Here is a 72089-nt window from a genome sequence, read left to right as displayed (position 1 = left end):
TGCCATGAATATATTATAATATAAAAATAATTGCATGGCATCACCCTTCGTGCTTTTACTCTCGTCCTCAACTGATAATATAAATGAAATAGCATGGCATCACCCTTCGTGCTTTACACTCTCAATGGCACGGCATCACCCTTCGTACTTTACACTCTCAAATGGCACGGCATCACCCTTCAGGATTTACACTCTTCCTTACCAAGCACATGTATATCATTAACAAGCAAGGTAGGAAGCATAAATAACATCAAGGAGAGTGTTTAAACCACAACACAATACAACAATTCATATCACAATTTGCCACTGACCAAAACCAAATTCCAAATATGTAGCAGAATCAATAAATTCTTCAACAAATAGCCCAAGGCTCCACACAACGTATATAAAACCTCAAAACAATCAACAGAGGTAAAAAAATACTCAGTATAGGGAAAAACCTTTATCAATCCAAATTCTTGATAATTATATTAACTCCTCAATTTAAACTTATTTAATAAATATTTACAGATAAGGATTCCAATATGAATTTAATTCCAAGAAAAATATCAAATCAACAAACACACGTAATTCACTTAAAATCCAAATGACAATAACACCAAGTTATTATATAAAATACAAACTTGATAAATAAAGAATGAGGCATGGTAATTCAAGGAATTACTAATGCCAACAATTATCTAATTTAATACATAAGAATGCCTAAAACTTTAAACCAATAAAATTTGCACATATAAGCCTTAGTACGTACTCGTCACCTCGCGTACACGGCTTTCAAATCACACAATTTCCACATAAGACTCAATGCCAAAGGGGTAATTCTCCCACTCGAGGTTAGGCAAGATACTTACCTTATTGAAGTTATGCTGATATTCCAAAATCGCCTTCTTGCTTGAATTGACCTCCGGACAGCTCAAATCTATCCAAATTAATTGTACAACTTCATTAAAATTCATCAAAAATAATTCTGGATAATAAAACACCAACTTAAAATTTTATTCTAAAAAGTCAGCGCGGGGCCCACCCCTCGGAACCTGACAAAATTTTTACGAAATTCGAACACCTATTCCAATACGAGTTCAACCATACCAAAATTATCAAATTTCGATGACGGATCGCCCTTCAAATCTTAAATTAAAATCTAGAGGATTTCTACCATTTTCAACCTAATTCACTAATTTAGTGATAAAAACAACACTAGATTCATGTAATTTAACCAAAATCAAGTTAAGAATTCTAACCCCAATGTTTTCCTTGAAAAACTCTCGAAAAATCGCTTCACCCGAGCTTTCTTGGTCCAAAAATGGAAGAATGAGATGAATTTGGACTTTATTCTGCTGCCCAGGGATTTGTTCTTCGTGTTCGCGACCCTTCCCTCGCGTTCGCGATGAACAAATTCTCCAACAACCATTTTCAAACTCTTCTGAGACAGCCTCTAGTATAATGGTCATAACTCTTCGTACAAAACTCCAAATGGCAAATGGTTTAACTTTCTGGAAACTAGACTTAAAGAGCTATAACTTTCATTTGTTTTTATTTCCTCATTCCTTATATATTGCGAGATATAAGCTTCCAAAATCAGTCCTATGCAACAGAGATTTCCAAACTCTTCCCAGACAGCCTATAGTGTATCCACCATACGTTTTGGTATACAACTCCAAATGACAAATGGTTTACTTTTCTGAAAACTAGACACATAGGGCTACAACTTTAATTTTTGGATCATCTCCAAATTCCTTATAGATTACGAGATATGAGCCTCTAAAGTCAGACTATTGCAACAGAGATTTCCTTCTTCGCGAACGCGAGAACCTCCTCGTGAACGCGAAGAACAACACCAGAACCAGCAACCAGCAGCATCAAAACACCCAAACTTGGTCCGGAATCACCCCGAATCAAACCCGAGGCCCCCGGGACCCCGTCCAATCATACCAACCAGTCCCAATACATAATACGAACCTGCTCGAGGCCTCAAATCACATCAAACAACATCAAATCCACAAATCATACCCCAATTCAAGCCTAATGAACTTTGAAATTTCAAATTCTATATCTTGTGCCGAAACACATTAAATCAATCTGGAATGACTTCAAATTTTGCACACAAGTCATAATTGACATAACGAAGCTGTTCCAATTTCCAGAATCGGATTCCGGCCCCGATATCAAAAAGTCAACCCCCGGTCAAACTTTCCAAAAATTCATCTTTCGCCATTTCAAGCTAAATTCCTCTACAGACCCCCAAATAATTTAATAAATAAATAAATAAATAAAAGCTAAACTGTGGGACTATCAAAATATTTTTGGATTTAGTATTTTTTTTGTTTTGGATTTTCTAAGGAAAGAATTGTAAAAAGTGAATTAAGGAAAAGGAAAATATTTTTGAATTTTTTTTTTTTTTTTGAAAATTGGGGCCGGAACCGATGAGGTTTGCCTACATATCTCACATCCGGTGAGAATTAGACCTACGTAGTTCTGTTAAAATCGACTATGTTCTTCTTTTTTTTAATGAAAATTAATCTTTAAAAACCATATGCACTAGACCATATCATTTTTTCTTTGTTCGTTCAACTGATATATGCTAAAGTCGGTCGACATTCAAGCCTCCCAAATAATGCAACAAGTAGCACATAACATGACATAATGGTCTCAACAAGGCCTGTCCTAAAATAGAACTCGACCTCTGTGTCGAGCGCTGCTAAGTCAAATGCACATGATGCAAATAAAGCGTAGCCTACTAGGGATATTCATTTCTTGTGGCTTGTTCTTCTAAGTTTGTAAATCCTAAAGGAGATGGTATCTAGACCTGGCTTACCCGGACGGACAACCCGAGCCGAGGAGCGTCAAGCGTCACCAGTAGTAGAACAACACTGGCTAGCTAACGGCTCTCCCGCCTAAGCATGTGTGACTAAATCCTTCACCAGAAGCTGGTAGGCTAAGTGGCTTTATCTCAAGACAGAAATTTTGTGATGTTTGTTGGCAAACACAACATAACTAACTATACGAAGACCCAGAGGGGTGCGAGAGAGTATACAATTTATATGTACAGTTCAACAATATCAAAACACTAAAAAGTGGACAAGTAACACATTAGGCCCAAGTAAATCACAATATATGCAAAAATTAATAAAGCCAAATAAAGTCAATGTACAAGCTCGAATTCTTGAGAGTTCCTCAGCAGAGTCGCCAGAGCTGTCACACCCCTTTTTTTACCCCTCTCCCCAAAAAGATATATGTGTTGTGAAGTGTGGGTTAAAGAGTTTTTCCAATTAAAGTGACAAGCTTGAGTAGGTATTATTTTATTTACAGAGTCGCCACTTGGAATTGATTTTTCGGTGTCCTAAGTCACCTTTTATTTGAATCCCTAGTCAAAGGAAGGTTTGACTCTTTTATTATTGGTCTACGAAAATAAAGTCCGGATAAGGAATTTTGTTGACCGGGGAGAAGGTGTAAGGCATTCCCCGAGTCTTGTGGTTCTAGCACGGTCACTTTTATTGACTTATACTTGGCTTGAATTAATTTTGGACAAACTGTGTTTTATATGATTTTCAAGTTTTTCCTATGTCCGCTTTTATTGCGTGATTGTTAGAATTACTAAAGAATGATTTGGAGAATATTACGTTGTCGTAACCACGCTACACAAGTGAATGCGTGATCGAATAAAAAAAAATTATTAACTTATCATAATTGCGCCTCGCAAGCGAATCCAAAATCATGACAATCAATTATTTGTAGTACTTTTGAGAAATTCCTACATTTGAGAAAAAATAATTTTTGAAAATTATTAAAAGTCAACTATCGCGTTACGCAAGCAAATCAATGATTTTAGCAAAGAATTAACTAAAACTAATGGTTATGGTATGAGGTTATTGAACTAATTTATTGAATGTTAAACTTCACGCTATGCAAGCGATTCTGTGAAGTTAAAAACGCGCCTACTAATTGCCTAGCGTTTAAATTAATTAATTTATTAAAACTATTTATTTAATAAAGAAGCCTAGTGTTTAAAAGACTCAGTCCAAACTTGTTTACTACTTTAAACTTGACAAATTCAAATTTTCCAGTAGCCTCGATATTAAAAAAAATGGCCAGCAAATTTAAACCCAAAGGTGGTAGTGGCCTAAAATATTCTTAAAATTAATGTAAACCCAACTAGGACATGTAGCTAAAAATAATGCATTAATGAACATGGATTTCTAGATATATAACTGAGAAAAAACATATGCATCAAGCTCAACCAAATAGAAGTTCAAAATAGCAATGACACATTTAAGAATTTTTTTCACTGGTTCTCTCCTCTCTCCCGCACACTCATCATATACTATTCCCCAACTTCATTTCAACTTAACCAAGAAGAGAAGTATTACTATCAGTTATTTTTAGCACTGAGAGAAAAATTAAAATGACAAACACCACAAATACATAAAACCAAGGCAAAAGGAAACTAAACTCTACATAATAATTCTAAAAGATGTTTCTTTTCCTTAACTAGATACACTTAACATAATATTATTTGAGCTACACATGTAGAGAAAAATGGAAGATCAACCAAATATTACATATGTACATGCTGAAATATGACTATATGAATAACATGCTAAACATTCATTTATTTCAGTAAAGCACATTAAGCGTATCCATAGAGCTGAAAAAGAGCCATATCCTCATCATTGAATATAAAAATCTGCATTGCAAAGTTTAAAAAAATACCTGGATTGCAGAAAATAAATACAGCAGTGAAGAAATAGAGCTTAGCAGAAAAAAAAAAAAAGCAGCAAACACAGCAAAAAATAGCAGCAGTTTCATGTTTAAACAACCCGAAAACCTTAGAAGAAACCTAGAACCAACTCTAAAGAAGACTTATACTTTTCTAAAAGTTTGCACTCTAAAATTTACTCACAAAGCTCATCATTTCAGCTTACTAAAGGGTGCTTTTGTTGCTGATTTTTTACTCTCAAAGCTGTATTTTTAGGGTGTAAGAACTGTCCAACCAATGTGTGATCCAGTGTGCTCAAGTGAGGAAATAGCAGCCCCCTTAAATAGGCAAATAAAGTCACTTTTTGGGGCAGATTTTGGTTCCCCAAAAATCTGTCCAAAAGACTGACTTTGTGTGCTAAACACTGTTCAAAATCTGTCCAAAAGGTGAAAGGACAGCCTGAAAATCTGCTGTGTCAGAAGTAAGGAGAAAACAAATATCATTTCAGCCACCCTACTAGTAAAAGTAGGCTACTATTACCCAATTTTGTGATAAAATAACCTAAACTTCAGATTTTAACCATCAACAACAAACTATTTGCTCAACACAAATCAAACTTGAACAACTATGAACTGACAAAGCATAAACGAGACTAAAAACGTAATTGAACTAAGTATTCAAACCAACTTGATTAGAATGAATTCGATTTCTGCAAACTAATTACTAAACAAACAACTAAATTCACAAAATAAATGCTCAAACCAGAACGAGCATCGTTAACAATCAGACAATGACTAACAACAACTAAATAATCGACAAACTAAGTGAACGATTTAGCTAATACACTAAAGATCATGTTTAAATCAATAACAATCTAACAAACCATTAAACTAAATAGAGATAACTAATTAAATAAACCTAACTTGAAACTCTAATTAACAAGAAACAACTAAAATAGAAAAATAAAAAATCAGAAACTAATCTACTAATATAAAAAATCAAAAATTAATTAAAGAGATGACGATTATACCTAACGAGTATGCTTGAAACTGGGCGAGCTACGAGAAAACTCCAGGGATGCCAAGAGGCGGTTGTCCGACTCCAAAACGCATGTTTCTTTTGGGTAGATGCTAAGAACGAAATGCGTTTCAGTATCTCGCCAAAAGAAGCAAGTGTCTTTGAGTCGAACAATAGCTAAAATAGGGGCTTGGGGCATTTTGGTGGTGGTGAGGCAGTGTGAGCGGCGGCGGGCAGTGGGCAGCAGGCAGGCGACGACGGGGATTTTAGGGGTGAAATGGGTAGGAAAAGATAGGTCTCGTGGAGCTCTATCCATTCATGTATGTGTTGTAGGGTGGTGTTGGCCGGAGCTTCAAGAATTTGAGCCAAAAAGTGGCGGCTAAAGTTTCCTAGATCTAAAATTCAAGAAGTTTGATGGGGTTTTGAAGGAATTGTTTTGGAGATATGAGAATAGGAGGTTGTGGAGATTACGTGGTGTTAATTTGGAGGTTTTTGGAGGTGGTCCTCCGTCGGTGGGGGATTTCTGGCGGCGGCGGAGATAAGAGAGAGAGAGAAGAGAGAGAAGAGAGAAAGAGTTATGGGGAGAAATGAGGGAATTTTTCAGATTTTTGAGGCTTTAAATACCTCTTGAGAGATCAAATATGGATCATTAGATCACGGGGTGATCAATGGGTGAGATTTGATATTGGGTCACTTAATAAAACCATGTAGTTTTGAGGCAAAAATACGTCGTTTCAGACCCTTTCAAGGGCAGCCCCTTATCTTGCACTTTTGGCCACTTTCTCTTTCAAATTTGGCCCAATTTCTTTCTTAATCCTACTTATTAAACTAAATTTATACAAATAAATAAATTAATTAAGTAACTTATTCAAATGATCAATTAACTAGATTAATTTACCAATTGAATAGTTAGTTAATTACTAAAATGCAAAAATAAAGAAAGAATTATTTTTTGGTATTTTCATGATAGAAAATATGCAATCAAAGACACAAAAATTGGGAAAAATAATTAAAGTAACAAAACACTAATGACTTTAGGAGGTGTTAAAACAGTACAAAAATTAGGTATTCACAGCCACCCTTATCACACCGCATGACTTCTAGTAGTTCCCCTACTAGCCACGCGTAACAGGCCACCCTTATCTCACCGCATGCGTTTCAACACCCAGACCTTATACCATCGCATGCGTATCAATATCACAATATATCACAATTTGCACCTCAAGTGTCCAAATATTTCAACTTGCCAAAATAAATCAACAACAACAATAGTTTCCACAGTAAGGAGCTCACGGCTCAATCACAAGTATACAAATCTCACAAAATATTCGGGAATGAATAACTCATCAAAAATAATATTTCATAATTTTTAGTACGTTGCCTCAATACTAAATTTAAAAATGTCAACTACTTTATATCAATAATAATTCAATTAAGAAATTTTAACTTTCAAATATTGAGCACAGAATAAAAGAAATAAAGTTTCAACTAAACAGGTAAAACAATTAAGAGAAAAAATGTCGGGCAAATTTAAAATATAAAAATAGATCAATGATGATGAATATAACCGGATAAAATAATTTAATTAATGTATAACAGAGATCTACACAATTTAAAACCACAATTTTTCACATTCAGCTCGTGCACGCACTCGTGACCTTGCGTACACGACTTTTCACACATCACAATTATCATATCAATACCAATACTAAGGAGAATTTTCCCCACACAAGGTTAGACAAGTCACTTACCTCGAACTTCGCTCAATCTATCGATAAGATGCCTTTCCCTCGATTTTCCGACTCCGAATGGCCCAAATCTTTCACTGTAGCAAATTTCTTTGAGAATTGAATAATGGATCACCCTAAAGCAAACAATGGTACAACAAATTATCTGTTCCAAATGAACGTGCAATAGTAAGCTCCGATCGAAAATTGTCTCAAACTTGAACCGTGACCGGAGTTCGAATAGGAGACTTGTCGGCGACGACCTCGAGCATAGAGCGTCATAGAATTAAAGGAATATTTTGGAGTTGTTTTCTTAGAGAAAATGACAACGATTTGAGCTGTTGTTTTTGAACATTTTGGGACTATTTTGTAGGTGTTTTGGGGAGCTATTTTCAGTGTTTCTGGGGTTGGTTTGGGGCTGGATTTTGCAGCTAGTTTGGAGCTGTTTGGTGCTGTTTTCAGCTGATTTTGCAGGTGATTTTCGCTGGAAAAATGAGCTATTTTTAGGTCATTTTTTTGGGATTGTGTTTGGGATATTTCGGGATGGAATTTGCATATTTTAGATCTGGTTTTGCTGGATTTTAGTGATGGAAAACAAGGCTGTTTTGGGGTTGTTTTCAGGTTGGAGTTTGGTGCGTTTTTGGCTAGAACACCCATTAATGGAGATTCAAGGGTTGTTTTTGGGTGTTCTTTGAGGGACTTTTGGTCTGATTTTTCATGGAGGAAGAAGTCTGCCTTTTGTTGAAGAAAGAGAAATAGACCAGTCTTTTTTTTTTTCCCGTTTTTCTCACTCTTCTCTCTTATGTGCAAAGAATGTCCAAATTTGATCCGTTAACTATCCGAAACTCACCCGAGGCCCCTGGGACCTCAATCAAATATACCAATAAATTCCAAAACATGATACGAACTTAGTCGAAGCCTCAAATCATATCAAACAACGCTAAAAACACGAATCATACCCCAGTTCAAGCTTAATAAAACTAAGAAATTCCAACTTTTACATTCGATGATGAAACCAATCAAATCAAGTCCGATTGACCTCAAATTTTGCACACAAGTCATAAATGACATAACGGACCTATAAAAATTTTAAGAACTAAATTCCGACTCCGATATCAAAAAATCAACTCTCCGGTCAAACTTCCAAATTTAAGTTCCTATTTTAGCCATTTCAAGCCTAATTTAACTACGGACATCCAAATAAAATTCCGGACACGATCCTAAGTCAATAACCGGTCAACCTTTTCAACTTAAGTTTTCAACCTTGAGACTAAGTGTCTCAATTCATTATGAAATCTCTCCGGACTCGAACTGACTGCCCCAGTGTCACGACCCAAAATCCAACTAGTCGTGATGGCACCTAACCCAACCCACTAGGTAAGCCAGTTAACCATTAACCAATTCCAATAACAATCAATAAAGCAATTAAGTAAAGAAATTATCTGAATCTGATACATTTCCCAAGAACTGGTAGTACAAATCATAAGCTTCTAAGAATAGAGTTTACAAAGAGGAAATGAAATATATACATAGTCTGTTTGAAAAGTACATAAACAGAGTTTTATTGATCTAAGGCTACCACGAACAAGAGGCAGCTACAACCGGGACGTATGTACATCTTCAATCCAGCTCCCAACGAACACAGCAACAACAACAGCCAATATATGCACGCAAGGTACAGAAGTGTAGTATGAGTACAACCGACCCCATGTACTCAATAAGTAACAAACCTAACCTTAGTTTGAAAGTAGTGATGAGCTTGTACCAAGGCCGGGTCCTAACTTCAATAACCAATAATAGTTCATAACAACATAAAACAAGTAATATCAAAAGTAACTCAACAATCAAATGCTCAACAAAAACATGATTTCTGAAAATAGTTTTGCCTTTCAAGTACATCAATGAAAACCCAAATCGTTTACTAGAGTTGCCAAAAATATGAATAAGTTTGAAAATAATAATTTTTCCAAAATCCTTTCAATAATAAATAAGATGTTTCATTTTCTTTCGAGATAACAGTGTAAAACAAATGCATCACTATGCCCATCTGCCAACATATGTGAGAAATCATGAATGATGTGATACCGTACCATATGAGGAAAATACATCTATATGCATGTATGTCATGTGTGCATGTCAATGCAATGTATCTCAGAGATGAACTCATGTACTCACACTCTTAGAGTACTCAATCTCACTTTCTCACACATCAAACTCATCATGCTCAATCACTCGGTACTGTATATGGCCAATCCGGACCAGGGAAGATCCATCTCGGAATATACACATCAACTAATCATTAATCACTCAATACCGAGTTGGGCCAATCCAGCTCGTGGAGAATATCCATCTCCAGGTATATAATGCTTCGGACAAGATCCATGTCCAGGGAAGATCCATCCCTCAATAATATCAACTGCGCTCACTGGGGGTGTGCAGACTCCGGAGGGGCTTCTACAAATAAGCCAGATCTAGGCATAAATCAATATAACATGCTGCGGCGTGCAGCCCAGTCATCAATCTCTCCAGTCTCTCTCCCATGGGCTCACAATGCATGATACTAGCCCAGAAACAATGATATGATGCATCAATAAATAACAATAGAGACTGAGATATGGTATGAATGCGTGGATATGACTGAGTATAAAATGTCAATGAAATCAGTGAGATGACAGTAAGAAACGACCACTATAGGTCCAAAAAATATCGGCCTAATGCCTAAACATGATATCTAGCATGATTGACAACTTAACTGTTTTATCATATGGTGAAAACACGGATATCAACAAAGTAGGACCACTGCACAGTGCCATGGAAACAACAAAGTCCCAATTCACGTGGTGCACGCCCACACGCCCGTCACCTAGCATGTGCGTTACCTCAATACCAATCACATAACACGTATTTCGGGGTTTCATACCCTCAGCACTAAGATTAGAAGAATTACTTACCTCGAACAAGCCAATTCCAATACTGAGCAAGCCAAGCGATGCTCCAAAATGCCATCTCGCGCATTTCGACTCCCGAATGGCCCGAAACTAAACAAAAATAACTCAAATACATCAAACAATGCTAAAGGAACCAATCCCGATCGAAAAAGATCAAATCTTGAATCAAAAAGCAAAAAATTCCGAAATCGGCCCGAACCCGGCCCCCGGGTCCACGTCTCGAAATCTGACAAAAGTCACAAAACCGGAAAGCCCATTCACTCACGAGCCTAACCATAACAAAATTACTCAAATCCGATGACAAAATCCCATTCAAAACCTCAAAATTCTAACTCAAGAGTTCTTCCCCCCCCCCCCCCCAATTTCTCACCTCAAATCACAAATTAGATGATAAAATTAAAGATGAAATCATGGAATTTAACCGAAACCATGTAGGAATAACTTACCCCAATCAAATCCACAAAAATCCTTTCAAGAATCGCCCAATTCATTGTTCTCTAGCTCAAAATATGCAAAATGGGTTCAAACCCTCATTTTTGAAATTAATACTATCTGCCCAGGTTTCCTTCTTCGCGAACGCGACCGTCCTCTCGCGTTTGCATAGGCCAACTCAGACTGCCTCCTAGTTTACTTTTCGCGAATGCGATCAACACTTTGCGAACACGAAGCTTTACAAGCTCAGCTCATCGTGAACGCGGCCCACACCTCGCGAATGCGTAGACCAAAGACCTGGGGTCCCCAGCTGCCTCACTTCTCTTCACGAATGCGACACCACTCACGCATTCGCGATGCACACGCAGACTACACCTTCGCGTTCGTGTCCTATTCTTCGCGAACGCGAAGAAAAAAAATCTTCCCAGCTCACATTAACCCTTCGTGAACGCGTAAGAGGAAACCAAAAAATATACACCATCAGATATCAGCCATCAACCAAAGTCCAAAAATGATCCGTTAACCACCCGAAACTCACCCGAGGTCCCCGTTACCTCAACCAAACATATCATCAAGTCCCAAAACACTATACGAACTTAGTCGAATCTTCAAACCACTTCAAATAACATAAGAAAGACAAATCACACTCCAATCTAAACTTAATGAACTTCAAAATTTCCAAATTCTACAAACGATGCCGAATCATACCAACCCACGTCCGATTGACCTCAAATTTTGCACACAAGTCATATCCAACATTACGGATCCACTCCAACTTCCGGAATCGGAATCCCACCCAGATATCAAAATGTCCACTCCCGGTCAAACATTCCAAAATTCAACTTTCGCCATTTCAAGCCTAATTTCACTACAGACCTCCAAATAATTTTCCGGACACGCTCCTACATCCAAATTCACCATAAGGAGCTATTGGAATCATCAGAATTCAAATGCGAGGTCGTTTGCACATAGATCAACATTCGGTCGAGTTTTCCAACTTAAGTCTTAAATTACGAGACTAAGTGTCTTAATTCATTCCGAAATCTCTCCGGACCTAAACTAACTAATACGATAGGTCATAATACAGTTATAAAGCACAAATTAAGAAGTAAATGGGGGAACGAGGCTGTAATACTCAAAATGACTGGCCGGATCGTTACACCCGGCAAGTCACAATACAACTATAAAGTACAGAATGAGCAGTAAATAGGGGTATCAGGATACAACTCTCAAAACTACTGGCCGGGTTGTTACATCCCCCCTTAAACTCGAACGGGTATAGAGACATACCTGAAGTGGTGAAAAGATGAGGATAACGGCTGTGCATATCATGCTTGGTATCCCAAGTCGCCTCCTCGATCGGATGGCCCCTCCACTGTACTTTTACTTAAGCAATGCTCTTCGATCTCAACTTTCTAACCTGTCTGTCCAAAATCGCCACTGGCTCTTCAAAATAAGATAGATCCTTATCCAATTGGACTGAGCTGAAGTCTAACACATGAGATGGATCACCGTGATACTTTTGGAGCATGGAAACATGGAACACTGGATGAACTGCAGAGAGACTAGGTGGTAGTGCAAGTCTGTAAGCCACATCTCCAACTCTCTCAAGAATCTCAAAAGGTTCGATATACCTCAGGCTCAACTTGCCCTTTTTTCCGAACCTCATAACACCCTTTATAGGGGAAACCCGGAGCAAGACCCGCTCACCAACTATGAATGCAACATCACGAACCTTCTGATCTGCATAACTCTTCTGTCTAGATTGGGCTGTACGGAGTCGATCCTGAATCAACTTAACCTTTTCCAAAGCATCCTGAACTGGGTCTATACCCAATAGTCCAGCCTCGCCTGATTCGAACCAACCCATTGGAGAGCGGAACCGCCTACCATACAAGGCCTCATATGGAGCCATATAAATGCTCGACTGGTAGTTGTTGTTGTAAGCAAACTTCGCAAGTGGCAAGAACTGATCCCAAGCACCCCCAAAATCCATCACACACGCACGAACCATATCCTCTAATATTTGAATAATGCGCTTGGACTGTCCGTCCGTCTGAGGGTGAAATGCTGTACTCAACTCCACACGAGTACCCAACTCTCGTTGTACGGATCTCCAGAACCGTGATGTAAACTGCATACCCCGGTCAGAGATGATAGATACCGGTACGCCATGAAGCCTGACAATCTCGCGAATGTAAACCTGAGCCAGATGCTCTGAAGAGTAAGTAGGAATGAAATGAACTGACTTGGTCAATCTATCCACAATCACCCAAACTGCATCGAACTTCCTCTAAGTCAGTGGAAGCCCAACAACGAAATCCATAGTGATCCGCTCCCATTTCCATTCTGGAATCTCTAACTTCTGAGGCAATTCACCGGGTCGCTGATGCTCATACTTCACCTGCTGACAATTTAGGCATCGAGCTACATACTCTACTATGTCTTTCTTCATCCGCCTCCACCAATAGTGTTGTCTTAAGTCATGATACATCATTGCAGCACCTGGATGAATGGAGTACAACGAACTGTGAGCCTCTTGGAGAATCAACTCATATAAACCATCTATATTGGGCACACATAGACTGCCCAGCATCCGTAATACACCGTCATCTCCAATAGTGACTTCCTTGGCATCACCGTGTTGAACTGTGTCCTTAAGGAAAAACATATGGGGGTCATCATACTGACGCTCCCTGATACGATCATAAAGAGAAGACTGAGAAACCACACAAGCCAAAACTCGGCTCGGCTCGAAAATATACAATCTAACAAACTGGTTGGCCAAGGCCTGAACATCCAAGGCAAAAGGCCTCTCTGCTATCGGTAAATATGCTAAACTGCCCAAACTCTCCGCCTTACGACTCAAAGCATCGGCCACTACATTGGCCTTCCCGAGATGATAGAGAATGGTGATATCATAATCCTTAAGCGACTCCAACCATCTCCACTGCCGCAAATTAATATCCTTCTATTTAAACAGATGTTGTAGACTCCGATGATCGGTGTAGACCTCATAATGGTCACCATACAAATAATGCCGCCAAATCTTCAAGGCATGAACAATAGCTGCTAACTCAAGGTCGTGGACCAAATAATTCTTCTCATGTACCTTTAACTGTCTAGACGCATAGGCAATCACCCTACCGTCTTGCATCAACACTGCGTCGAGACCAATACGCGACGCATCACAATACACAGTATAAGACCCTGAACCTGTAGGTAATACCAATACTGAGACTGTAGTCAAAGCTATCTTGAGCTTTTGAAAGCTCTCCTTACATTCCTCGGTCCACCTGAACGGAGCACCCTTCTGAGTCAATTTGGTCATAGGTGCAGCAATAGAAGAGAAACCCTCTATGAATCGGCGATAATACCCTGCCAAACCAAGGAAACTCCAGATCTCCGTAGCTGAGGACGGTCTGGACCAACTCTGCACTGCCTCAATCTTCTTCGGATCTACCTTGATCCCATCGCACTAAACTATATGACCCAAAAATCCCACTGAATCAAGCCAGAATTCACACTTTGAAAATTTTGCATATAACTTCTTTTCTCTCAAAGTCTGAAGCACAGTCCTCAGGTGCTGCTCATGATCTTCCTGACCTGGGGAATATACAGAATGTCATCAATAAACACAATGATGAAAGAATCAAGATAGGGCTGGAATATACTATTCATTAAGTGCATAAATGCTGTTGGGGCGTTGGTTAGCCCAAATGACATTACAAGGAACTCATAATGACCATACCGAGTCCTAAAAGCAGTCTTCGGGATATCTGGCTCCCGAATTTTCAATTGATGATAGCCTGAACGCAAGTTAATCTTAGAGAACACTCTGGCACCCTGAAGCTGATCAAATAGGTCATCAATACATGGCAATGGATACCTGTTCTTCACTGTAACCTTGTTCAGCTGACGGTAATCAATACACATCCGCAACCATCCTTCTTTTTCACAAAGAAGACAGGAGCACCCCAAGGCGATACACTAGGCCGAATGAAGCCCTTATCAAGCAACTCCTGTAACTGTTCTTTGAATTCTTTCAACTCTGCTGGGGCCATACAATATGGTGGAATAGAAATGGACTGAGTGCCCGGTAACATATCAATGCCAAAGTCAATATTCCTGTCGGGTGGCATACCCGGAAAATCCGTTGGAAATACATCAGGAAAATTCCTTACTATAGGAACTGACTCCACGGTAGGAGTATCAACACTAAAATCTCTCACATAGGCCAGATACGCATCACATCACTTCTCAACCATCCGTTGAGCCTTAAGAAATAAAACAATCCTGCTAGGAACATAATCTAAGGTACCTCTCCACTCTAGCCATGGTATATCTGGCATAGCCAATGTCACCGTCTTAGAGTAACAATCAAGAATAGTGTGATAGGGTGACAACCAATCCATGCCCAAAATAATATCGAAATCCACCACACTGAGTAATAATAAATCAGCTCTGGTCTCAAAACTGCTGATAACAATTAAACATGACCGATACACACGGTCCACAATAATAGATTCACCCACGAGTGTAGATACATAAACAGAAGAACTCAAGGAATCATGGGATACGCCCAAATGCGGGGCAAAATAAGATGACACATAAGAATAAGTGGAGCCTGGATCAAATAAGACTGATGTATCTCTACGACAAACCAGAATAATACCTGTGATAATAGAATCGGATGCAACTGCCTCTGTCCTAACAGGAAGGGCATAATATCTGGCATGTCCTCCCTCTCTAGGGCGACCTCTACTTGTCCGACCTCCACCTCTGGCTGGCTGTGCAGGTGGAGTGGCAACTGGTGCAGTAATCATGGCTTGAGAAGCCTGAGGGCCCTGTGGAATGGGCGAGGCATGATAAATCTGTGGAGGTGCACCCCTCCTAAGTCTGGGGCAATCCCTCACGATATGACGAGTGTCACCACACTCAAAATAAGCCCTCGTAGGACATGGCTACTAGGACTGGCTCGGGCCTGATCGACTAGATTGCCCGCTGAAGGCACCTTATGCAGGAGGTATAGTAGACACTGGCGGTGCATAATATGGAACCTGAGGTCTGAGAGTAGTCGGAATACCGCTGGAAGCTGGAAGAGTTGAATTAATAGGACGGCTCATATAGCCTCTACCATGACGGGCTGCAGCTGGGGCACGTGAATTATTATATGTTCCAGAATCTCGGGGTCTCTTAGTTTCCCCCTCTTCTCTCTCCCAAGTCCGCATACCCTCCAATATCCTAGCAATTGACACCACCTGTTCTCAAGCCATATTGAATCTGATACTAGGGTAGAGACCCTCAATAAATCGGTGAACCCACTCTCAAACAGTAGCAACTAAGGCTGGTGCATGCCTAGCCAAATAACTGAATCAGACCGCATACTCTGACACGGTCATAGAACCTTGGCGCAGCTGCTCAAAATCTACACGTCATGTATCTCTAAGACTCTGAGGAACATATTCCCTCAAGAACATATTAGAAAATTGATTCCAAGTAAGTGAAGCTGCCTCAGCCGGACTATCCAACTCATATGCCCGCCACCACTGGTAGGCCGCTCTTCTAAGCTGGAATGCCATGAAAGAAAACCTACTGGAATCCACAATGCCCATGGTACGGAGGATATGGTGACATTCCTTAAGAAAACACTGAGCATCCTCTGAAGCTAAACTGCTGAATGTGGGAGGGTGATACTTCTTGTACCTCTCGAGCCTGAGATGCTCCCCTTCTGAAACTGTTGTCCTAACCTGAGGCCGAACCGGGACAACTGGCTACACTGGTATAACCTCTGGGGGATGGTCAACCTAGGCCCGTGGCTCTGGGGTACGGGCGGCGAGGGTCTGTGCTCCTCCCCTGGCCTGATATGTGGCAGGAGCAACTGGAATTAACCCTGACTGAGCTAGAGTGCCAAACATGCTAAAAAACTAGGCAAGAGTCTCCTCAAGTGCAGGAGTAGTAGCAGGCGTCTCAGGTGCCTGCTCTCTAACTGGAGCTACTGGTGGCTCTACTGTAGCAGATCGTGCAGATGCTCTGGCTGCACCACGTGGTCTTCCTCGCCCTCTGCCCCGGCCCCTACCCCAGCCTCTTGCGGCTCCAGCAGGGGGCATGGGTGTCTGATCATCAGATCCAGTTGTACGTGTCCATACCATCTGTGAGAGAATAGAAAAATAATGGTTTAGAATTTCGAAGTTAACAATGCACACGATAAGGAATCAAAGAAGTGAACATTTTCCTAATAGTTCCGTAGCCTCTCTGTACCGATCCGCAAGACTCTACTAAACCTGCTTGTAACTCATAACACCTATGAACCTAGAACTCTGATACCAACTTGTCATGATCCCAATTTCCCTCTGTAGGATGTCGTGATGGCACATAGTCTCTAATACTAGGTAAGCCTATCAATTATGCGGAATACAAAACTGAAACTCAAATCTCAACATATAAAATAAATCAAATCGTGATTCAAATAGTTACAACTCCCAAAACCCGGTAGAAATAAGTCACAAGCTTTTAAGAATTATTTTAAGTGTCTCTATACATCAGAGTCTAAAGAGAATAAGGAAAACAACACAATAAGGATAGATAGGGACTCCGAGGTCTGCGGACGCTGATAGATATACCTTGAAGTCTCTGCGTACGGCTAGTTCACTGATACCTGGTCTGATAGGAAGTACCTGGATCTTCACAAAAAGATGTGCAGAAGCGTAGTATGAGTACACCATAGCGGTACCCAGTAAGTTCCAAGCCTAACCTCGGCAGAGTAGTGACGAGGTCAGGTCAGGCCCTACTGGTATAATAAAAGATATGGTGTAAAGTTTAATAATATAATAATGATAATGACAATGGAGATGAATCTAGTAAGTGGTATGTCATAATTTAACTATACAGGATAAGGGCAAATAACACCTCGCGGAAGGAAAACAGAAGTTTACAACTTTAAGGAAAACACCAAAAATAACCAAAGGCAAATGCAACCATAAAGAAAGATCAACAAGGGTACTCCCGAGGTACCTCCTCGTAGTCCCAAATCATAAACAAATTCACAATATCTCATTTTCTTATATCACCGCGGGCCTTCACATTTAATTTTTAAAGAAAATATTTTTTTCTGAAATAGCATCCTGCGTTTTAGCCACCATTATCACACCGCATGACTTCTAGTAGTTCCTCTACTAGCCACGTGTATCAAGTTACCCTTATCTCACCGCATGCGTTTCAACACCCAGACCTTTTACCACCGCATGCGTATCAATATCACAATATATCATAATTTGCACCTCAAGTGTCCAAATATTTTAACTTGCCAAAATAAATCAACAACAACAATATTTTCCACAATAAGGAGCTCACAGCTCAATCACAATGAGTATAAAAATCTCATAAAATATTCGGGAATGAATAACTCAGCAAAAATAATATTTCACAATTTTTAGCACGTTGCCTCAATACCAAATTTAAAAATGTCAACTACTTTATATTAATAATAATTCAATTAAGAAATTAAACTTTCAAATATTGAGCACAGAATAAAAGAAATAAAGTTTCAACTAAACAGGTAAAGAAATTAAGAGGAAAAATGTCGGAAAAATTTAAAATGAAAATATAGATCAATGATGATGAACATAACTGGATAAAATAATTTAATTAATGTGTAACTGAGATCTACACAATTTAAAACCACAGTTTTCCACATTTAGCTCGTGTACGCACTCGTCGCCTCGCGTATACGATTTTTCACACATCACAATTATCATACCAATACCAATCCTTAGGAGAATTTTCCTCACACAAGGTTAGACAAGTCACTTACCTTGAATCTCGCTCAATCAATCGATAAGATGCCTTTCCCTTGATTTTCCGACTCCGAATGGCCCAAATCTTTCACTGTAGCAAATTTCTTTGAGAATTGAATAATGAAACACCCTAAAGCAAACAATGGTACATCAAATGATCTGTTCCAAATGAACGTGCAACAGTAAGCTCCGATCAAAAATTGTCCCGAACTTGAACCGTGACCGGAGTTTGAATAGGAGATTCGTCGGCGACGACCTCGAGCACAGAGCGTCACGGGATTAAAGGAATATTTTGGAGCTGTTTTCTCGGCGAACATGACAGCGATTTGAGCTATTGTTTTTGAACATTTTGGAACATTCTGGGGTTGGTTTGGGGCTAGATTTTGCATCTAGTTTGGAGCTGTTTGGTGCTATTTTTAGCTAATTTTGCAGGTGATTTTCGTTGGAAAAATGAGCTGTTTTTTTAGGTCATTTTTTTTGGACTTTTTTTGGGGAGATTTCGGGATGGAATTTGCAGATTTTAGATCTGGTTTTGCGGGTTTTAGTGAGGAAAACAAGGGCTGTTTTGGGGTTGTATTCAGGTTGGAGTTTGGTGCGTTTTTTGGCTGGATTCTGAGGTGTTTTAATGGAGATTCAATGGCTGTTTTTGGGTGGTCTTTGAGAGACTTTTGGTCTGGTTTTTCATGGAGGAAGAAGTCTGCCTTTTTGTTGATGAAAGAGAAACCGACCAGTCATTTTTTCTTTTTCTTTTTTTCCCCCTTTTTTCTCACTCTTCTCTCTTATGTGCAAAGAATGTCCAAATTTGATCCGTTAACCATCCTAAACATACCCGAGGCCCCGGGGACCTCAATCAAATATACCAATAAATCTGAAAATATGATATGAACTTAGTCGAAGCCTCAAATCATATCAAACAATGCTAAAAATACAAATCATATCCCAGTTCAAGCTTAATAAAACTAAGAAATTTCAACTTCTACATTCGATAGCGAAACCTATCAAATCAAGTCTGATTGACCTCAAATTTTGCACACAAGTCATAAATGACATAACAAACCTATGAAAATTTTAAGAACTAAATTCCGACTCCGATATCAAAAAGTCAACTCCCCAGTCAAACTTCCAAATTTAATTCATATTTTAGCCATTTCAAGCTTAATTTAACTACGTACTTCCAAATAAAATTCCGGACACACTACTAAGTCCAAAATTACCATACGGTGCTGTTGAAATTATTTAAATTCTATTTCGGGGTCGTTTACACATAAGTCAATAACCGGTCAACCTTTTCAACTTAAGTTTTCAACCTTGAGACTAAGTGTCTCAATTCATTCTGAAATCTCTCCGGACTCGAACTGACTAACCCGACAAGTCACATTACAGCTAGAAAGTACAGAATGAGCAGTAAAGTAGGGGAATGGGGATACAACTCTCAAAAATGATCGGCCGGGTCGTTACAACCCTAGGTTGGCGAGCAACATATCTCAGTAGGAATCTCGTGCCATCATACCGGCACCGGTTGCTCCACCACCCGCCCGGCCAGCTAGGGGTAGGGGTCAGACAGCTAGAGGTGGAGGACAGCCAGTTAGAGGCCGTCCTAGAGATGTAGCTCCGAGTGGTAGGGCCCAGCCCCGATTTTATGCTTTTCCAGCTAGGCTTGAGGCCGAGTCATCCGATTTCGTGATTACAGGTATTGTTCCAGTTTTCCATAGGGATGCTTTAGTTTTATTTGATCCGGGATCTACTTATTACTATGTGTCCTCCTACTTTGCTTCATATTTGGTTGTGCCTCTTAATTTTTTTAAGTGCTTCTCTACACGTGTCCACACTGGTGGGGGATTCTATCATTGTAGATCATGTCTATCATTCGTGCGTGGTTACTATTGGGAGTCTTGAGACTAGTGTGGATCTTCTACTTCTCGACATGGTAGATTTTGACGTCATACTGGGTATGGATTGGCTATCACCCTATCATGCTATATTGGATTGTCATGCCAAGACGGTGACCTTAGCCATGCCAGGGTTACCTCGATTAGAGTGGAAAGGAACTCCTGATCATTCTACCAGTAGGGTTATTTCCTATATAAAGGCTCGTAGCATGGTCGAGAAGGGATGTCTATCCTATTTGGCTTATATTCGCGATCCCAGAGCGGATGTTCCTTCTGTGGATTCAGTCCCAGTTATTCGTGAAGTTCCAGAAGTATTTCTTGTATATTTGTCGGGGATGCTACCCGACAGAGATATTGACTTTTGTATCGATTTGGCTATGGGTACTCAGCCCATTTCTATTCCACCATACCGTATGACCCCATCCGAGTTGAAAGAATTGAAGGATAAGTTACAAGACTTGCTTGATCAGGGATTCATTAGACCTAGTGTCTCGCCTAGTGGTGCACCAGTGTTATTTGTAAAGAAGAAAGATGGTTCAATGCGGATGTGTATAGATTATCGACAGTTGAACATGGCTACTTTCAAGAACAAGTATCCATTGCCAAGAATCGATGATCTATTTGATCAACTTTAGGGTGCCAAGGTATTTTTGAAGATTGACTTGAGGTCTGGCTATCATCAGTTAAAGATTAGGGCATCTGATGTCCCTAAGACAGCTTTTCGGACCCGGTATGGGCATTATGAATTCTTAGTGATGTCATTCAGGCTTACCAATGCATTAGCAGCATTTATGGATTTGATGAATCGGGTGTTAAAGCCCTATCTGAATTCATTTTTGGTTGTATTCAATGATGACATCTTGATTTACTCCAGCAGTCAAGAGGAGCATGAGCAACATCTTCGGATTGTGATTCAAACTTTGAAAAATAATCAGTTATATGCCAAATTTTCAAAATGCGAGTTTTGGTTAAACTTAGTTGCCTTTTTGGGGCATGTTGTATCGACAGAAGGCATAAAGGTGGATCCTAAGAAGATTGAGTTAGTTCAGAACTGGCCTAGGCCTACTTCAGTTACAGAGATACAAAGTTTTTTGGGTTTGGTGGGTTATCATCGCCGGTTTGTGGAAGGGTTTTCATCAATAGCAAGCCCATTGACCAGACTGACCCAGAAAGGTGTCCCATTTAGATTGTCAGACGAGTGTGAGTTGAGCTTTCAGAAGCTCAAGACTGCTTTGACTACGGCGCCAGTATTGGTACTGCCCACAGGTTTAGGATCTTATAAGGTATATTTTGATGCATCTCACATTGGGCTTGGTGCAGTATTAATGCAAGATGTCAGGATGATTGCATACGCGTCGCAACAATTGAAAGTGCAAAAGAAGAATTATCTTTTTCATGACTTAGAATTGGCAGCCATTGTTCATGTGCTGAAAATTTGGAGGTATTACCTTTACGGTGTCTCGTATGAGGTATTTACTGATCATCGTAGCCTACAGTATCTGTTCAAACAAAAATATCTCAATTTGAGGCAGAGAAGATAGTTGGAGCTGTTGAAAACTATGATATCACCATTTTGTAGCACCTCGGAAAGGCCAATGTGGTGGCCGATGCTTTGAGTAGAAAGGCTGTGAGTATGGGCAGCCTTGTGTATATTCCGGTTGGTGAGAGGTCGTTAGCTGCAGATATTAAGACTTTGGCCAATCAGTTTGTGAGGTTAGATGTTTCAGAATCCAGTCGTGTTCTAACCTGCACAGTCGCTCGGTCTTCTTTATATGAGCGCATCAGAGGGAGACAATACGATGATCCTCATTTTCTTGTCCTTAAGGACACGGTGCAGCACGGTGGTGCCAAGCAGGTTGATGTGGGAGATGATGAAGTTCTGCGGATGTAGGGTCGTATTTGTGTTCCTAATGTGGATGGGCTTCGTGAATTAATTCTTGAAGAGGCCCACAGTTCCCGGTATTCTATTCATCCAGGTACCGCCAAAATGTATCAAGATTTGCGGCAACATTATTGGTGGAGGAGAATGAAAAAGGATATAGTTGCATATGTAGCTCGGTGTCTGAATTGTCAGCAAGTTAAGTACGAGCATCAGAGACCTGGTGGTTTGCTTCAGAAGTTAGAAATTCCTGAGTGGAAGTGGGAGAGTATCACTATGGATTTTGTTGTTGGACTTCCACAGACTCAGAGAAAATTCGACTCGGTTTGGGTTATTGTGGATAGGTTGACCAAGTCAGTTCATTCCAGTGGCAGTTACCTATTCTTCAAAGCGGTTAGCTGAAATTTACATTCGTGAGATTGTCCGCCTTCATGGTGTGCCCATGCCTATTATTTCTGATCGAGGTACGCAGTTTACCTCGCACTTCTAGAGGGTTGTACAGCGTAAGTTAGGCACGCGGGTTGAGTTGAGTACAACATTTCATCCACAGACAAATGGACAGTCAGAACGCACTATTCAGATATTAGAAGATATGCTTCGCGCTTGTGTTATAGAGTTTGGAGGTTCTTGGGATCAGTTCTTGCCACTTGCGGAGTTTGCCTATAATAATAGCTACCAGTCGAGCATTCAGATGGCTCCATATGAAGCATTATACGGGAGACGATGTCATTCGCCAGTTGGCTGGTTTGAACCAGGAGAGGCTCGGTTGTTTGGTACCGATTTGGTACAGGATGCCTTGGATAAGGTCAAGATTATTCAGGATCGACTTCGCACAGCTCAGTCTAGGCAAAAGAGTTATGCCGACCGTAAGGTTTGTGACGTTGAATTCATGGAAGGATAAAAAGTATTGCTTCGAGTTTCACCTATGAAAGGTGTAATGAGATTCGGAAAGAAGGGCAAGTTGAGCCCTAGGTATATCGGACCCTTTGAAATTCTTGAAAGGGTGGGTGAAGTAGTCTACATGCTTGCACTACCACCTAGTTTATTAGCAATTCATCTGGTATTCCATGTATCCATGCTCTGTAAATATCATGGTGATCCGCCCCATGTGTTAGACTTCAGCTCAGTTCAATTGGACAAAGATTTTACTTATGAGGAGGAGCCGATAGCTATTCTATCTCGGCAGGTCCGTTAGTTGAGGTCTAAGAGTTATCCTTCAGTTTGGGTATAATGGAGAGGTCAACCGATTGAGGCAGCTACCTGGGAGTCTGAGTCGGACATATGGAGCAAATATCCACATCTTATCACTAGCTCAGGTACTTCTCTAATTCCGTTCGAGGACGAACGTTTGTTTTAGAGGTGGAGATTGTGATGACCCAAAAATGTCATCTTTAATTTAAACGTTCATTTCTATGTTCTATGAAGATGTTAAGAGCTTACTTGCTATGAGTTACATATCACTTGAATAGTTGATGTTAATGGCATTCCTTTTCTAGTAATATATTGAAATGATGCCAGTATTATTTTCATGTTGTGTAACGTTGATTGGATTATGTATGTGTTGTTAGGATTGGTTTCTGGGATTCTTTGGCAGGTGGATAGGCCTAGTTATAAAGGAATCTGGCAAAATTTTGGAAATTTTGGGAGTTAGTAAAAATTCGGGAAATTGAAATGGGTGAAAGAAGAGATAAGTTATGTTATGTGTTTGGGGGCGGACTCTACTTCTCATTTGATGACTATTAATATTATGGATACCAATTGTATATAATAACAAGTATATGAGGCATATTATAAGTGATGTGGGGTCTAAGGAGAGGCCTAAGTCTAAGTCAAGTTGGAAAATTTCATAATAGACTAAAGTTTCAAATGGGTACGCACAAGACCAAACTTTGAACGATCATATCTACCTATATATAAGAAATTATATGATGATCCACCTATTAAATTAAATATCTTCGAGTCTAGTTTCTAACTCTTCAAACCATTTGTCATTTTGACACTCCTACAAGAAGTTAGGACCGAATTACCAAAGGCTGGCAGAATGCGAGTCTGCGGCCAAATCTGCGATCGCAGAACCATTATGCGATCGTAGAAGTACTTATGCGACCACAAAACTGGTCGCATACCTGTCCATAGAAGCCCATTTCTGGGCACCGATTCTGTGGTGCATTGTGCAACCCGCATACTCATTCTGTGGTCCATTATGCGATCGCAGACCCGATTTCGGAGGGTTAATTTTTTCTATTTTCATAACCAACCCCATTTTGATAAATAGGCTTTGGGGCTTATTCTGGGGCAATTATCTAATGATTTTTGAGAGAAGTGAGAGTGTTTTAGAGAGAGACAGAAGCTCAAGTGCTTTGTTCATCAAAAATCTTGTTCAAGCTTTGAAATCCAACAAGGAATTATTACAAGATCTTCACCCAAGAGGTAAGGTTCTAACCCCTATTCTTCAATTTCTAGTTTGGGTAAAGATGAGTGATTGTGAGTGTGTTTCTTCCATGTGAGAGTATTAGTTATACATGCTTGTACCAATAATGTTATGGGAAGATGGTTGAGTTCAATTGGGTAAATATTGGATTGAAAATGGTAGATATCTTCAAACAAAATTTTAGTTGAGAATTTGAAAGGCAACCCGATATCGGAATTCGATAATTTTTGTATGGTTGAACTCGTATCGGAACGGGTTTTCGGATTTTGTGAGTTTTTTCAGGTTTCGATACGTGGGTCCCACTGTTGATTTTTAAAATAAATTTTGGATTTTAATCCGAAAAATTTATAATTTCATATAGAATTAGTTCCTATGATTCGTGTTGAGTATGTTGAGTTGTTTGTGATTATATTCGAAGCTTTCAGACACGAATTCGCGAGGCAAAGGTGTATTGGAATCTTGAAATTTGTTTGCAAAGCGAGGTAAGTATCGTGGTTAACCTTGAGTTGAGGGAATAGAACCCTTAAATTATTTGTTATGTGAAATGCATGTGAACAACGTATAGGCGAGCTGACGAGTGTCTATACGTCGTCAAATTAATTATTTGCATAATTACTTGAAAAATCATAAATCGTTTTAAATCATGAATTAATTATTATATTAATTGTTTCTCTCATGTTCTTTGCTCAATATCATGCCTTGAATCCATGCTATAATTGCTACATGCTTATTTGATTTATGTAACTTAATTGTCACTTGACGTTTAGCATACTAATTATTAAAATGCCTATTACTTCCTTAATTTCCATAATTAATTGTTACTTGTCATCACTTATTTATAATAAATCATAATTATTGTATGCTTGTTGTCTTATAATTTAACATTAATTGTTGCATTTATTCGAGTAATTTCTTTTATAAGAATTGGTAAATGAATAGCGGGTTGCACGCCGCAACGGAAATGAAAGTGAATATATTGGAGGAGTGGGTTGCACGCTGCAACAGAATTGATTGAAATGAATATATTGGAGGAGCGAGTTGCACGCTGCAACAGAATTGATTAAAATAAATATATTGGAGGAGCGGGTTGCACGCCGCAACAGAACTGATTAAAAAGATATATTGGGATTGGGTTGCACACCGCAACATAATTGAATATGAATATATTGTGGGATCGGGTTGCACGCCGCAACGGAAACTGATTGAAATAATAATTGGTTATGATTGTCGAGTTGGCTTCAACTATTGAAAAGAGATACTTGTTTTATTTCTATTATTGTTGTTATTATTGTTATTGCATACATATTAATGTAAGTGACCTGCCTTAGCCTCGTCACTACTTCATCAAGGTTAGGCTCGTCACTTACTGGGGTACATGGGGTCGGTTGTACTCATACTACACTCTGCACTTCTTGTGCAGATACCGGAGTTGGTCCCAATGGCGTATAGTATATTTGCTCGGATTCAGCTATTCGCAGGAGACTTGAGGTATAGCTGCATGACGTTCGCAGTTCTGAAGTCCCCTTCTACTTTATCATAGCTTTGTATTTCTTTCAGACAGATTTATTTTTATTCAGACCTTTATTTGTATTATTCTAGTAGCTCGTGCACTTGTGACACTAATTCTGGGATGGTATTTAGACATCGCTATTATTATGGATTATTCACTACGTTTCAGATATTACTTCCGTATTTGTTTTTTATTATTAATTAATTTAAAAATTATTTAAAAATGGCTAATATTATTCTAACGTTGGCTTGCCTAGCAAGTGAAATGTTAGACGCCATTACGGTTCCGAATGTGAGAATTTTGGGTCTTGACAAGTAGTTTCGACGTTGTTTGACATGATTTGAGACCTTGAGTAGGGTCGCGTTATGTTACAGGACTGGTTGGTATATTTGAACGGGGTACCGAGTGGCTTGGGTGAGTTTCGGGGTGAGTTTTAAACGAGTTTCGGCACTTCGTCACTCTGATGATGTTTTGGAACAGTTGAAGTGCGGAGGGCACATTTTGAAGTGCGGATGTGCGTCCGCAAACTCCCAAAGTGCGGAGGCAGTGGTAATTATGCTGACCGTAGTTGAAACTGCGCGGTCCGCAGAATTCCTCTCGCGGCCGCAGAAAGAGATTCTGCAGCTTCGATGGTCCGACATCGGAAGTTTATATCTTTTAATCTACAAGGAATTTGGAGATGAGGCAAAAACGAAAGTTGTAGCCCTTTGAGTCTAGTTTCTAGAAATGTATACCATTAATCATTTGGATATTTGTAGATAAAGTTAAAGTCAATTTACCGAAGCATGGTAATGTAGAGCTGCTGAAGTGCGGCCACACAATTTAGATTGTGGCCGCAGAACGTGGGATGTGCGGACCACACAAAAACAATGTGCGGTTAGCACATTGGGAGATCAGATGTGGTACCATATAAATGAGGATTTCATCTCATTTTTCACTTTTAGACCTAGAGAGCTTGGTTTGTGGCGATATTTCGTGGGTTTTTCAAGAAATTTATCGGGGTAAGCGATTCTAACTCGAATTGGTTAATATACATGAATATATCATTGTTTTCATCATTCAATTAGTATTTTGAGATGGAAATTTGGAAAAAATTATAGAACTTCATAAACTACAATTTTAGGATTCGAAGGGCAATCCGATGTTAGAATTCGACTCGTATCGGAACGGGTGTTCAGATTTCATGAGTTTTTTCGAGATTCGATATGTGGGCCCCATTGTTGATTTTTTAAGATTAATTTCGGATTTTAATTAGTAAAATTAGTAATTTTATTTGGAATTAATTCCTACGATTCGTGTTGAGTATATTGGATTGTTTGTGACTAGATTTGAAGCTTTTGGACACCAATTCATGAGGCAAAGGTTTATTGGAATCTTGAATTTGGTTGCGAAGAGAGGTAAGTGTCGTGGTTAACCTTGACTTGAGGGAATGGAACTCTTGAATTATTTGTTAAGTGAATTTCATATGTAATGACGTATAGGCGAGGTGACGAGTGCCTTTACGTCGTCAAATTGATTGTTTGCATATTTATCTAAAAATCATAAATTATTTTAAATCATGAATTAATTATTATATTACTTATTTCTCTCATATTCCTTGTCCAATATTATGTCCTGAATTTATGCTATAATTGCTACATGCTTATTGAATTATGTGTCTTAATTGCTACTTGACATTTAGCACATTAATTATTAAATTGCCTATTTTCTCCCCGATTTCCATAATTAATTTCTACTTGGCATTACTTGTTTCCTAAATAAATCATAATAATTGTATGCTTTGTTGCCTAATAATTTCTTATTAAATGTGGTATTTATTGGAGTATTTTTACTTTTAAGAGTTATTTAATTATATTGTTGGAGCTGGTGGCACGCCGCAACAGATTTGTTTTAAGTTTATATTGTTGGAGCGGGTTGCACGCCGCAACAGATTTATTGAAAGTTTATATAATGACTGCTGGATTGACTTCAATTATTGATATAATTTATCGGTCTTACTTCTATTCCTGTTATTATTATTATTATTATTATTATTATTATTATTATTATTATTATTATTATTATTATTATTATTATTATTATTATTATCATTATTATCATTATTATTATTATTATTATTATTATTATTATTATTATTATTATTATTATTATTATTATTATTATTATTATTATGCGTACAAGTTAATGTAAGCGACTTGCCTTAGCCTCGTTACTACTTCGTCGAGGTTAGGCTCGACACTTACAGAGTACATGGGGTCGGTTAAACTCATACCACACTCTGCACTTCTTGTGCTGATACCGGAGTTGGTCTTAGCGGCGTACTGTAGATTTGCTCGGATTCAACTAAGAGAGGAGACTTGAGGTATAGTTGTACAATGTTCGTAGCTCTGAAGTCCCCTTCTATTTTATCTTAGTTGTGTGCTTTCTTTCAGACAACTTTATTTTTATTCAGACCCTTGTTTGTATTATTCTAGAAGCTCGTGCACTTGTGACTTCAGTTTTGGGATGGTATTTAGATATCGTTATCATTTTGGTTTGTTTACTTTAAATTCAGTTATTATTCCGTTGTTGGTTTCTTTATTATTTAATTAAAATAAATTGTTAAAAATGGTTTAAATTGTTCTACCGTTGGCTTGCCTAGCAAGTGAAATGTTAGGCGCCATCACGGTCCCGAAGGTCGGAATTTCGGGTCGTGACATCTCCTCATGCTATACATGGAATAAGTTTTTTCAACAATGAGGGAAGCCGCTCGGCGCTTAAGTTCTTCTTTAAGTTGAGTAACCTCGACGGAAAGGTTTTCCTGGGCGGATCTAGCAGATTTGAGGCTAACATCGAGCTCGTGGATAGTTGAATTAAAGAGCAGTTATGCTCAATAGTTTTCATGTACTTCTCTTCTAGCTGGGCATATTTCACCTCCACAACAACTAGCTCTTCACTTTTGGAGTTCAAGGTTGCTTCCAAGTTAAGAACTCTTTCAGCGGAGGCAACCTCACGGTCGGTTGCAGCAAGAATGGTGGTCCGGACTTCTACCCATTTAGCCATGGCCTTATCAAATTAAACCCTCAGCGGCCCAATTTCTTGGCTAAGGGTTACTACTTCTTGCTCGCTTTGCTGTAAACGAGCCTCCTCAACAACTGCCTCAGTAGCTCTGGTTTCTAGTTCTGAGAGGCAGAGAATAGTCTAGTCACGTTCCGCTAAAAGCTGATCCTGTTCAGAAGTAAGTTCTTCCTTATCACGAATCAACCTTTGAAGGCCCTCAGAAGCAAGAAAGTTGCCCTACAAAATATGAAGAGGTAAAATTTAGAATATATTCTTTCAAAAGTAGAAGAAATAACATAGGAAGGAAGGAACGTACCGTCGCACGTTATGCATAGCATTGTTCAACAAACACTCTCCTGAGAGTGTCTGAATCTTTTTCCTGTCTTTTTCTGAAGCCAAAGGATTTAGGTAATTAGCAATCTCCACCGGCCGTGATAGTAGGTTGCACCCGGTAGAGACCGAAAGAATAATGTTCCTCCTCCTTTGTGGATCTTCAGAAGGAGCAGCATAATTTTGCCCCATATTCCCATGAATTGGGGACTATGGAAAAGGAACACCTTCTTCATGGACAAGTGCGGCCAATGGAGATGGTGTAGCAACCACTGGTGGAGGAGTAGACGAAGAGGGAAATGATGTAGCAGTTGCTGGTGTTAGTGAAGGTGGAGATGAAGCTGAAAGAGTTGAAGAGTGAGAAGTAGCTGCATCAAATGCAGCGCTGGTTGTTTGATGCTCACCAACCAAAGATGGAAAGGACCCGGTACTCAGTCCCGCAGCACCGGTTACAGCAATTGGGGCCCGGAAGCGGGAGTTGGCATATTCTACGAAATCAGATTCTCCCCACAGTGCTGAGACGTCACCTATAGTTAGTGTAACTATCTCAACAGGTTGAGCATCCTGTTGAGATGATGAGGATCGTCGCCTTATATGTAAAGAAGCTCTCTCATCACTAGCTTCTTTATCATCATTGATCATCACAATGTCTATGACTGGCCCAGAAGTAGGACCAGTCATCATCGCTACCAGAGATAACTCGGGGGCATAAATCTTTGCCCTTTTATTCTTTTCCCTGGCCGCGGAGGAATGCATTCTCTTTGTTTGTTTATCCTCCGGTCGAGGACACCGTAAAGAAGTATTTGCACCCGAAATAGGCCCGGAGATACCTGTTCAAGTAAGTGCTTCCTGAAGCAGCCTCGCTGTATCAGCAAGATCAGCCAGAACGTCCTTTTCGGGCACAACAACAGAGCCTGCAGGTAGACCTAATTCCATGAACAAGTCAGAAGGGTTTAACCAAGTTCTTCATATACAAAAATGGAAGCAAGGTAAATTTAGAGTTACTATGATTTTTGGCCTTCCACCCATATTTAAGGGCCAGTTCTTTAAATAAACTAGTTTTGGACGTTATGACGTCCAAGATCTTTTCAACCCACCGGTTTAAACCTTTCACCACCGGTGGGATCCATCGAGTTGCTGAAACATGCGAAGAGTGAAGAGATGATACGGACATAGAAGAATATCTAATAAGATGGATACTATGCAAAGAACTTACGAGTGCGGTTCCAAGAAACCGGAAAGGATGAAGCCGTTGTCATAATGATGTCGTTGGTAGCAACTGCAACGGACCATTCCATCCACCCATGGTCATTGTCATCATCCATGCGAGACAACAAAGCATGGTGGCCATGCTTGCAAAGGTTGATCATTCCCCCACGGAAGATTTTGGGGGATAGAGATTCATCATATGAGCTAAGGTTAGCTCCTCTCCAGTTTTTTGGCACAAACATCGGAGGCAGGCGATCGTCCTCCAAACTGAAGGACTTACCTGTACCAAACACACCTGGTAGCGAAGGCAAAACTCCATAATCACATAATCAACTCTCCGCTCAAAGAAAACGCACCCAAAGTAAAGCGATACGTAAAAAAGTATGTAAAACCTTCCTTGGGAAGGGTCACTCGCTCCAATAGATCAGGAGCGATAATTTTCAACTCATTGCAGCAGCAGTCCTCCTTCATAGCAGGAATACTGGAAGGAATAATGGAAGAAATGTACCTACTAACAGCCCATGTATGAGGGTTAGCAGTAAAAAAAATTTCTTCAAAATCCTTCGAAGTACTAAGCCTTCTTGGGATGATAGAACTCACTGTTGGAGGAATGGAATCCTCGGTTTTGTTCTTGTTCTTTGTAGAACCAACACATTTAGAGGAAGAAGTTATTGAAAAAGAAGAAGGTAAAGAGTTTGTATTTGAAGAAAATTAGAAAAATGATGGAAAACAAGGATGCAAATTAGAAGCTCAAACAATTATGAAACGCAAAGGAAAAGAAAGTTGCGTATAAGTATAATTTTGGCGGCTAAATTCATGGCCATGATTACCTCGATAATCGGTAACGTTGTGCTGAATCATGGGATGATGCGTGTTCGGGGCATTAAATGTGAAGAGACGTGCATCTAATCAACTGTCAGAGACCTTCAGAAGGAATTATAGTAATTCTCGCCAAAAAGGTATTTCTACCAATTTTCCGGTAACATAAAGTTATGTCACCGAAAAGCAGGGGGACTATCTGTATAGGGTAAAATATGATATGACACGTAGCTAACTAAAAGGAGGACACATGGAATCCAAGATGGGATGACTGATGACCGAACACAGCCACTCCGCTTGTCACCGGAAAGGATAACATTCATAAAGGTATATTAAATGCTCTGCGTCCGGTAGCATTTACTAAGGAATATTCTACAGCATTAAGAGCGACAGTCCGTTACAGAGAATTTGACATATATATTCACCGTTACATCTTCATCAATGACCCTCATAATTGACATTAAATGAGGGCATGATCCTAGGACCTCTTTCCCTAGGCATAACTATAAATACTGAGCTCACTTACCATTGTCAGGTACACAAAATGTTTGGCAAAAATATATACTATATTCTATATAGAGCTTTATACAATTTCACTTGCTTGCTTTTTGATAGCCTCATTGCTGTGTTCGGAAACTGTGTTCACGGAATCATCATTTTTGCTATTTTATCTACATTCTAAGGCTAAGTATTGTGTATTTCTTCGATTATTATATTATTTCAGGATCAAATTAGTTCACTTGTCAAGAAACCACATATAAATTCAACTGTACCGTTTTATGGGTAAATACAAGTTCGTGTGCAATGTGCTAACTTGAAACCAAGGGTGAATTTAGTTTGTTTTTACGGTATACATGAACTCATAATCTTTTTGTCAAACTAGAATTGTATGTATATATTTTGTAAAATTGATCTAATATTATATGTTAATCCTCGTGCTTTAAAAAAAGTTGAATGATGCACCTAGTTAAATGTTGAGTTATTTATCCAAAAGAACACGAAAAGATTTCCATTCGATACTCTTTTTTCTTGTTTTTTCAATGGTATAATCATGATCTAGAAATTTTAGATGCTTGGAATGCAATGTAATAAATAAACGACTTTTGGTTAGGTCGTACGTTAGTTGTGACCCGACTCACGCATTTATTATGTCAAGTTCCTTATTAGCTTTGTACTACTCGGTATTTTTCTGCCTATCACAAAGGTAATACTGTGGCCAAAATAGAAGAGTTTGAAGAAGCATAAATTTTGGTGGGCGGGGTGCCGTTTAGTGGTCAAAAAAGTAGATGCAAATCTTCAAGATTATGGTTTAAATCCTAATAGAAACAAAAAGAAAATACGATTGATAAGCAAAATTATCCGATTCCTATACTAGTGGTGATCGAATTTGTCTTTCGTCGTCTTCTAGGATAACCAAATGTCTTTTCTGATAGAGCTAATAAGAATTGCATTGCAAACGAAGAAAGGTAACTTAATTAGCTAATACCACGTATAGTATCTTTGTTTGGAAAAAAAATGAAAGAAAAGAAAAAGAAAACTTACCTCTTATAGATGCTTCAAGGTAGTGTTAGAATATACAAGCAATTGGGAGCGTCAATCAGGGAGTTATTATGGGAATCAAGGGATTTAACTTTTATATAAATTGACATGAAATAGGAATTTACACTGTCAATATAATTTAGCATGTTATAGCAAATATTTATTTTTCTTACCAAATTATATATCTGACTTGATATCAATAATAACATGCTTAGTTTAATCTCACAAGCGAGGTGTGGAGAAGGTAGTGTATACTCAGACCTTATCCTTACCTTGTGTAGATAGAAACACTGTTTCTGTAGACTCTCGAAAACTTGATATAAACAAATATATTAATTATTGTAGATAAAATTAACCCTATGATGGTTAAAGATTGCTTATAGATGATTAGGTAGGAGTGTCCAAGTTCTTCATTTATATTCAAGATAGACCTCCTATATTGTTTTTTAAAGTTTCTTTTCCCTTCCCTTCAATAGGGAGACTAACTTTATCAACTAACTTCATCTCATAATAACTTGCCGAAGAGCTTACGATATCTTCAATAAAACAATGAAAATCTGACAACTTAGAATTTCCAACAAGAAAACATAACATCTATATATACTTTTGCAAATTTTCCTTGTATATATGGTGGAAACAAAGAATTTTCTAGCAGAAAATAGACGATCTTTGTATAAACCCTTCATTTCCCTCTATTCAATCTCACATCCGTTTATATTTTCTCTTCTCTAGTTTTTATAGCATTCATCAAGATAGTCTTGCTCGCTTCTGCGACGAATTTAGCTACAATCTTTGGGTCAAATCAAATTCTTTCAAATAGATTCATTCAATAGCTTTCATAACAATAGAAATTTGATTGGCCTTCTACGCGCCAGTGAATTAAAGAAAGATGGCAAAGTTGGTGGGGCATGTTGCAACAGGTCTTGGTTTCTTTTTAATAGGTATTTGGCATTTATTCAACCATATTAAACTACATGCTTTGCACCCAAATGGCTACACTTCTTTTCTATGGTTCCCAACTCCAAAAATAAGGCATTTAGAACTTTTCTTGATTATGATTTTCACCTTAATTTTCTTATTAAGGGAAATTTTTAGTGGCCACCATCTTCTAAATTCAGATGGAAGCATCCCTTCTAACCACCTCCACTATCTTGAACATTCATCTATCTCCTTATCTTTATTTATTTATTCATTTTTCTCCCTAATAATTGACAAAATAATTACCCCTTCACTCTCATCCCAAAATGGGATCACAAATTTTCTTGCATCTATTGCTTTTGGCCAAGAACTTCTTCTCTTTCATCTCCACTCAACTGACCATAATGGTGTTGAAGGACAATACCATTGGCTTTTACAAATAGTCATTTTTGTGTCTTTAGCCACTACCCTTTTGGCCATTCCTTTTCCTAATAATTTCTTGAACAACTTTGTAAGATCTTATAGCATTATGTTTCAAGGAATTTGGCTTATGGTCATTGGTGTCATGCTTTGGACACCAAAATTTATCCCAAAAGGTTGTTATATAAAATTAGAAGAAGGGTATCAAGTTGTTAGATGCCATGACCATAAATCTCTTGAAAGAGCAAAAGCATTAGTAAATATAGAATTTAGTTGGTATTTAATTGGGAGCACTGCTTTTGTAGTCTCTTTTTACTTATTTATTATCAAGATTTTCACAAAAAAAGTTGAGTATCAGTTATTAAAAAATAATTATGAGGACCAAGAAGAGAATTTAGAGGATGTTGAAACTCAGATGAGATCAAATGTCAGAAATGATGGTGAACTGAAGAAGTTTGTTGAAATGGGAAAAATAATATGCAAGAAGTGAGGAGTTAATTATAAAAGCAAAGCACGGGAATGTACAAAAAGGGAAAAATTTGTTTGGTGGCCGTTGTATATATTTGTTTTTATTACTATTTCTAGAAAATAGGATATTTGTTTAGTGGAAGGGAAAAAGAAAAAGTAGGAATTGGTTCAAAATATGATTGTATCGATGGCTTTTAATTAGGGAAGGAAGACATAAATTATGTATGTATATATGTATATTTATTATATATTTTTTTCTTTTATTTCCGGCTGATTTTCTATCTTTTCTTTTTTTTCCAACTTCATGTTTCAACTAATTTAAATTCGCGCCGCATAAAGCCCGACTAAAGAGAAGCGCTCCTTTCCAAAAATTTCTTTCTCAGCATTTGAATCTGAAGACCGCTAATTAACAATAGAGGAATCCCATCCATCTCACAAGACCCGTGAAGGGTTGGAAGCTACAACGAAATCCTTGCTTTAGAAGTGATAACTGATTGAGAAACGAATGATTGCCGTTTCCTACTATTTAGTATTTTCTATCAATTTAATATACGCAGTAGTACAAGAAGTTATGAAAAATGCATAAGAAACTTATAATGAAGCTGAAGAAAAGACAATATCGGACTTTAATTACCTTGCTTAAACTAGGTTAAAGTTTATAGTAAGTGAAAACAAATGGTAGTAGCTGCTAAAGTGAAAACTTAGATGTAATAAGTACATTATAAATATGTAAGCTACTTCTCATTCTATTTGCTAAACTTCCCATTATAAGAATAAAAATTACTTTTGTTACTTGTGCGGCACATAATGGGGTCATCGTTTCTCTAAAATAAAATGGCACTAGTAATTGTGGCGGGATAATACTTGGACTCCTAATCGTGTAAAAATATTCACAGAATCTGATTACTTATACAGAAATTTCTATAATAACATCTTGATTGATAATTAATTAAAAATAATTAACTAATCTGCTATCACAAATTTATAAACTACAATGATAATACATTATGAGTATATATAATTTAAGCTCATATTATTATATCTTAACAATCGATATGTAACATCTGAAGCCGGTTGACAAATTTGGATCATGATCATACACAATCAATCATCATCTTATTCTGATGCTATTGCGTACTGTCAATGCATAAGAATTAAACTTTTAACATGCCCGAGAAACTGCAACAATTTGGCTAGAAACTGTGGATTAAATCTGAGTCGAATCGTGTCAGCCGAAGAAGTCTAAATAAAATTGGATCAAAATCAAGATCCTTAAAAAATAGATAATTAACTTAGTATACATGATAGTCAGAAAGAAAAAGTACATGAATGGGGGACACAAACCTTTATAGTCTATATGATAAGCAGTGATATGCATATCTTTATTTACTTATATATTTATTTGGGTATATTTTTACATCAACTTAGTTCACAATTATATTTCTGGGCACAATAAATATTCAACACAACCCTAGCAACAAACTATTTTATTCCTTTCTCTTATTTTCCAACATTATATCCCTTCTTTTCTTTTAGCTTTCCATATTTCATAGAGAAAATAGTTTCCCTATTTCAACAAACCTCTTATCAATTTGGCTCTTTTCTTGAGCTTCAACATCTTCTAAACCCTTTTCATCCTCAAACTTGCTTGCTAAAAATTGGTACTCAATTTTCTCTGGATAAATATTCTTGATTAGAACTAAGTAAATGGATACTACAAAAATAGTAACCCCAACTAAATACCAACTAAATTCTATATTTATCAATGATTTTGCTCTTTCAAGGGCTTCAATATTATGGCATGTAACAACTTCATGACCATCATCTGATTTTAAAACACAACCTTTTGGGATAAACTCTGGGGTCCAAACCATGATTCCTGTGACCATAAACCAAATTCCTTGAAATATAATACTATAAGATCTCACAAAACTATTCAAGAAACTATTAGGAAAAGGAATTCCCAAAAGTGTAGTGACTAAAGTCACAAAAATAATTATTTGGAGAAGCCAATGATACTGTCCTTCAACACCCATATGGTCAGTTGAGTGAAGATGGAAGAGAAGAAATTCTTGGCCAAAAGCAATGGATGCAAGAAATTGTGTAAGTCCATATTGGATTTGGGGTGAAAGTGTAACTTTGTCAAAGATGATGGAGAAAAGTGCATATACAAAGAAAGTTAGGGAGATGTTTGAATGTTCAAAACTTCTAAGATGATTAGATGGAATAGTTCCATCAATATCTAGAGGTTGGTGTTTTTCTGGACCTATAAAAAGTTCCATAGATATTGAAATAATGGTACCAAACATAATCAAGAAAAGTTCTAAATACCTTATTTTTGGAGTTGGAAACCATGAAAGTGAAGTGTAGGAATTTCGGTGCAAAGCATGTAGTTTAATATGGTTAAGCAAATGCCAAATACCAATAAAAAAGAAACCAAGACCTGGTGCTACATGCCCTACCAAAGAGCCCATTTTTTCTGTTTTCTAGAGGTTGCAAAAAGCTTATTTTTGGTTCTTGTTAGTAGGAAAAAATTGATTGGGGAAGAGTGGATATATATAATGGCTTGGCAACATGGAAATGATCATATAATAGCTCAATAGGTATGGGAAGGTTGTTATAGTCAGTGGTGGAATCAGGATTTTAATTAAGGAAAAATAGACCTACGAAAGAAGCTAAGATGTGTATGTGTATATATATATATAACAAAAAAATATCTAGCTATACAATGTAAGTTTTGATGAAGGGGTGTCGATTCTTGAATACATATGGCTCCGCCACTGATTACAATATAATAATATACGAATTATTTCAACAATCAGTTTACTCTAAAAGACAAATATGGTAAGCAACAATTGCTTTTAGGGGTGTACAAAGAAAATCGATAAACCGCACCAAACCGATAATCCGAGTCAAACCGAGAAAAAAAACTCGACTATGGTTCGATTTGATTTGGTTTGGTGTTGGAAAAACAAATCCGACCATAATTGGTTTGATTTGGTTTTAACTAAAAAAAGTCAAATCGGAACCAAACCAATTCGACATTTCATGTATAGAATTTTTTAATATATTTATACATAAAAAATATTTATTGTAGCGTAGTTTATAAATATTTCTTAAACTTTTTCATAGTTTTATCTTTTAACGTATTATTTCAAGCTTGAATTATAATTTTGAATGCTCCAATAAGTTTTATAATCCATAAATATTAGTAACTCAAACAAATTTCAAGCCAAAATCAAATTAATACTAATGCTAATAAAAGACATTTAATTTAATTGTACTGGGAATGACAATAGTGTTGGATATCCATTTTTTAGTTTTTTCATAGTTTAGATAAAATGTATAACGTATTTTTTTTAGTATTTAGTCATGTAAATAATAGTACTTATTAGTGCTACTTATTTTAACAACTTAGTAATTTTAGATTATGTTCATTTTCATTATGGCTTATTAAAAATAATTTTTTTATTCGATTTTATTATCCTTATATAGTTCTGTTTTACTAGGATTAAAGAAATATTTGGAGCACAAATTTTATGTTTTATGCTATGAAGATGTTATAAAAAAAATCGAGAAAATCCGAAAATCTGAGATTAAAAAATCCAACTTTTATTGGTTTGGTTTGGTCTTTAGATTTAATAACCCGACACAATTAGTTTGGTTTGGTAATTAAAAAATTCAAACCAACCCGACATATGTACACCCCTAATTGCTTTCCGTTTCCCTATGTATAAGTGAGTAACTTCAAAAAATTAAAAAATAATAATAATTTGTACAGAGTAAGTAAAATGAGCTAAGTGTGTCAATTTCTTTTAAGTTGTTGATCATTCACCTCTTCTCTTTTTTGCTTTTAGCACTTGATCAATACTACATAGTATATAAAAGATCTCGAATCTTACTAGAACTCAAAAAAGGTATTTATTATTATTATTAGTAGTAGTAGTATCATCATCTTCAAAATTACTGCTTGGTGTGTGCCAAATCCTTCAAGAATAGTGTATTCTTGAAGAATCCGACACGCATACGACAACATTTTTGGAGAGTCATACAAACATAAATTATCATTAATTCATTACCATTTTGCCATGTATTCATCATCATATATAAGAAGATTTATACAGTTATAGTTTTGGTGTGCCCATAATTCCAAATTTAAACTGTCATCTTTCTTTTGTGTATACTCCAAAGCTAGCTGTATTGTCGTGTGTTCTAGTTAGGAAGTTTCATCAAATCTACGTTTCTGCGTGTTTCTATTTTAAAAATATTTATTTCACCTCGCACCCCTCATATTTTCACAATTTTGATTTTCCATTCGTATGATTTAAATTTCTAAAAGATCGCTTTATCGTTCATGATATTTTATATTATTCAATACCAATAAACAATTGAGATATTTTCTTATATATTAGGTGATGGTATGTTGAGGGGGAAAAGGAAATAAACCTTATAGCATACAGTCGTTATTATAAATTAAGTTGAAATTTATTAACAACTTGATCCGCTGTAGCACTGGTTAATTCCTTCTCTATTTGAAAGAATCCCGGGTTCGAAACCCGGCAGCGGAAATGAACTTTTGATCTGAAATTACTAATATCAAAACAAGAAAACACTTAGAATACTTTATTTGCTATCTTTACAAAACGTAACATGATGACTACACATACCCTTTTGCTTGACAATTTGGACAAACTGAAAATTTGCAACTGCAACAACTTGATATTGTCAATAAAATGTCACCTTTGTATGATGATCTCTCAATACATGTACGGTAATTTTGGAGTAGAGAGTATGTGCGAGCGGCTCTCCCATAATAAGAAAAACTCAAATTCTCGTCCTAGCAGATGTCCAACCTGTTAAAATCTCTTTCTCAATGAAGTATTTTAAGTAAGTACATAATACATTTTACCTTATTATAGACTAGTTTTTTTTTGTGTGTTACGGTTAATAGTCTCTGAGAAAGAAAATTAAATATTTTGTTTTCCATAAAAGAAAGAAAAAAGCGAACTATACCCAAATAACACGCACATAACATCTTGTTTGGATGGTTGTTACCTGCTGTATAGTATCATATTTTACTATATCGTTAAATTCGTCATTACGTAACGAAAAAAGTGTCACTTTATGGAAGATTGATTTGGTGTGATCGCGTCGTTGCCCTATTCTTTCTCTCATCTTGATTGTTAAATAATCCTATTTTATCATTTACCCTATCTTTTTATGTAATAATTCTACCTCGTACCTTATTATTTCTTTATAATATTGCAAGTTTATTTTTTCATATTATTGGTGCATGATATCATGAGACGACGGATAATAATATAATATATCCAAATATTGTATACATCAAAACGATACAATACAATATAATACAATAATATACGATACATTATGAAACAATACATAACAACTATCCAAACAAGCTATTAATTGGATGCTTGCGAAGTGAAAAAGAAAAAAATTAAACAGTATTTGGCTAAAATAAATAGAATAATAATTTTGCGGTTCCTTCCTTTATATGTGAACTTTTTTGTATGTGTGTGGTTGTAATGACCCAAAAGGTCATCTTTAAATTTAATAATTGTTTATGTATTTTGAGACCTCAAATAATACTATTCATTATTCCTCGACTTGCGTGCGCAATTCGTATAATTTTTCTAAAAGTTTTTTTGTAAAAAATTGATAAAAATGTGAAATAGAGTCTTAAAACTCAATTAAGTTCACTTTGGTGAACAATATTAGCAAACAGATACGGATCAGTATTTTGATAATTCCGGTAGGTCCGTCTCGTAATTTGGGACTTGGGCGTATGCCGGAATTTAATTTGGAGGTCCCTAGCTCAAGTTATGGCCATTTAATGGAAACTAGAAATTTAAAGGCTAAAGATTTCCAAAATTTGACCACGGATTTGACTTTTTGATATCGGAGTCGGAATCCGATTTTGGATATTTGAATAGCTCTGTTATGTCATTTATGTCTTGTGTGCCAAATTTGAAGTCATTCCATATTCATTTAACATGTTTCAGCACAAGTTTTGGTAAATGGAAAAGTTTCAAACTCTTAAGTTCGAATCGAGGTGTGAATTTTAATTTTGATGTTGTTTGATGTGATTTGAGACCCCGAGTAAGTCCGTATTATGTTACGGGACTTGTTGGGATAATTGGACGAGGTCTCGAGTGGCTCGGGTGAGTTTCGGACATGTTTCAGATCATTTTTGCAAAAACTACCAGTTTTGGTTCTGGTGTTTCGCACGTGCGACTTTTGGAGCGCAGGTGTGGCACCGCTTTTGCGGCTCGGCCTTCGCAAATGCGGAAGGCACCGCTTCTACGGCTCCTTAATGCGCTTCTGCACAGCCGCAAATGCGGCTCAAGTTCCGCATATGCGGGCACACGCTGGGCAAGCCATTTCGCAGATGCGAAAATAAGTTAGCAGATGCGAAATTGCTAGACATAATGCTTAAAAATGAGGAGTTAGCCATTTTTACTTATTTTTGAGTTTTGAGTCTCGGATTTATGCGATTTCAAAGGGATTGTTCACGACTTTGAATTGGGTAAGTATTCTATAATCAAAAGTGATTATATTTCATAAATCTATGTCTATATTCATTATTTATTTCGGATTTAGATGGAAGAAATTAAAATTTTTGTAAAACCTTCCAAAAATGAAATATTAAGATTTGAAGGTCCATTTGACATCGGAATTTGGTAATTTTTGTATGGTTGGACTCGTCTCGGAACGGGTATTCGGATTTTATAAGTTTTTTTGAGATTTGAGATGTGGGCCCTACTGTTAATTTTTGAGATAAATTTCAGATTTTAATCCGAAAAATTAATAAATTCATATGGAATTAATTCCTACGATTTGTATTGAGTATATTAAATTATTTATGACTAGATTTGAGGATTTCGGACACGAATTCGCGAAGCAAAGGTTTATTGGAATCTTGAATTTGGTTGCAAAGTGAGGTAAATGTCGTGGTTAACCTTGGCTTGAGGGACTATGACTTATTTTTCTATTTGCTACGTGATTTAATGTGCGGGTACAACGTATATGTAAGGTGACGAGTACTTATGCGTTGTGGTTGAGTCAAAGCATGCGGGTGGTATCTATTTATTGTGAATAATTGCATACTTAATTAAGATATTCTTGCTTAAATTATTATTGTTTATTTGATCATTTTTCATGGGATTATTGTTAGTTGAATTATTGTTGAAGATTCTAGAAGGTGAAGTCGATATCCTGGTATTGAATTGAATGATAAGTATATATTCTCGCATTTAAATACTCTTCCCAATTTATATTATTATTTTCATGGTAAGGAAGAGTGTAAAAGCACGAAGGGTGATGTCGTGCCATTTTTATTATTTATAATATCATAGTCATGGTAAGGAAGAGTGTAAAAACACGAAGGGTGTTGCCGTGCCATTTGTTAGTATAAAAGCACGAATGGTGATGCCGTGTCATTTTCAGAGAGTGTAAAAGCACGAAGGGTGATGTCGTGCCAAAAGAGAGTTAAAGCACGAAGGGTGATGCTGTGCCAATTATTATTATTATTATTATTATTATTATTATTATTATTATTATTATTATTATTATTATTATTATTATTATTGTTATTACTATTATTATTATTATTATTATTATTATTATTATTATTATTATTATTATTATTATTATTTATCAGTTTATGGGAGGAGTGAGAGTAAAAGCACGAAGGGTGGTGCCGTGCCATTTTCATATCATCAGTTGCTCATTTTATTGTTGAAAAATTATTTGGTTGCTAAGTGATAATTCTCCTGCTGAAATTATTATATCAATCCCCTTTGCATGTTCCCTCCCAAATTTATAAAGTGTTATTTATTGTTTTATTGTTGCTTCGTATTTGTATACACTTGTACAGGTTGTTTATGTACGTGTCCTATTATAGCCTCATCACTACTTCGTCGAAGTTAGGCACGATACTTACGGAGTACATGGGGTCGGTTGTACTCATACTACACTTTGCACTTATTGTGCAGATTTTGGAGTTGTTCCCAGTAGCGTACCATAGACGTTCTTGGATTCAGCTACTTAGAGGATACTTGAGGTATAATTGCGCAACGTTCACAGTTCTGAAGTACCCTTCTATCTTATCTCAGTTGTTTATCTTTCAAACAGCTTGAATTTTATTTAGACCTTTATTTGTATTATTCTAGTAACTCGTGCACTTGTGACACCAGATTCGAGGATATATTTTGATAATTCGGTATTTATGATTTTACGCACTTTATTTCAGTAATTGACTTTTATTTAATTAAATATGCTTTAATAGTTAAGATTATTTTAATGTTGGCTTGCCTAGCAAGTGAAATGTTATGCGCCATCACGATCCTGAAGGTGAGAATTTCAGGTCGTGACAGTTGGTATCAGAGCGCTAGGTTACTTATGTCTCATGAGTTACGAGCAAGCTTAGTAGAGTCTGAAGGATTGATACGGAGACGTCTGTACTTATCTTTCAGAGGCTATGGAGTTTAGGAACAATATCACTTCTTTCTTAATCTGTCATGCGATCTCATTCTATCATCGATGATTGAACCATTCTATTATTATTCTCTCGCAGATGGTGAGAACACGTAATAAATCTACCGATGGACAGGGACCAGAGCCCCCAGTGGCAACTATGACCAGGGGTAGAGATCGAGCCCGAGATCGTGCCAGAGGCCGAGGTAGAGGCAGAGGCATAGTTCAACCTAGAGCCCGAGAAACAGCACCCGTAGTAGAACCTCCGGTGGATCTTCAGGAGGAGGTTCCAGTTCAGACCGTACCAGTTGGACTACTTTAGGTCCCAGAAGGATTCATAGCAACTCCAGTGCTTCAGGACGCCCTAGTCCGTTTGGTGAGTCTTATGGAGGGTGTGGCCCAGAATGGTACGTTTCTAGTGGCACCAGCCGTCTCACAGGCTGGGGGAGGAGCACACACTCCCACTACTCCGGCTCAGGAGCAGATGGCTCCCCAGTATCAGGCTCCAGCAACCCCGCCAGTTGGGGTAGTTCAGCCAGTTATTGCAGCACAGGCCGGTGATAGGGACGTCATGTCTTCTGAGGCCTTATTGAGATTACACAAATTTACTAAGCTCTTTACAGTTGAATTCAGTGGTACACCTTCTAAGGACCTACAGGATTATCTTGACCGATGTCATGAGGTGCTGTGGAACATGGGTATAGTTGAGGCCAATAGGGTCGATTTTGCTGTATTTCAGATGATGGGTTCCGCCAAGAGGTGGTGGAGAGATTTTATGTTGACTGGACCAGCTGGGTCGCCTACGCTGACTTGGGAGCAGTTCTCACGGCTATTTCTAGAGAAGTTCCTTCCTATCACATTGAGAGAGGATTTCCGCAGGCAGTTTGAGCGTGTCCAGTAGGACAGTATGACTGTTACTCAGTACGAGACCCGTTTTGTGGATCTAGCCCGTCATGCTCTCATTTTACTTCCTACCGAGGGAGAGAGAGTGAGGAGGTTTATTGAGGGACTTACTCACCCTATCAGGCTTCAGATGGCCAAGGAGACCGAAAGTGAGATTTCTTTTTAGGCGGCTGCTAATGTTGCTAGGAGGATCAAGATGGTTCTTGCACAGGAAAGAGGGCAGGGGTCTGATAAGAGGCCTCGGCAGTTCGGTGGGTTCAGTGGTGCCTCGTCTAGAGGCAGGGGTAATTTTGGTAGGGGTCATCCTCCTATGCCGTTTCATTCAGCACTCCAGGCATCCTACAGTGCACTACCAGCTCCTATTAGTGCACCTATGGTCTAGGGTTTCCAAGGTGGTTACTCAAGTCGACATGGACAATTTCAGGGTCAGCAGTCACAGCAACCGAGGTTCTGTTATACTTGTGGTGATCCATGGCACATTGCTAGATTCTACCCTAGGTCTCAGGGCAGCATGCAACAGTATGGTTCTCGTGCTATGATTCCAGCACCGGCTGCTTCACCGCCTGCTCAGCCAGCTAGAGGTAGGGGTCAAGCAGCTAGAGGTGGAGATCAAGCCGTTAGAGGTGGAGGCCAGCCAGTTAGAGGCCGTCCCAGGGACGCAGTTCAGAGTGGTGGGGCCCAACCCCGATTTTATGCTTTTCTAGCTAGGCCTGAGGCGGAGTCATCCGATGTCGTAATTACAGGTATTGTTCCAGTTTGCCATAGAGATGCTTCAGTTCTATTTGATCCAGGATATACTTATTCATATGTGGCCTCTTATTTTGCTTCATATATGGTGTTGCCTCGTGATTCTCTGAGTACTCATTTGTGTGTGTCCACTATGGTGGGAGATTCTATCGTGGTAGATCATGTCTATCGTTCGTGTGTGGTTACTATTAGGAGTCTTGAGATGTGGATCTTCTACTTCTTGATATGGTAGATTTTGATGTCATCTTGAGTATGGATTGGCTGTCACCTTATCGTGCTATATTGGATTATCATACCAAGATGGTGACCCTAGCCATGTTGGGGTTACCTCGATTAGAGTGGAAAGGAACTCTTGGTCATTCTACCAGCGGGGTTATTTATTATATGAAGGCTCGACGTATGGTCGAGAAAGGGTGTCTAGCCTATTTGGCTTATATTCGTGATTCCAGTGCGGCTGTTCCTTCTATGGACTCAGTACCAGTTGTTCGTGAATTTCTAGAAGTATTTTTTACAGATTTGCCGGGGATGCCACCCGACAGAGATATAGACTTTTGTATTGATTTGGCTCCGGACACTCAGCCCATTTCTATTCCACCATACCATATGGGCTCGCCGGATTTAAAGAACTGAAGGAGCAGTTACAAGACTTGCTTGATCAGGGATTTATTAGACCTAGTGTCTTGCCCTGGGGTGTACCGGTGTTATTTATAAAGAAGAAAGATGGTTCAATGCGAATGTGTATAGATTATCAGCAGTTGAACAAGGCTACCATCAAGAACAAGTATCCACTGCCAAGAATTGATGACTTATTCGATTAGCTTCAGGGTGCCAAGGTGTTTTCAAAGATCGACTTGAGGTCTGGTTACCATCGGTTGAAGATTAGGGCATCTGATGTCCCTAAGACAACTTTTCAGACTCGGTATGGGCATTACAGATTCCTAGTAATGTCATTTGGGCTGACAAATGCCCCAACAACATTTATGAATTTGATGAATCTGGTGTTCAAGCCCTATTTGGATTCTTTTGTGGTTGTATTCATTGATGATATCTTGATTTACTCCAGTAGTCGAGAGGAGCATAAGCAGTATCTTCGGAGTGTGCTTCAAACTTTGAAGAATAATCAGTTATATGCCAAATTTTCAAAATTTGAATTTTGGTTAGACTCAGTTGCCTTTTTGGGGCATGTTGTATCGACAGAAGGCATAAAAGTGGAGCCTAAGAAGGTTGAGGCTGTTCAGAATTGGCCTAGACCTACTTCAGTTACAGAGATCCGGAGCTTCCTGGGTTTGGCAGGTTATTATCATCGGTTCGTGGAAGGGTTTTCATCTATAGAAAGCCCATTGACCAGACTGACCCAGAAAGGTGTTCCATTCGGATGGTCAGACGAGTGTGAGTTGAGCTTTCAGAAGTTCAAGACTGCTTTGACTACGGCGCCAGCGTTGGTATTACCCACATGTTCAGGATCTTATACGCTGTATTGTGATGCATCTTACGTTGGGCTTGGTGCAGTATTGATGCAAGATGGCATGGTGATTGCATATGTGTCGCGGCAGTTGAAAGTTTACGAGAAGAATTATCATGTTCATGACTTAGAATTGGCAGCCATTGTTCATGCGCTGAAGATTTGGAGGCATTACCTGTACGGTGTCTCGTGTGATATATTTACTGATCATCGTAGCTTACAATATCTGTTCAAACAAAAGGATCTCAATTTGAGACAGAGAAGATGCTTGGAGCTGTTGAAGGACTATGATATCACTATTTTATATCACCCTAGAAAGGCCAATGTGGTGGCCAATGCTTTGAGTAGAAAGGATGTGAGTATGAGAAATCTTGCGTATATTCCGGTGGGTGAGAGACCGTTAGCAGCAGATGTTCTGACTTTGGCTAATCAGTTTGTGAGGTTAGATGTTTCAGAAACCAGTCGGGTTCTTGCTCGCACAGTCACTCGGTCTTCTTTATTTGAGCGCATCAAAGAGCGGCAGTATGATGATCCTCATTTACTTGTCCTTAAAGACACGGTGCAACATGGTGATGCCAAACAGGTTGCTGTGGGGGAAGATGGTGTTCTTCGAATGCATGGTTGTATTTGTATGCCTAATATAGATGGGCTTCGTGAATTAATTTTGGAAGAAGCCCACAGTTCCAGGTATTCTATTCATCCAGGTGCCGCCAAAATGTATCAAGATTTACGGCAACATTATTTGTGGAGGAGAATGAAGAAGGATATAGTTGCACATGTAGCTCAGTGTCTGAATTGTCAGCAAGTTAAGTACGAGCATCAGAGACCTGGTGGTTTGCTTCAGAAGTTAGAAATTCCTGAGTGGAAGTGGGAGCGTATCACTATGGATTTTGTTGGACTTCCACGAACTTAGAGAAAATTTGACGCAGTTTTTGTCATTGTAGACAGGTTGACCAAGTCAGCACATTTCATTCTAGTGGCTGTTACCTATTCTTCAGAGCGGTTAGCAGAAATTTACATTCATGAGATTGTCCGCCTTCATGGTGTGTCCGTGTCTATCATTTTTGATCGAGGTACGCAGTTCACTTCGCACTTCTGGAGGGCTGTACAATGTGAATTAGGCACGCGAGTTGAGTTGAGTATAACATTTCATCCGTAGACAGACGGATAATCAGAATGCGCTATTCAGATATTTGAAGATATGCTTTGCGATTGTGTTATAATAACTATAAGTAGAGCATTCAGATGGCTCTGTATGAAGCATTATACGGGAGGCGATGTCGTTCGCCAGTTGGCTGGTTTGAACCGGGAGAGGCTCGATTGTTGGGTACCGATTTGGTACAGGATGCCTTGGATAAGGTCAAAATTATTCAGGATCGACTTCGCACAGCTCAGTCTAGACGAAAGAGTTATGCCGATTGTAAGGTTCGTGATATTGCATTCATGGTTGGAGAAAGAGTATTGCTCCGGGTTTCACCTATGAAAGGTGTAATGAGGTTTGAAAAGAAGGGCAAGTTAAGTCCTAGGACCCTCCGAAATTCTTGAAAGGGTGGGCGAAGTAGCCTACAGGCTTACATTACCACCTAGTTTATCAGTGGTTCATCCGGTGTTCCACGTGTCTATGCTACAAAAATATCATGGTGATCCACCCCATGTGTTAGTATAACGAGCCGGCCGGTCGTTTTGAGAATTAGAGCCTTGATCCCTTAATATCTGCTTTCCCCATATTTTTTTCTACTTTTGGGACTTGTCGGAGTGATTGGTTATGGAATTCAGAGAGTTTTGGGACGCTTAGTCCCTAGTTGTGAGTTTAAGCCTTGGAGTTAGGACAATAGTCTGAACTATATGAATACGGATCCGGAATGGAATTTCGTCGACTCCGTTAGCTCCGTTGAGTGATTTTGGGGTTAGGAGCGCGTCTGTAATGTGTTTTGGAGGTCTGTAGTAGATTTAGGCTTGAATTAGTGAAAGTTAGTTTTTCGGCGATTTCGGCCGATAGTGAAAATTTTGATATCGAGCTTGGAATAGAATTCCGAAAGTGGCTGTAGGTTCGTAGTGTCATTTGTGACCTATAGAATTTGGAAAATTTTAAATTCTTAGGCTTGAATCCGTGCTTAATTTAGGATTTTGGTGTTGTTCGATGTGGTTTGAAGGCTCGACTAAGTTCGTATGGTATTTTAGGATTGGTTGGTATGTTTGGTTGAGGTCCCGGGGGCCTCGGATGTGTTTCAGATGCTTAACGGGGAGAAATTTGGACTTAGGAAAATCTGGTGCATTGCTCGTTCTGGTGTTTCACAGATGCGGAGGGGAGTCCGCAGGTGCGCTTGGGCGTTCGCAGATGTGGAAATGGACAAGGCATGCTGGGCTCGCAGGTGCGGCTGGTCATCCGCAGAAGCGGAGCCGCAGATGCGGCCCAGGGGTCGCAGATATGTACCCAGCCCAGTAAGTGACTTCCGCACCTGCGTTGATTTTTCCGCAGGTGCGGGACCGCATATGCGACCCCATGAGCGCAGATGCGGAAATCGCTGGGCAGAAAAGGGGATTTCGAAGGTTTGAAATTTCATAACACAAAATTTGATTTGGAGCTCGGTGGGAGACAATTTCTCGAGGGATTTTGAAGGAGAACTATTGGATAACGAAATCTAACTCTATTTTGATCATAATACAATAATCTATTATTGTTTTCCTAGTCTAATTAAGGAATTTGAGGGTAAAAGTTTGGAAATGGAGGAAAAGGTTCCCTAATTGAAAATCTGAGATTTGAATGGGAATCTAACGTCGGATTTAGATGATTTTTGTTCGAGTGAACTCGTGAGTGAATGGGTGTTCATAATTTATAATTTTTACCCGATTCCGAGACGTGGGATCTGGGAGACTTTTTGGGCTTTTTTCATAATTTCACGCTTTAGCTTCAAATTAATTAGTTAAATTAGTTACTTGTAGTTATATTTACATTATAAAATTAATTTGAATAGATTCGGGCCATTTGGAGTCGGATACTCGTGGCAAGAACGTGATATCGAGTTGATTTGAGCGGTTCGAGGTAAGTGGCTTGCCTAATCTTGTGTTGGGGACTTTCCCCTTAGGATATCTTGATATTATTTGGTGTGTGGGAACCGTGTACGTGAGATGACGAGTACGTACACATGTTGTTATTGCAAAAATCTTGTTTATCCTTTTTAAATCATAAATTGCTTCTCTTATTAAATTGTACTAATATGTTTAATTGTTTAGTTTAGACTAGAAAAGCATGCTTACATGTTTTAACTGCCTACTTGACATTTTATACTCCATGCTTAGTTAAATCCCTATTTTCAAATCCCTATTTTCCTTATCTGTGTTCAGTATAAATTGTATAACTCGATGCCATACCTGTCATTTCATCTTGCATTGCATATTTAAATTGGGACTACAGACGTATACCGGGAGACCCCCCTGTCTTGCATATTTATTTTGGGACTACGGACGTATTCCGGGAGATCCCCCAGCACTGCATATTTACTTTGGAACTACAGACGTATTTCGGGAGATAACTGCATATTTATTCGGAACTACGGGACGGTATCCCGGGAGATTTCCCACTTTGTTTACCTTGTTTTGAGCCGAGGGCTCCCTTAACTGTTAAATTTTCGAGAATCTCTTTAACTGGGTCACCATAAATTTTACTTATATATTTTACTATTTAATTTATTATATTTACTCCGGTAGGGCCTTGACTTGACCTCGTCACTACTCGACCGAGGTTAGGCTTGGAACTTACTGGGTACCATTGTGGTGTACTCATGCCCTTCCCTGCACATGTTTTCGTGTGCAGATCCAGGTGCGAGCTATCAGCCTCGGGGTTAGTACGTACTGTTGATTTTAGGAGACTTCAAGGTACTACTGCTTACGTCCGCAGATCTTCGGAGTCCCCTTTTACTCCCTCACCTAGGGACTTTCTTTATTATCTTCAGAATTTTGTATAGAGCTATATAGATTATAGCAGCTTGTGACTTAGTGATATTCCGGGTCTTGAAAAATTATTTTGTATATGTCGAGTGGTACTACCCTTGGCTATTTATAATATGCTGTTTATCTTTAAAATGCTGTGTTTTCTTTATATTTTTCGCAATATTAGGCTTACCTAGTCGTAAAGACTAGGTGCCATCACGACACCTTATGGAGGGTTAATTTGGGTCGTGACAGTTAGATTTTAGCTCAGTCCAATTGGACAAAGATTTGACTTACGAAGAGGAACCAGTAGCTATTCTAGCCCGGCAGGTCCCACAGTTGAGGTCTAAGAGTTATCCTTCAGTTCGGGTGCAATGGAGAGGTCAATCGATTGAGACAACTACCTGGGAGTCCGAGTCGGACATGCGGAGTAAATATCTACACCTTTTTACCAGCTTAGGTACTTTTCTAATTCCGTTCGATGACGAACGTTTGTTTTAGAGGCGGAGAATGTGATGACCAAAAAGGTCATCTTTAAATTTAATAATTATTTATGTGTTCTGAGACCTCAAATAGCACTATTTATCATTCCTCGACTTACGTGCGCAGTCCGTATAATTTTTCAGAAAGCTTTTATGTGAAAAATTGATTAAAATATGAAATAGAGTCTTAAAACTCAATTAAGTTGACTTTGGTCAATATTTTTAGCAAACGGACCAAGATCAGTATTTTGATAATTCCGGTAGGTCCGTCTTGTGATTTGGGACTTGGGCGTATGCCGAAATTTAATTTGGAGGTCCCTAGCTCAAGTTATGGCCATTTAACGGAAACTAGAAATTTAAAGGCTAAAGATTTCCAAAGTTTGACCATGGATTTGACTTTTTGATATCGGGGTCGAAATCCGATTCCGAAAATTTGAATAGCTCTGTTATGTCATTTATGACTTGTGTGCCAAATTTGAAGTCATTCTGGATTCATTTAATATGTTTTGGTACAAGTTTTGGTAAATGGAAAAGTTTGAAACTCTTAAGTTCGAATCGAGGTGTGAATTGTAATTTCGATGTTGTTTGATGTGATTTGAGACCCCGAGTAAGTCCGTATTATGTTACGAGATTTGTTGGGATAATTGGATGAGGTCCCGAGTGGCTCGGGTGAGTTTCGGACATGTTTCAGATCATTTTTGCAAAAACTACCAGTTCTGGTTCTGGTGTTTCGCACCTGAGACTTTTGGAGCGCAGATGCGGCACCGCTTCTGCGGCTCGGCCTTTGCAAATGCGGATCCTTCATGAGCTTCTGTGTAGCCACAAATGCGGCTCAAGTTCCGCAGATGCAGACACATGCTGGGTAAGCCATTTCGCAGATACGAGATTTTTCTCGCAAATGCGAGCTCGCAGATGCGAAAATAAGTCCGCAAATGCGAAAATGCTGGACATAATGCTTAAAAATCGGGAGTTATCCATTTTTACTCATTTTTGAGTTTTGATTCTCGGATTTGAGCGATTTCAAAGGGATTTTTTACGACTTTGAATTGGGTAAGTGTTCTATAACCAAAAGTGGTTATATTTCATAAATTCATGTCTATATTTATCATTTATTTCGGATTTAGATGGAAAAAATTGGAATTTTTGTACAACTTTTCAAAATGAAAAATTAAGATTTGAAGGTCCATTTGACATCGGAATTTGGTAATTTTTGTATGGTTGGACTCGTCTCGGAACGGGTGTTGGGATTTTGTAAGTTTTTCTGAGATTTGAGACGTGGGCCACATTGTTTATTTTTGAGATGAATTTCGGATTTTAATCCGGAAAATTAGTAAATTCATATAGAATTAATTCCTACGATTTGTATTGAGTATATTGAATTTTTTATGACTAGATTTGAGTATTTCGGACATGAATTCGCGAGACAAAGGTTTATTGAAATTTTGAATTTGGTTGCAAAGCGAGGTAAGTATCATGGTTAACCTTGACTTGAGGGAGTTGGACTTATTTGTCTATTTGCTACGTGATTTAATGTGTGGGTACAACGTATATGTGAGGTGACAAGTACTTATGCATTGTGGTTGAGTCAAAGCATGCGGGTGGAATCTCTTTATTGTGAATAATTGCATACTTAATTAAGATATTCCTACTTAAATTATTATTGTTTATTTGATCATTTTTCAGGGAATTATTGTTGAATATTGTAGAAGGTGAAGTCGATATTCTGGTATTGAATTGAATGATAAGTATATATCCTCGCATTTAAATACTCTTCCGAATTTATATTATTATTTTCATGGTAAGGAAGAGTGTAAAAGAACGAAGGGTGATGCCGTGCCATTTTTATTATTTATAATATCATTGTCATGGTAAGGAAGAGTGTAAAAGCACGAAGGGTGTTGCCGTGCCATTTGTGAGTGTAAAAGCACGAAAGGTGATGCCGTGTCATTTTCAGAGAGTGTAAAAGCACGAAGGGTGATGCCGTGCCAAAAGAGAGTTAAAGCACAAAGGGTGATACCTTGCCAATTATTATTATTATTATTATTATTATTATTATTATTATTATTATTATTATTATTATTATTATTTATTTATTTATTTATCAGTTTATGGGAGGAATGAGAGTAAAAGCACGAAGGGTAGTGCCGTGCCATTTTCATATCATCAGTTGCTCATTTTATTGTTGAGGAATTATTTGGCTGCTAAGTGATAATTCTCCTGCTGAAATTATTATATCAATCTCCTTCGCATGTTCCCTCCCAAATTTATAAAGTGTTGCTTATTATTTTATTGTTGCTTCGTATTTGTATACACTTGCACAGGTTGCTTACGTACGTGTCCTGTCATAGCCTCGTCACTACTTCGTCGAGGTTAGGCTCGACACTTACGGAGTACATGGGGTCGTTTGTACTCATACTATACTCTGCACTTCTTGTGCAGATTTTGGAGTTGGTCCCAGTAGCGTACCATAGACGTGCTCGGATTCAGCTTCTTAGAGGAGACTTGAGGTATAACTGCACAACGTTCGCAGTTCTGAAGTCCCCTTCTATCTTATCTCAGTTGTGTATTATCTTTCAAATAACTTGAATTTTATGCAGACCTTTATTTGTATTATTCTAGTAGCTCGTGTACTTCTGACACCATATTCGGGGAGATATTTTGATAATTCGGTATTTATGGTCTTCCGCACTTTATTTCAATAATTGACTTCTATTTAATTAAATCTGCTTAAAAATAGTTAAGATTATTTTAACGTTGACTTGCCTAGCAAGTGAAATGTTAGCCGCCATCACAATTCTGAAGGTGGAAATTTCGGGTCGTGACAATAGTTAAAACATATTAATAGTAATAATAATTACAGAGGGTCATTACAGATAGTAGAGCTCCTGTACTAAGAGCAAAAAGGTTCTCAAAGCGAACCAAAATATTACAAATAACAATTGTAGTTTTTTTTAATAATTATACTCTTAGACCTAAGAAAAAATAAAATAAAATGAGGGGGTTGTCAAATAGATAGTTGAGTCAAAATATGCTCGCTTCGTCATTCCCTTAACCAAGTTGTCCGCAATTGCGTTTTGATCTTATAATAATAGGTAAATCTTTATAATAGATCGGACAGTACCAGCAAAATAGAATACTAATAATTTTACGATAATCAATTAAATTACTGATAGTATAAAAATTATTTACATTAACAGTATATATATCTTAAATCCATATAAAAAGATGTCGTGGCATTGATGTGAGGCAAGTAAAACAGAAAGGAAAAAACGAGTTGGATTCTGCTTCTCCAGAGGTATCGTCGCGTGCTTCTCAATACTATCATAGCTAAATTAATGTTATGTGTACATTTTTATTTTCAAAAGGCTTAGACTTCTTTTGTAACTTTCTCTTAGTTAAAAAGAAAAAAAATTAATTAAAAATAAAAAGAAACACAATGTTGAAGAAGTTCAGTTCCACGGAAGGTGAAAGTGTTGAGCTAATGGACTACTTGGCTTCTAAGACAAAGCACAAATAGTTACACATAGCAGTAGCAGTTATTTATTTAATTTGTTCGTTTGGTCCATTTTGTATATTGGGTTGTTTTTGTAGTAGTTGTATTTAGTGGTCACAGTATTGCCGGGTTGGTAATTTTAGGCCCAGACTATAAATAGAGTATGGTGGCTTTTTGTAAGACCCATCGGGTCATTATTCTTTATATTTTCAAAGACAGATAATAAAATAGAGCTTTTTCTCTTTGAAGATACATTCGAAACCCTAATCAGATCCCTTCAATTTCTGCTCATCTCACAATGTTTTCATGGTATTAGAGCGGTGATTCTGGTGCATCTCGTGCTGCTTGTTCTTCCGATCCTACCCCGGTCAAGTTTGGTTGTGTTTTCTTGTCTTCGATTGTTTGAAAAATCGGAGATTTTTCTTTCAAAAGGAGCGAAATTTTTGTCGATCTATGCTCTACACCAGCGTTGGGGGTTATTTTCCGGCTTTTTGGGTTGAGGCTCGACAAGTGTTCACGACTCTGATTTGCTCGGTGTTTGGAGCTAGGGTTACATATGTTTTCCTTCATTTGAAGGCCGTTCTTCTCCGGTAGCGAAGAAGTTGGGTAAATTCTTTCCTCTTCTTATGTTTAGGACTGCTGTATGTAGGATTTTTCTTGAAATCTTTGTTGCAATTTTGTTCCCTGTACTCGTCGTTTTGTCGATACTGTGTGATAGCCATGGGATCCACTGATACATTTTCTCCTGATCCTTCAAGTCCCCTGTTTGTACATTCCTCTGATATTCCTGGTATTTCGTTAGTTCCTGCTCCTTTTTCGGGTAGTGGTCTTGGGGGTTGGAGAAGGAAGATTATAGTTGCTTTATCTGCTAAAAACAAGATAACTTTTGTTGAGGGTACATGTCCCCGACCTGTTACTGCTGGGTCTGAACAAAAATTATGGGATAGGTGCAACAACATGGTAATATCATAGTTGACAACCTCATTATCCCCTAAGATAGCTGTAAGTGTGCAGTACTCTGAAACTGCTCAGAGTATTTAAGTGCAATTACAAACTAGGTATGGGACTGCAAATAGGATAAAAATATTTGAACTAAAAAGGGAACTTGCCTATACTTCCCAGGGTACATTAGTCATAGCCTCATACTTCAATAAATTAAAGATGTTATGGGATGAGTTGGGAGTAATGTGTACTAACCATGAGCAAAGATGTACTTGTGTTGCAAAGCTTGGTATTCTGCAAGTGGATGAGGATAATAGGCTATTTCAGTTCCTCATGGGGTTCAATGAAACATATATGGGGGTAAGGAGCAATCTTCTTATGATGCAACCTCTACCTAGCCTTGATAGTGCTTATAACATCCTTCTTAATGATGAAAAACAAAGGCAAGTCCAGTCCAACTCTCTGTTCAATCCTAACTCTATGTCCTTCAATGTTAGTACACAAATTAAGCCTGGCTTTGGTTTTGGTTTCAACCTTAGTGCCACTTCCAATCTTCCTCCTCCCAGACCATATGCACCAAGAATTAACTTTGATCAGAATAGAGCACCTTGTTCTGTAAATATTGTAAGAAATCTGGACATTTGGTTGACAAGTGTTATAAACTCCATGGGTATCCACATAATCCCAAGTTTAACAAGGGTAAAAAGGTTGCAACTCATGTATCTGCTGCATCACCTACTAACTCTGAAGGCAGTGTTCTTGAACCTGCTTGCACTTTAGATGAGGGAATCAATGCTGCTTCCAATGTTGATGGTCAGGGATTCATTATCCCCGGTCTGAGCAAGCAGCAATATGATCAGTTGATGAATTTGTTACAACAGTCTCAGCTAGGGTATTCTTCCAATACTCAAGCCAATCTCATGTGCGCTGCTAATTTTGCTGGTACTTTGTTAACTGAAACCCCAGTTTCTGATTCTTTACTTTGTTTGCTTACTCAAATTAATTCTGTCACCTGGATAATAGATTCAGGTGCTTCTGATCATATGACTTCTAATAAAGAACTACTTTTTGATATTATACCTTTAACTATTCGTTACCTTGTAACTCTTCCTAATGGATACAAAGTGAAGGTGACCTCCACTGGTTTTTTTTGCTTTGACCCCTTCAATCATACTTCATAATGTGTTGTTCATTCCTTCTTTTCAATACAACTTAATTTCTGTTCATAAGCTAATCAAACAACTATATTGCATAGTGTTATTCACTTCTACTTCTTGTCTGTTGCACATGTTACATGCCCCTTCTCTAAATATGCCTCTGGATCTTGGTAAAGAGGAGGATGGCCCGTATAAGTTCACTTGAGTGCAACCATTAGATTCTTCAATTTTGTAGTTCCAATTCATGCAACACTGTTCATGTATGCCCTGTAGTTGAATCTTGCAAATCTGTTTTTCCTTCTAGTTCTAAGAATGTTTCCAGTACTAGTTCCTCTTTGTGTAATAATGCTGCTATGAATGATATGAACTTTAATTGGCATTAAAGATTGGCACACATTCCTTTTGCAAATATGAGACATATTTCTGCTTTGTCTTCTTTTCTTTCTTCTAGCAATCTTTTCCTTGTTTTGTTTGTCCTATGGCTAGACAAACTAGACTTCCTTTTCCTTATAGCTCAATTTGTACAACCAGACCTTTTCAATTGATTCATATTGATACCTACTTCTTCTGGTTCAAGGTACTTCCTTACCATTGTTGATGACTTTTCCACGGCCACTTGGACTCATTTACTGGGTTCAAAAAGCAATGATTTCTCTATGATCAAGGCTTTCTTAGCCATAGTCCAAACCCAGTTCAATGCAAACGTTCAAACTATTAGAAGTGTTAATACTTTGGAATTAGGCTCCAGCAATGCTGGTTCTTCTTTATTCAGTCAACTTGGTATCACAAACTACCTGTCCTCACACCCCACAGCAAAGTGGGGTTGCTGAAAGAAAATACAGAATACTTCTTGAAGCCTGTAGAGCCTTATTGTTTCAATCCAAATTACCTGTCACCTTTTGGAGAGATTGTCTTCTCACTGCTACATACTTGTTAAACAAAATTCCATCCAGAATCCTTAGAAGTAAGTCACCTTATGAGTTTCTATATGGGCAACCTCCCAGTTATTCTCACTTGAAGACCTTTGGTTGCCTGGCTTATGCCACTATTTCTATTCCTCAAAGAGATAAGCTGCATCCTAGGGCCATTCCATGTGTCTTTCTAGGTTATCCTTTTGCTAAAAGAGATACAAGCTATACAACTTAGACACTAAGAATTGCTTTGTCTCTAGGGATGTCATTTTTCATGAAACATGTTTCCTATTTTCTACTCCTATTCCTTCTTTTCCTTCCTCTTTCCCATGTCCTCTACCTTCTTCTGCCCTTTATCAGGACCCTATGCCTTTTCCTCCTCCTGTTCCTTCTTCTTCTCCTATTCCTCCTGCCTCTCCTACCTTTGATGTATCTTCACCTTCTACTTCTCCTCTGCATTCTCCTTTAGAACCTTTTCATCCTGATGTGTCCTCTCCTTCATCTATCCCTCCTCCTTCCCCAGCACTTAGAAAATCTTCCAGGCAGTACACTACTCTTTTTTACTTGAAGGATTATATTTGTCAGCTTCCTTCCTTTTCTAGTTCTTCCTCTTTATCACCCGCGGAAATTGAACCTTTCAGCTACTCTCAAGCTACCTCATTTCCAGCCTGGCAAGATGCCATGAATAAGAAATTTGATGCCTGTGGATGCTAATCGCACTTGGGACATTGTGCCCCCACCTTCTGGTAAGAAACCTATAGGTTGCAAATGGGTCTATAAAATCAAGTACAAAGATGATGGGAGTGTGGAGAGGTACAAGGCTAGACTTGTCATTTGGGGGGATACTCAGGTTGAGGGAGTTAACTTCACAGAAACCTTTTCTCCTGTCATCAAAATGTCCACTGTTAAATGCTTAGTAGTTGTGGCTATCAAGCACAGTTGGTTTCTTTCCCAATTATATGTCAACAATGCTTTCCTTCATGGAGACCTAGATGAGGAGGTCTACATGAAGTTACCCCAAGGTTTGAATATTTCTGCTCTCTCTGGTTCTGCCCCTTTTGTGTGCAAATTGAGGAAGTCTCTCTATGGGTTAAGACATGCATCAAGGCAGTGGTATGCCAAGCTATATCAAGCTCTCTATTCCAGGGGATATACTCACTCACTCAATGACTATTCCTTGGTCATCAAGGGCGCTCCGAGCAACCTGGTCCTATTAGCAGTTTATGTGGATGACATCATCATTACTGGGGATGACAATGCTGAAATTTCTGCCTTAAAGCAGTTTTTGGATGCTCAGTTTAAAATAAAGGACTTGGGCTGCTTACACTACTTCTTGGGTATTGAGGTTTCTACTATCTCTGGTGGGGTTATTCTAAATAAGAAGAAGTTTGTTTCTGATCTACTTCAGCAATTTGACTGTACTGTCGTGTCCCTGTTGTATGTCCTTTAGAGCTCAATTGTAAGTTGCATGCAGATGCTGGTGATTTGTTACCTTTCCCTGATCAATATAGAAGTTTGGTGGGCAAGCGTCTTTTTCTTACACATACACAACCTGATATCTGCTTTGATGTACAACATTTGAGTCAATTCTTGAAGAGTCCCAAGGTTTCACACATGACTGTTGCACTCCATGTGTTGAGATATCTCAAAGGGACTGTGGATTTAGGACTGTTTTACTCAGCTTCTCCTAACTTTTGTATCCATGCACATTCAGATAGTGACTGGGCTGCCTGCCCTGACCCTCGGGTTTTGTGTTATTTTGGGTGGTTGTCTCATTAGTTGAAAATCCAAAAAGCAGCCAGTTATTTCTTTATCTTCTGCTGAGGCTGAATATAGGGCCCTTAGTAAAGTAGTTGCTGAGCTTACTTGGTTTTCCAGGCTACTGTCTGATTTTGGTCTCACTATTTCTCTTTCCATTTCTGTCTTCTGTGATAATCAAGATGCTTTGTACATTGCCAGGAACCCTATTTTTCATGAACGAACCAAGCACATCGAAGTTGATTGCCATTTCATCTGTACCAAGCTTCACGATTGTCTGATTCACCTTTCTCATTTGATTACCTCTCAACAGCTGGCTGATATTCTCAATAAGCCTCTCCCTGGTACCCTCCATCATCATTTCTTGGGCAAATTGAAGGTGGTCTCCCCCTCTAAATTGAGGGGTGGGGGGTGGGGGTGTTGAGCTAATGGAGTACTTGGCTTCTAAGCCAAATCATAAATGGTTACACATAGCAGTAGCAGTTTATTTAATTTGTTCATTTGGGCCATTTTATATATTAGGCTATTTTTGTAGTAATTGTATTTAGTGGTCGCAGTATTGCCGGGTTGGCAGTTTTATGCCTAGACTATAAATAGAGTATGGTGGCTTTTTGTAAGACCCATTGAGTCATTATTCTTTACATTTTTAAAGACAGATAATAAAATAGAGCTTTTTCTCTCCGAAGATACATTCGAACCCTAATCAAATCCCTTCATGTTCTGCTCATCTCACAATGTTTTCAGAAAGCTCGGGTGGATGGTTTTAAGTGAAACAAAAATCCCAAAGCCTGCACCTAAATCTCCCTAAAAAAAGCCACCATTTTTTCCTTTGCAAATTAAAAAGATCCTTTTTATGATATACTTCTCACCTTCTTTAACATAAATAGGGAATATTGTTTCCTTTGCAAATTAAAAAGATCCTTTTTATGATATACTTCTCAACTTCTTTAACGTAAATAGGGACAAAGGTAAAAACTAAATCATAACCTTTTGAAAATATATGGACACATATAAATAATCTAAGATTAGCATTAAGAACCACGAGAGGAACCTCCGGCGAAGAAGAATCCTACACGGAACACACATATTAGCAGAGGCGTATCCAGAATTTTAATAACATGGGTGCACCATTATCTTTAATATAAATGTTTGGTTCGATTATGTAAAATTTATGGTGATAACAAGTTGACAAGCAAACTATATTAATATTATATTCACAAAAAATATCATTCACTTATAATTGTGCTCGACGAGTTTTCATACTTTAAAAACGGTCGATAATAGCATCATTACTTACAGTTTTAAATATCTTACGTTCTATATAGCAAACTAAAAAATCATTGAGAAAATCATCATCCATCCTATTACGTAGATCATTTTTGATGTACTTCATTGATGAGAATGCTCTTTCAACGCTTGCAGTAGCAACAAGTATAAGTAAAGTTAACTTCACAAGCAAATATATAAGTGACCAAGTAAGATTCTATTTTTTCTCTATCATCACTCTAGCAAAATCCTTAATCCCCTTCAGGTTAAGAAATCTGCTATCACACTTTTGAGCATAGACAGTGAAACTATCAAATTGGAAACCGAGTTCTCAAAGTTTGTTATCACCAAATTTACTTGGATAATACTCTGCCAACTTCATTATCTTGTCCTTATCAAAATTAGCAAATGAATCAACCGGATTCAAACTGGCCATACCAAGTAGTAAGTCAGTAGTCACAATATCAAAACGATCATTAAGCTCTTGAAATTCCAAATCAATAACCGTATAAAATACTTCCACACGAAAGTGATGTAAATATGAAACTTCGGACCTCTTACTCTTCGACTTTCCTAGAGTATAGTCTTCATCCATTTTGGGAATTAGAATATCATGGTTACTACAAAATGAGCACACCTCATCCAACAAAGAGTTCCATTCAGTTTCTCTCATCATTTGCAATCTTTTCTTCGCAAGGTAAAGCACTCCCATAGCATTAACAATATATTGTTCTTTCTTTTGTAAAGCTTTGTTCAATTCATTTGTAAATAACAACACCTTAAACATCAAGTGCAACATAAAAATAAATCCAAATTCTTGATTCTGGCTCAAAAGATTTCCCACTGCAAATCTATCAAAATGATATAGATAGTCACGCTTTATATCTTTAAGCACATTAACAATTAAAGGAAATAAAACAATCAAATTGTCCAAAGTTTTATAATGAGACCCCCAACGAGTATCACCCGATCATTGGAGGCCACGTTCTTGATTCAAACCTTGCCCCGTATAGGCTTCTCCAAATTTAAGAAACTCTTCCAACTTATCTGCTTGATGTTGTCGAAGTGACTCCATGCGCTAAAATGAAGATCCAATAGTATTCAAAATATTAGTAACAACATAAAATAAATTATCCACATCCGAATGATTTTAAAGAGCTACAAGTGCTAGTTGCAATTGATGAGCAAAACAGTGAATACAATATGCAGAGGGAGTATCTTGCAAAATTAAAGACTTGAGACCACTTATTTTTCCTTGCATATTACTAGCTCCATCATAGCCCTATCCACATATCTTGGATCTACTTAATGAATGATCCAAAAGCAAAGAATAAATTACTTTTTGTAGTGATGAGGAAGAAGTATTATCCACGTGGACAATACCCAAGAATCGCTCTATCACCGTTCCACTTTTGTTGACATATCACAAAATTAAGGCCATTTGCCCCTTATGTGAGACGTTCTTTGATTCATCAACTAATATTGCAAAATAATCACCATCCAAATCTTCAATGATAGCTTTAGTTGTTTCTTTAGAATAAGCCTCCACAATCTTTTTTTGAATTGTTGGATAAATTATCATATCATTTTGTGGAGCATAACGTAATATTACTCTTCTCACATCCGGATGCCGATCTCCGTGCCATTCCAAAAGTTCAAGAAAGCCACCTTTATATTCAGATTCTTCACTTTTATCATGTCCACAAAATGTAAATCCCGAAATTAAAAGAAACCTTGCCACATCAATTGAGGCATTTAAGCATTTAGTAATAACCTTTTACTTTTTCACTTTTCTTGTCACAAGAAGATTGAATCGATTGACGTTGATTTATCAAATCTAGCATCCTATTGAAGCATTTGTGATGGATACTATTTACTTCGCCAACATGTGCTTTGAATCTTTCCACACCCTTGTTCTAACCCCTAAAACCATCTTTTGTAAATACATCCCCTGCATTGCCACAGCTTTCAATTTCACTCTTGAATAAATAACAACACATACAACATGCCACATCTCCTTTTATGCTATACTCCAACTATTGAGAATATGGTCCCCTAAACCAAGTGGTACTAAATTGATGCATTTTACTCCCAATCTTAGTTTTCGGAAAAGCATGACCAATCGGTTGACAAGGCCCTTTGTTTATATAATATCTCCTCACTTTATCTCTAATATTAGGATCATAATTAGAAATTGGTATTCTTTCTTTGGGATCCGGTTCAAAAGATTTCAAATCAAGCACCTTATCCACATTTGAAAGTAGAGAAGGATTTGTCTCTCTTTGAACTTCCGGAGCGATTTGTGAACTCGTGGATGGTCAACTAGCACTAGAACTTGGTTCACCATTTTTCAGTTTGGTGAGAAATCTATCCATTTTAATCTTATGGATTGTTCCTACAAAATTAAATACTCACACTTCTATTTAATCTATTTTAAGTCAAATAAATTGTTAAATTCAAATCAATCACATTAAAGCATGTCAGTCAATAGATGAAGAAGTTATGGCACAAAAATTAGGCATCTGTAGTTCTGCACATGCATGTTTGAACTTATACACTTTAATTGTGTTTGTATTTGAGCAAGTTCTTTAATAACTGTCACGACCCAAAATCTGTTAAAGGTCGTGATGGTGTCGGACACCATTGTCACGCAAGCCAACTCTAAATAGTTAATTAAATTCTCATTTTAATATTTTTAAAATCGTGAATTTTACTTCAATTTATCTAGTAAAAGATGAATTTACAGAATAAATAACAATACTTTCCAATTTCAATACTGAACATCCCATAATCATCCCAGAATCTGGTGTCACAAGTGTATGAGCATTTTCTAGGAATTTAAAATAAAATACAATAACTGTCCTGAATACAAATTTGAACAGGAAAGAAAGTACAATACTCTGAAAAAGACTCTGCTGGCTGCGAGTCATACATAAGATGCAGCTCACCTAAGTCCCCGTAACAACCGCGCCTCTGCGCCCACAAGGCCACTAGTCATTTATGTACCTTCACAAAACATGCAGCAAGTGTAGTATGAGTACGTAAATCAACGCGTACCCAGTAAGTATCCCGCCTAACCTCGAAAAAATATTGACGAGGGGTCGACTCAGATACTTACTATGGGCTATAATTAATATACCAATGATATGATGAATCATGGATTTTAGGTGGCAACGGTAACCACAATAATATGAGGCAGGTAAATAATTCTCTTGTTAATAGGGAATTTCCAAATTTATTTTCATCTTTTAACAATTTATATCTCCGGCCAATGATGCCATATCAAATTATCAATTTATCTCAAACCAGGGAGGCAATATCATTATCTATAAATTTCAAGGCAAGCAATACAAGCATGCGCAAATCATGCCGAGGTCGTACGGTCCGATCCATTAAATATTTAAACTGTGCACTGCCAGAGGGTCGAATGGCGTGAACCATAGATGCATCTATTTACTACCGAGGCACTCGGCCCGATCGACAAATAATAATTATTTTCAAAAAAACACAAGTTTCTCATTTACAGTCAAGTATCTCATACAACCTTCAAGTAAGTGAATTTAATCTCATACAATTATTTTATCAATTTCTATCATGACTAAGTGATTATATTAGCAAGTACGGGCACAAACATTCCAAGTATGGCATGATACGAGTCCTAAACTACCCGAACAATAGCATAATAGTAGCTGCGTACGGACTCTCGTCACTTCGTACATACGTAGCTCCCACAATTAGGTACAAACATTTATTTAATTCACCTATGGGGTTAATTCCCTCTTACAAGGTTAGAAAGAAGACTTACCTCGCTCCGAAGTTTCATAACTGGCTTCCAAGCAATTCAATCAACTCAGATCGATGCCCAACGCTCCAAACTAGTCAATAAATGAGCAAATCCATAAATATATACTCTAATACTCATTATAACCCTATTTAAAAAAAATTCCCAACTCCGTTCGAAAAGTCGATAAAATTATCCTCGGGCCCACGTGCCCGAATTCCAAAATTTTCGAATATAATCATTACCCATAACCTTATGAACTCAAATATATGATTTATTCCCAATTCCATGCCCAAATTCGTGGTCAAAATCCAAAATACCAAATTCTAGGTTTTCTACCAAAATCCCACAATTTCTACTAATTTTCATGTTTAAATTTTTATACAAACCATGTATTTAGCTTATACTAAGTGGGGATCAATTACCTTGGCATTGATGACGAAGAATGAGCTCCAAACTCATTCCAAGACTGGATATCATAAAGAAAATGAGGTGAAAATGAGCCAAGCCCTCGTTTTTAAAGAACACACTGCCCAGCCCCGGCGTTCGCACCTGCGGTCCAATAGCCGCTCCTGCGGCTCCGTAGGTGCGGTCCAAATTCTGCTCCTGCGGTCCTCACTGCCCAGCCAAGACCTCGCACATGCGGAAGTTTCTTCGCTTTTGCGAGCTTCGCATGTGCGACGTCCTATGCGCATCTGGGAAAATTTTACGCACCAGCGGCAGCTGCCTCGCGCCTGCGCACACGCAGGTGCGCTTCTCCAGTCCGCTTCTGCGCCTCCCCTAGCTCTAGTCCCTGCTCGCTTTTGCGAGCAATTTTCCGCACCTGCGATCTCGCACCTGCGGCCAAAAATCACGCAGGTGCGATCACGCAGGTGCGATTACACTAGAAGCATTAAGCTTCAGAAAATTCTTAAGTCCAAAAATCGATCCGTTAACCTTCCGGAATCCACCCGAGGCCCTCGGGACCTCAACCAAATATACCAACATGTCCCAAAACACGTTATGAACTTAGTCGAGCCTTCATATCACATCAACCAACATTGAATTCATGAATCGCACCCCATTCAAAGCTTAATGAACTTTAGAAATTTCAACTTCTACATTCGATGCCGAAACATATCAAATTAGGTTCGATTGACCTCAAATTTTGCACACAAGTCATAATTGACATTACAGACCTACTCCAACTTCCAGAATCGGAATCCGACCCCGATATCAAAAAGTCCACTCCCGGTCAAACTTCTCAAAAACCTTCAAATTTCTAACTTTAGTCAAATGACTTCAAAATGACCTACGGATCTCCAAATCCACTTTCGGACGCGCTCCCAATACCGGAATCTCCATACGGAGCTATTCCTAGACTCGGAATTCCAAACAGACATCGATAACATTGAAATATACTTCAACCCAAATTTATGGAATTCTTCCAAAATGCTAACTTCCACAATAGGTACCGAAACGCTCCCGGGGCATCCAAAACCCAATCAGAACATACGCCCAAGTCCAAAATCATCATACGAACATGCTGGAACCTTCAAATCCCGATTTCGAGGATGTTTACTCTAAAATCCAATCTTAGTCAATTCTTCCAACTTAAAACTTTCGAAATAAAAATTTTCTTTATGATCCAACTCCGAACTTCCTGAAATTCAATTCCGACCATACGCACAAGTCATAATACCTAAAATGAAGCTACTCAAGGCCTCAAACCGCCGAACGATGCACTGGAGCTCAAAACGACCGGTCGGGTCGTTATATTCTCTCCCACTTAAACATACGTTCGTCCTCGAACGTACTAAGAACTGCGCTGGAGTTATCCAAAATCACTGTTTAACACCTCGTGCACCTATCCGTGCTACCACAACTTAGTTGAGCACATTAGCTCGATCAAATCTGAAGATATTCTCTTTTATTTAGGCAAATAAGCCTTAGAGCCCAGTTCCAACATTCGAAATTCTTTGCCAGGATTGCTTCCAACATATGAACACCGTATCAATCACCACTCGATGTACCAGAACATGACTGCATACCTTTTCTGAATTCACACCATGCACCGCAACATTCACATGACCATAATAACATTCTCTGATCATAATAGCCGACATTCCCTGAATCTGATGCTCACCATGCTCCTCAAGACATATATAAGTCTGGTTCCAACTCTTGCAATACCGCCAAGACAGAAGAGACGTGTAGAAATTCATAACCGACTGCCGAGTCAACAAATCATTGAGTATCTCCTCTTGACTAGAATCATCACCCCATTATAACCAAATAATGATATTTGCTCTTTACTATACTTTATATAATCCGATCGCACTGATCTTGGATCCAATAATCTCGTCTCACCCAACATAAGTTGTTTAGGCAATAAGCCACCTCATACGCTGCTAAAAGTTTCATGTGATGCTACAATGTGCCAATAAGCAACAAACTCGATGTGATACATGAGGAAAATAAACTCTGGAAAGAACTACTCAACCCACGTAACTACTAGACAACCGAAATGGTGTTACGATCCTTCCTCAGAAAATGGGACACAAAACACACAAAATAGAATATAGGGGACTGTACTCAACATCACACTGTTGTGGCGTGCAACCCGATCCAAACAACATACCCGTGGCGGCATGCCACCTGATTCACACATAATAACCTGTAAGGAATTAGTTACCGAGCTAAAATGCTCATACCTACAAAATACCCGAATATCAGTCACAAGCACGCTAAGTGCATAATACCATCCCTGGGAGGACAGACAGTGCCATACGCTACAAAACTCAAGCACAACTAAGGTGCGATATATGATCTGAATCTCGAGAGCCATCCCGCTCACATAACACCATCGCTATGCGGAACCTCAACATATAGAAAATTTATCAAGCCGTTTCACAACTCACACGGCACAATATAGTATTACATGAAATAGCCGACAACGAAATGACATCAACCATCTGAATACTCCTCCATAAGGAGCGCTATGCTGAAATGAATACATCCGGCCTGACATAGAGCCCATATTCACATTTAAATCCATCCACAGACCTCAAGCCGATTCTGTTTGCACCGTACTAGGCTAATAACCTTTCAAGGATCCATAATAACCCTTTTTCCCATAACACACGAGAACAACTATCATAACCGGAACAAACTTTCACCATCCACAACCAAATGAACCAAGCGCCCTCCAGGCATAAATTTTCAAATTATCGATATTACAACCCTCTTCATACTTGGTTTAAATCTTCAATCAACCAAGTGAATACATGCCACACCTATACAATCTTCCCGTGGGACACGCTCCCACGACTTTCCGCACCGGGTAACAAGTTCGCACGCCCATATCACCGGCCATACTAACGCTGTGAATCAAATCGTGAATCCGCAATCAGTATGCAAAGCCTTTTACACAAGACACCGATCTCAGGTGACGCCAGAGACAATACCAACTTACTCTAACCATTTGAATCCCTTCCTGCTCATCCGAGCTCTTGACATTCTTGTCGACACCCACCTACAACTTTGATCCTCAACTTCTGAATCCCATGCCGATCACTACACTTAATCATGCCAGTGCGCAAAAGTACAAGAATTTCATCTTAACCTCCGAACTACTAATAGGGTAAACACTTCACCACATAGAACCCTTTTACTTAACTCATTCCAAGAGAACCATCTCAACACGCGACTGAATCCTCATATCTACAGAAAATGCCAACCTCAAGTAGTGGTCTAACCCACCATAACCCTTTCGGGATCCATTTGCACATAACATGCCATAATACTCGAAAGCCTCCAAATAAGATTAGTTACGGCGATCGTCAAATCTCGCACGTACCGTCACAAATCACATGAATAACCCAACACACTAAAGGAGCTGATCATTGCCATCATTATGCCGATTCAACCATTGCTAACCAAACTGGACTTCTCCTAATTTACTCTGGATCTTCCTTACAAATAACAACATCTCCTTTATCAATATAACGAACTCAATCTACACTCATCCTGAGTGACCCCATCTCACGAGACCACATTGCCCCCAAAACCCACGAACCATCTCACACCCTCCTTGTGCGCACATCCGCATTTTCAACCGGTACACCCATTCTGATATTTCCTTTATGATTACGAAGTTATTTTCTCCCATTCTTCCATTGCTACACCGCATACTGAAGATAACATAGAACACTCTAAGCCACTTTTATAATCCGCTACAATAGCTCAATACTTAACCATACTATGGACTCGAAATCCTTAGGCACCACACTTTAACTTTTGAATCCACTAGGACCGTTGTTGAGAGTCACCCACTCTGACTTGGTCCCGAATATAATCAAATTCCTAGGCTCCACTAGCACATGAACGCCCTCTCAAGAAGCACCCAGCTGAATCACTTTCATTGTAAATCACCTTTACACGAAGCATAAATCCTGAATCTTCCCAATACCTGAACATGGATCAATAAGGCCAACTATAGCACACATTCCTCAATCATTTGCTCAAATTACCACTGATGTTCTCTTTCCTTAGTAGTAATAACCCACCAATATGCCGATAACCAGAAATCTCACAAGTAGACAACCATGCGATCCCTTCGTAGGCGGTGGGGGCTCTCCCACTTAGCTTGAAGCTACCATTGCATAATTTTAGATTCCACCAAGACTCCTTATCCTCTATTGACATGATCTTGCACAATCAACCCACCAATTTGCCTCAAAATCTTCCTGTTAACCATTTCATGAACACTCTAAATCACAAGCCACGTCTTTATATTCAACCTCTCACCAGATAGCCAGTAGAATACTTCGTAGAAGCTTCGTCAGCCATGCGACTGCTGACCTGCTCACAGGAGATAACCCACTTATGGAAATTACATGCTAATGTCTTCCAACGTCGCTACACTGGGTACACTTACTACATAATCAGTAACCCATCCTGAGCCCGTGCTCATTCACCAGCTGCACAAGTCCATTCACTCCTCATGGACATCAACTAAAGGGTGCGACAGTATATTCCTATTTAAAGTCATGTTGTATTCTTCCTATCAGGCAACCCCTTCCCCTCGTATCCAATCTCCCCCGTATAATAGCCAATATTCCAAATTAAGTCCGCAGACTTAGTCACTATCCACCATGAAATCCCAAATCATTCTAAACGTTTCCCAAGGCGTGTAGCTATCCTACCACAGAACCCCTCTGATACTCTTCCAGTCTCCTACTTTGGTCAAACCCTCTCCTTTAAGCAACTGCCAAACTTCTGTTTCTCACACTTGGCCTTCTAGAAATTTAACCACCGCAAAGCACCTCCCACATGTTCTTCCTCATCCTTCGCTGCCAAGTTGTTGCCTTAAATCAAAATCAACCTCTGTAGCACTTGAACCAATCGATCGCTACCAACCTCAAACCTTTCTGAAGATCATCTTCCTTGAGCCCTCAACACCTGTACCACCGATTAAGTCCTAAACCACCGCACACTGCGATCTCTGACAACCGCTTCCCCAGCACTGTTTCACACTACCCTGCCCCGAAGGCAAGTTGATGAAGACCGTAACATCGGAAAACTTAACACAATTAATCCAGGGCGACGACACCACACCATAGATGAAAATTCCACCATGCTCGAAATACTAAGCCTCGTTACTCCGTCAACCCAAACCTGAACATTCATAGTCCGATTGCCTTTCTTTTGCTGGAAATAAAATACTGGATCTCTGAATCATGCACTGTGTAAACCTCCTTCCAAGTCATTCACTGCCCCAAGACATAGGCAAGCATCCTACCATCACATCAATACTGTGCGATGACAACTCATGAGCATCATAGCAACCTGTGTATAGCCTCAAAGCTCTCAGAAGTACATCTACTGAGCTGAAATGACAGAATGTTCTTTCACAAGGTGATGACAATAGTCCAAGCAACTACACAAGGAAAAACATCCCGCACCACATCTGTAGTACCATTACAATTCCTCAATTCCCGATTTATAACCAGCGCTTCACGTCGCATAAGATTGAATGGGAAGGAAATGAAGGCATAAGCCTCAAAGGAATCAAATCGCACGATGAGAATCAAGAAGGGACGTGCTCCTAACAGCCCTATAGCCTCTCGAAGATAAGTACAGACGTCTCCGTATCGATCCGCAAGACCCTACTAGACTCGCTCATAACTCGTGAGACCTAAGTGAACCTAGTGCTCTGATACCATATTATCACGACCCAAAATTTGTTAAAAGTCATGATAGTGCCGGACACCACTGTCAGGCAAGCCAACTCTAAATAGTTAATTAAATTCTCATTTTAATATTTTTGAAATCGTGAATTTTACTTCAATTTATCTAACAAAAGATGAATTTAAAAATAAATAACAATTTTTCCAATTTCAATACTGAACATCCCATAATCATCCCAGAACTCGATGTCACAAGTGCATGAGCAATTTTTAGGAATTTAAAATAAAATACAATAACTGCCCGGAATACAAATTTGGACAGGAAACTAAGTACAATACTCTGAAGGAGACTCTGTTGGCTGCAAGTCGTACATAAGATGCAGCTCACCTAAGTCTCCGTAACAACCGCGCCTCTATGCCCACAGGGCCACTAGTCATATATGCACCTACATAAAATGTGCAACAAGTATAATATGAGTACGTAAATCAACGTGTACCCAGTAAGTATCCCGCCTAACCTCGAAGAAGTAGTGACGAGGGGTCGACTCAGACACTTACTATGGGCTATAATTAATATAACAATGATATGCTGAATTATGGATTTTATGTGACAACGGTAACCACAATAACATGAGGCAGGTAAGTAATTCTCTTGTTAATAGGGGATTTCCAAATTTATTTTCATCTTTTAACAATTTATATCTCCAGCCAATGATGCCATATCAAATTATCAATTTATCTCAAACCAGGGAGGCAATATCATTATCTATAAATTTCAAGGCAAACAATACAAGCATGCGCAAATCATGCCGAGGTTGTACGACCCGATCCAACAAATATTTAACCTGTGCACTACCAGAGGGTCGAATGGCACGAACCATAGGTGCATCTATATACTACCGAGATGCTTAGCCCGATCCACAAATAACAATTATTTTCAAGAAAATACAACTTTCTCATTTACAGTCAAGTATGTCATACAAACCTTCAAGTAAGTAAATTTACTCTCATACAATTCTTTTATCAATTTTTATCATGACTAAGTGATTATATTAGTAAGTAAGGGCACAACCATTCCAAGTATGGCATGATATGGGTCCTAAACTACCCGGACAATAGCATAATGGTAGCTACGTACGGACTCTCATCACCTCGTACGTACGTAGCCCCCACAATTAAGTAAAAACATTTATTTAATTTACCTATAGGGTTAATTCCCTCTTACAAGGTTAGAAAGGAGACTTACCTCGCTCCGAAGTTTCGTAACCGGCTCCCAAGCCATTCAATCAACTCAAATCGATGCCCAACGCTCCAAAACTAGTCAATAAATGAGCAAATCGATAAATATATACTCTAATACTCATTATAATCCTATTTACAATAATTCCCAACTCCGTTCGAAAAGTCGATAAAATCATCCTCGCGCCCACGTGCCCGGATTTCAAAATTTTCGAAGTTAATCATTACCCATAACCTTATGAACTCAAATATATGATTTATTCCCAATTCCATTCCCAAATT

At 38.4% G+C, this 72089-nt stretch overlaps 2 protein-coding genes across 2 annotated transcripts; one reads left to right on the top strand and one right to left on the bottom strand.

Annotated features, from left to right (window-relative positions):
- The first annotated feature begins 33845 nt into the window (after positions 1-33845).
- LOC104107988 (uncharacterized) lies at positions 33846-35341 on the top strand. The gene has a single exon (XM_009616937.4). The coding sequence runs from the start codon at positions 34151-34153 to the stop codon at positions 35087-35089; it is 939 nt and encodes a 312-aa protein (XP_009615232.1). The 5' UTR covers positions 33846-34150; the 3' UTR covers positions 35090-35341.
- Positions 35342-36339: 998 nt separating this feature from the next.
- Positions 36340-37697, bottom strand: LOC104107987 (uncharacterized). Its single transcript, XM_009616936.3, has one exon. The coding sequence runs from the start codon at positions 37539-37541 to the stop codon at positions 36615-36617; it is 927 nt and encodes a 308-aa protein (XP_009615231.1). The 5' UTR covers positions 37542-37697; the 3' UTR covers positions 36340-36614.
- Between the last annotated feature and the right edge of the window lie 34392 nt (positions 37698-72089).

Source organism: Nicotiana tomentosiformis, chromosome 11 (assembly GCF_000390325.3).
Source record: "Nicotiana tomentosiformis chromosome 11, ASM39032v3, whole genome shotgun sequence".
Taxonomy (NCBI): Eukaryota; Viridiplantae; Streptophyta; class Magnoliopsida; order Solanales; family Solanaceae; genus Nicotiana; species Nicotiana tomentosiformis.
Note: the sequence above shows the minus strand (reverse complement) of the source record. Positions and strands in the feature narration are given on the sequence as shown.

Coding starts and splice junctions, on each gene's coding strand:
- LOC104107987 (XM_009616936.3), bottom strand. CDS start 37,541: ATGGGCTCTTTGGTAGGGCATGTAGCACCAGGTCTTGGTTTCTTTTTT.
- LOC104107988 (XM_009616937.4), top strand. CDS start 34,151: ATGGCAAAGTTGGTGGGGCATGTTGCAACAGGTCTTGGTTTCTTTTTA.